At 42.2% G+C, this 72,089-nt stretch overlaps 1 protein-coding gene across 2 annotated transcripts; it reads left to right on the top strand.

Annotated features, from left to right (window-relative positions):
• The first annotated feature begins 30,580 nt into the window (after positions 1 to 30,580).
• On the top strand, positions 30,581 to 41,650 carry LOC122810189 (pleckstrin homology domain-containing family F member 2-like). 2 transcript variants are annotated; one of them, XM_044081667.1, is made up of 2 exons: positions 30,581 to 30,893; positions 40,558 to 41,650. In XM_044081667.1, the coding sequence occupies exon 2, from the start codon at positions 40,567 to 40,569 to the stop codon at positions 41,413 to 41,415; it is 849 nt and encodes a 282-aa protein (XP_043937602.1). In that variant the 5' UTR covers positions 30,581 to 30,893; positions 40,558 to 40,566; the 3' UTR covers positions 41,416 to 41,650. The 2 variants fall into 2 exon arrangements, with proteins under 2 accessions (XP_043937602.1, XP_043937600.1); XM_044081665.1 differs by having other exon boundaries at positions 40,554 to 41,650.
• The last annotated feature ends 30,439 nt before the right edge of the window (positions 41,651 to 72,089 follow it).

Genomic DNA, 72,089 nt, shown 5'->3' with positions numbered 1-72,089 from the left:
GGATACCACATGTTACTGATATCTAAGTATAAAAGGATGGCTTGTCATACATTCAAACCATATGTACATACCAGAAAAATGTTACAACAGAAAACGGATAGGACTTATATTACCGTCAACTCGGGATACTAATAAGGTATGTAGAACACTCAGTATGTTAGTGTATGTAGTACCTGCTCTGTATTAATTAAAGTGTATGCAATGCATATAGTGGGAAAAGGTATTATGTGATGATGTATTGTTGAGCATAGTAACCCTCGTAGAAATTGTGTGTACTGCTGTTGGCCACAAGGTAAACACGTCATACACCACAAGGGATGCTATATAAGGACTTTAAACACAACAATTCCACTCCAGCCACTATCAGTGGCAGGGTTGGTCCAACAAGTACGTGCCATAACAGGGGATAGTATATGCTGATATACTGTAACAGTAGGCATATGTGTGGGCATATAACTGTGAATAACATGTCTAAGATGGTCCTGCTGTGCAATTATGATTTGCATTGTGGGATATTGTGGCAAAAATGTGAAATATACAGTATTGTAGGTAGATATATCTAACATTTTACATAGCATTACTGTTATGTTATGCAAACATCAGGTATGTCTATTGGCATGTACAATACACAATAACAGGATACATATGACTTGTAGTCACCAGACAGTGTATCAGCATGATAGCTAATTGAAATGGAAGAGCTAGTCAATTATCCATGCACAAATTACATGTAATAGCTTCATAGGTTCATAGTTAGGTACTATGCTGTCTGACCGAGGCCATTCATAAGCCTAACTACAGTGATTTCACTTGCAGCTCCTCCCTAGGTTAGTGTTCTATGCCTGTGAACAGCAGAGCCATTTGTTTCTCGTGCCTATGTACAGCAGAGCCACTGCATTGATTCCTGGTGTACATGTCTGTCTCCCATCCACCCATTGAGGTATCTCTTGAAGAGTGCTAGTGAGGGTCCCTGCCTGATGTACATAGGAATCATGTTCCAAAGCATGGTGAGTGTCCGGGTCAGGAATGTATCCCTCCAGCACGTCCTCGTCATTGTTGCGTTTAGGTACATATCCCAGAACATGTGGCTCTCAGGGGCTTTTGCATATGTGGAGCATATCCAGCACTATTGTTTTGGACATGGGCCTTGTATGTTCAGCAGAAATCACCTCTGAGTATGCGGTATGCAAATGAGTACAGTTGGGGTTTCTGTAGTTGGGCTACATACGTCAACTTCAGAGGTCAGTATTCCTCTTGGTGTGGTAATGTTGTGGTATTTAAAGCCATTGTTGTTGTCTCGTAAGGTACATCCCAAATGGGGTGTTGTACCCTTTAATGTGTTTCATAAGTCATGAGTAGAGTGGCACAATGGCTGCCTTTGTTCTGGCTACAAATCCATTAGAGATTAGGGGGGGGGGCACGTAGAAGGATATTCACACCTCCTTGGCAATATGGTTATCAAAGGAGTGAATGCTATCTACTTGGGTTCTAAGATCCCTTATAACGTCTTATGTATGTAGGGGACTACCACCTATGTGATAGTCCGTGGGTGATTGGTGTAATCCAAAGGGGATGTCATTGCACCTTGTGGCATGCAGCTTGAGGCCATGTTATTGACACCAAGTATCCATCCCAGTGACACCCTTATGGAGGGTGTCTATATCAGCTGGTGAATCAATCATGGCCCCAAGTTTGCAGTCGTCTGCAAACCTATTCAGGGTAAGTCCTTCTGTGTTAGCCTGTACCTCAGAGAAGCAAATACCGAACATGAGGGGCCCTATGACCGAGGACTGGGGGATGCCAATTGTAACTGATTTACAGTAGGAACTAGGGTATGCTACCCTCACTGTGTGAGTTCTGTCCGTGAGCCACTTTGCATAACATCTCGTGACGTAGGGGTTAATGTGCAGGTGGATGTGTATGTTGACAATACCAGATTGGGGAACGGTGTTGAAAGCCTTTGAGAGGTCAAGGTAGGCTTTGTAGACCTCCTTACCCTCATCTACTTCCTTGGTAACTGTCTCAATGGACTCCACCAGGTTTAGGAGGCATGGTCTGGCCCTAAAAAATTCAAACTGGGTGGGATCAAAGGTTTGGAGTCCACCAATGTCTCTGTGAATGAGATCCATGATGATGTGTTCCATAGCCTTGCAGAACAGTCTAGTCAGGCATATAGGGCAATAGTTCCCCTGGTCCATTGTGGTGCCACCTTTCTGGAGTGTGATAACTGTTGCTGTGTGCCATTCAGGGGCCACAATGCCTGATGCAAGGCTATTAGTGAATATGGTGCCCAAGTGGGGAGACATTTCATTCTGAAGTTTGGGGCAATCGCAGCCTGGGATGCTGTATGGTCACATGGATGCTGTGTTCCTGGCTTTAGAGAGTGCAGCTTTGAACTGCGTAGTTGTGATTGCAGGGTCTCTGCATTGTTCCTGTATAGATATGGGCCCTTTAGGGTGTGAGAGGGGTGTAAAGTTAGCACTGAAAATATCTGCCAGGATGTTGCCGATATCAGTTGGTTCTGTAATGTTCATGCCTTACTGCTGTATGTCAGAGCAGATGTGGGTATCGCCATTGAGAGTAGTGACATAACTCTAGAACGCTTTGTGGTAGTCCTTGGAATTAGTTGCAGTTATGTTTACGTAGCTAGCTTTGGAGGATGTGATAAGGGATCTCAGATTCTTACTGAGGCTGACCAGGGAGCTCCTCCACTCATGGGATTGTACTCTACTTTCCAACAGTCTCCTCCTTCTGTTGTACATTATGTACATGGCAGTGGACCACCAGAGTGGCATCCATTTTCTGGTGGGTACTATCATGGTTCTGTTTGGGATAGCATGATCCATGTAGTCGTGTAAGTGCTAATTAAGTGCAGTTGTGTATGATTCAGTGGTTGTAACTGTATTGTACATCTGCACGGGTGTCATTACGTTTACTACTGCTGTCATAAGAAGCCTGAAGTTGGCTTTGTAGAAATATTGTACTGTATTTTCCATAAAGGGTGTGGTGCCGGGATGCGGATAACAAGGGTGATTAGCGTACATTCGGATCTGACCAACAAGGAGATAACCCCAGGTGTGGAACACCAGTCACACATGTTGGTGATGACCAGGTCTAGGATATTGTTGGCCCTGGTGGTGGTGTGGATAGGTTGATCCAGGCGATTGGAGGTTATGAAATCCAGAAAGCGTTGGCCTAATGTGTCGGTACATGAGTAGATATCCCAGTTAATGGTGGGGTAGTGTCAGTTGCACATCAGTAGTGTCTGTTTGAACCCTACTTTCCAGTACACCAAGAAGTGAGGACCGTTAACCGTGGGGTATGGTGTGGGGTCTGTAGCAAGCTGCAATTTGTATAGCAGTTATGGCCAAAGTTAGTTGCACTTGGATTACCTCTGATGCATTGTGCTAAGCAACCAGCCTGGAGGTGTGGATATCCTTGGTAAATATGGACACACCTCCGCCATGGGTGTTCCGGTCCTGGTTACATGACTGAAAGGTGTGGTATGAGTAATAGCTTGGAAGTGCAGGGGTGCTCTCAGGAGCCTAGAAGCAGGTCCCAGTCACTGCACAGATATTGAAGTGGTCCATTACAAGGAGTGCCTCAGGTGAGTGCATTTGAGAAGAAGACATAAAGCATTGAGTAGCATTACCCTCAGGTTTTGCTTGCCTGTCCCTGTTATGGTGGTGAATATGTTATTTGAACCATGCCTAAAACAGGCACTATAGGAGCAGCAAGAGCCTTAGCCATTAGCCAGAATCCTAGGACCGACAGGTGCAAGCCATCTGTGCCAAAGCATCGTGTTCTGTCGACCATGTAATTCAAAGCAGACAGATACTGGATACCCTTGGAATGACACCAGAAGCATAGCCAATTGTTGAAGTAAATCATATTGTCCTTGTACTGCATTGTCAGTTTGGAGGATGACAGAATGCGACTCAGGGCTAGGCCGATACCTGCCTGGGCTACAAGATCGGAGAGCTATTACATGTAGTCCAGGAAGGTACATCTCAGGGCATTCACACTAACATGGAGAATGACACAGTCATATTGTACCTGTTGAGGAGTGACCTGAGTGCATAGGTTATGTTGTGGATCCTGTTACCCGACAGGCAGCTGACAGTAACTATCACCTTGTGTAGCCTGCTGAGTGGGACATCAGTGTGACTGCCTATAGAGTCACCTATGACTAGTGTGTTGGGTACATTATAGTGCCCTATTGGCTGTGGTTGATGGGCACACTGAGTCTGTGGTCTATAAGTAATTGGTGTTGTTTTGGGGGATGGGGCTGCCTGAGTTTCTGCTTTGGAGTTCTCTGTTGCCTAGACAGAGTAGTATTGAGAGGCTCTGCAAATGTTGTAGTCTTACTATGTATGGCCTGTGGTGGTGGAGATCTAATGAGACTATGTGATGAGTTTGGTGTGGTGCAAACATTTAACATCCCCACATGATTGTCAGGTTCAGTCTGGGTTGGAGAGAGCTTTACCTCCAGCATGGCTAGATATGTGCATCTCCCACAGGTTGTAGTGTTGTATGTTAGGAGGGGAGTATTGACTGTGTACACGAGACAATTTCTATATTGCCTCATGATGCCCATATTCATCATATAGACAGGCGATAACACTGGGAATTGACACTTGGACATGCCTGAATATTTACCTATTTCCCACTAGATATGTGAGGAAAGTGTGTACAAGAGCTGTTTTACTCTAAGCAAGTGGGAAATGTAACTACAAACAGTGTTTACCTGTAGGTAATGAGGAGGATTGAGTGCTATAGTAATTAGTAGCTCATGAAGTGCTTACATGTTCTGAAGAAGTGCTGAGCATGAATAAGCAATACAGATAGGGTGTTGTATAACATAAACACACTGCCCCCCCCAACAGGTACACAATCACATATCCATGAACACTACAGAGCCCCTGCAACCATAACTATGATGTTACAAGGTGCACTCAGGCTGCATGGGACCTGTCCACATCCCTGGTTGTATCATACACATATGGCAAAACAGTTTGCGCTACACATACACATCATATAAAACATAGCTTCATGTCAGTCTGTGAAAACACTGAATGGTGCACACAAACAGTTATCACAACCCACAAAGTGCAGACACCTCTCATAATGGGAGGCACTGCACTACTACCCTGGTCAGTCTGGTCTGAAAGTCCATGAACCTTAATCAATGTATATGTTGTTAGCAGTACAGATGTAGATGACAGTATGGATGATTTCACACTGCATATCATATCTGTGACAGGTCATAGGACATCTACACAACCATGGAGGTACATATAAATAGGATACTACCAAATACCGAATGCTTTACATACCGATGCCCGTAATCACGAGGCTTAAAGACCGAAAGACCACAGTACCAGAAGACCAGAACCGCGAGTACTATTATCACGATGTTATGGGACATTTATTTAGCGCTTTGGGTGCTGTGGTTCAGGTAGGTACTGTGTGTAAGAGTGTTTCTGATTGCTGTAGTGTGTGTAAGTGTGTGTTCTGAGTGTGGTGTGTGTTTCCGGGGGACTGTAATGTGTGTGTGTGTGTGTGTGTGGGTTTGCTTCATGTGTCTGTTTGTGCTATCGTGGCAGTAGATTATTAAAGTAGGTGTGGTGTGAGGGGGTGCAGCCACCCACATGGGGGTTGTATGGGGGCATGGCCACCTGGCCATACGTAGTGTAGGATGGTTTGTTTGGATGTGATGTGTGTGCATGTATGTGTTTTGTGTTTGTGTTAGTTCTGGGAGTTTGACTGGTGCGAGTTTGAGTGTTCAGTATTGTGGGGTTAGGGAGTCTGGGAACGGTAATGTGGTCGTTGGAAGTGTGTACGTTCCTGAATCTGTGGGTATGCCATATACAGTGGTTGATGTTTTCAAATATGTGCATAACATGGACCATAGCAATCACACATTCTGCCACGACCGAATGTTATGAACAAAGGATATGGAGAGTATATATGTCTATACACTGTTACAAATATGTGCTATGGACATGAGCCAAAGATAGGGTTACCACCTGTCCCACTTTGTGAGGGGCAGTCGCTCTATGTGCGGTAATGTCCTGACAAAAATGAGTACAAATACTTTCCTACAATCTCAAGACATTTGGCATGTTCCATATTTAATGTAATTGTTGCATAAAATAGTAATCTGTATCTAAAATACCTACATGTAACAAGAAACAGGATAAGCAAGTAAATTGCTACAAGAATATAAGCTTTTATACAGGCATATATGTAAAGTTCTATACTTTGTACTGACCGTGGGTATGTGTTGGCCTCTAAAATCTGATGTGTGTCCTGCAAATGTCTCACTATGGCCGTTTGAAAAGGTGGCAACCCAAGCCAAAGAGATTCAGTCACCAACACAACTCCAATGGGTGCAAATATCTGTGACAGAAATACACGAGACAGCTTTCATGTTGCAACATTTCATTACATACAGATGTATTTCCGAAGGGATTGAAGGACTTACATCACCTGCATGCTATACAGGAACCAGTTAACAATGGCTTAATGAATAAGCCTGCAATTACCATAGTATTAATCTACTAAAGGATAGGTCTTCAAATAGGGAAGGAGCTCTCACACACATATCGAATATGTATAAACACAGTTCCGACACACCTGCATCTGCTATGGACACCCACCTACATCTCCCCCACACCCGAAACAATTGCAATACAGATTGTAATAACATCACAAGCATCCACTCACTCTATGACATCTGCAGAAGCCTTAACATACCTTGTCAGAGACACACTATAATGGCCCTATGTGAAATCGTTGCTGTTGTACAATGGAACAGACTCCGATGTTACAAGGTTTGGTTGCAATAATCCTGTATCAGACGGCTAATACAACAGCTAGGCTCACATGTAGAACTACATCCTCTAGCCATTACACACAATCCACGAGCACCATGAAGTTAATATATCTCTGTGTGTCTCCATATAGCTGTTGCAATTCATCACAAACAACATATCCAGGCCATCTTCCTCGAAGGTAGGGCAAAGGGACAAAGCCCAAGTGGAGTATTCAACTATACCCCACTGTTGCCATGTCATTGGCTAATGGAGTAGCTGCACAGCTGATGTGCATGTAATCATCTACTCCGGAACACCAATTGTTGACAGGATACCACATGTTACTGATATCTAAGTATAAAAGGATGGCTTGTCATACATTCAAACCATATGTACATACCAGAAAAATTTTACAACAGAAAACGGATAGGACTTATATTACCGTCAACTTGGGATACTAATAAGGTATGTAGAACACTCAGTATGTTAGTGTATGTAGTACCTGTTCTGTATTAATTAAAGTGTATGCAATGCATATAGCGGGAAAAGGTATTATGTGGTGATGTATTGTTGAGAATAGTAACCCCCATAGAAATTGTGTGTACTGCTGTTGGCCACAAGGTAAACACGTCATACACCACAAGGGATGCTATATAAGGACTTTAAACACAACAATTCCACTCCAGCCACTATCAGTGGCAGGGTTGGTCCAACAAGTACGTGCCATAACAGGGTATAGTATATGCTGATATACTGTAACAGCAGGCATATGTATGGGCGTATAACTGTGAATAACATGTCTAAGATGGTCCTGCTGTGCAATTATGATTTGCATTGTGGGATATTGTGGCAAAAATGTGAAATATACAGTATTGTAGGTAGATATATCTAACATTTTACATAGCATTACTGTTATGTTATGCAAACATCAGGTATGTCTATTGGCATGTACAATACACAATAACAGGATACATATAACTTGTAGTCACCAGACAGTGTATCAGCATGATTGCTAATTGAAATGGAAGAGCTAATCAATTATCCATGCACAAGGGACATGTAATAGCTTCATAGGTTCATAGTTAGGTACTATGCTGTCTGACCAAGGCCATTCATAAGCCTAACTACAGTGTTTTCACTTGCAGCACCTCCCTAGGTTAGTGTTCTGTGCCTGTGAACAGCAGAGCTATTTGTTTCCCATGCCTCTGTACAGCAGAGCCACTGCAGTGATTCCTGGTGTACATGTCTGTCTCCCATCCACCCATTGAGGTATCTCTTGAAGAGTGCTAGTGAGGGTCCCTGCCTGATGTACATAGGAATCATGTTCCAAAGCATGGTGAGTGTCCGGTTCAGGAATGTATCCCTCCAGCACGTCCTCGTCATTGTTGCGTTTAGGTACATATCCCAGAACATGTGGTGTGGTATGAGTAATAGCCTGGAAGTGCAGGGGTGCTCTCAGGAGCCTAGAAGCAGGTCCCAGTCACTGCACAGATATTGAAGTGGTCCATTACAAGGAGTGCCTCAGGTGTGTGCATTTGAGAAGAAGACGTAAAGCATTGAGTAGCATTACCCTCAGGTTTTGCTTGCCTGTCCCTGTTATGGTGGTAAATATGTTATTTGAACCATGCCTAAAACAGGCACTATAGGAGCAGTAAGAGCCTTAGCCATTATCCAGAATCCCAGGACTGACAGGTGCAGGCCATCTGTGCCAAAGCATCGTGTTCTGTCGACCATGTCATTCAAAGCAGACAGATACTGGATACCCTTGGAATGACACCAGAAGCATAGCCAATTGTTGAAGTAAATCATTTTGTCCTTGTACTGCATTGTCAGTCTGGAGGATGACAGAATGCGACTCAGGGCTAGGCCGATACCTGCCTGGGCTACAAGATTGGAGAGCTATTACATGTAGTCCAGGAAGGTACATCTCAGGGCATTCACACTAACATGGAGAATGACACAGTCATATTGTACCTGTTGAGGAGTGACCTGAGTGCATAGGTTATGTTGTGGATCCTGTTACCTGACAGGCAGCTGACAGTAACTATCACCTTGTGTAGCCTGCTGAGTGGGACATCAGTGTGACTGCTTATAGAGTCACCTATGACTAGTGTGTTGGGTACATTATAGTGCCCTATTGGCTGTGGTTGATGGGCACACTGAGTCTGTGGTCTATAAGTAATTGGTGTTGTGTTGGGGGATGGGGCTGCCTGAGCTTCTGCTTTGGAGTTCTCTGTTGCCTAGACAGAGTAGTATTGAGAGGCTCTGCAAATGTTGTAGTCTTACTATGTGTGGCCTGTGGTGGTGGAGATCTAATGAGACTATGTGATGAGTTTGGTGTGGTGCAAACATTTAACATCCCCACATGATTGTCAGGTTCAGTCTGGGTTGGAGAGAGCTTTACCTCCAGCATGGCTAGATATGTGCATCTCCCACAGGTTGTAGTGTTGTATGTTAGGAGGGGAGTATTGACTGTGTACACGAGACAATTTCTATATTGCCTCATGATGCCCATATTCATCATATAGACAGGCAATAACACTGGGAGTTGACACTTGGACATGCCTGAATATTTAACTATTTCCCACTAGATATGTGAGGAAAGTGTGTACAAGAGCTGTTTTACTCTAAGCAAGTGGGAAATGTAAGTACAAACAGTGTTTACCTGTAGGTAATGAGGAGGATTGAGTGCTTTAGTAATTAGTAGCTCATGAAGTGCTTACATGTTCTGAAGAAGTGCTGAGCATGAATAAGCAATACAGATAGGGTGTTGTATAACATAAACACACTGCCCCCCCAACAGGTACACAATCACATATCCATGAACACTACAGAGCCCCTGCAACCATAACTATGATGGTACAAGGTGCACTCAGGCTGCATGGGACCTGTCCACATCCCTGGTTGTATCATACACATATGGCAAAACAGTTTGCTCTACACATACACATCATGTAAAACATAGCTTCATGTCAGTCTGTGAAAACACTGAATGGTGGACACCATCAGTTATCACAACCCACAAAGTGCAGACACTACTCATAATGGGAGGCACTGCACTACTACCCTGGTGAGTCTGGTCTGAAAGTCCATGAACCTTAATCAATGTATATGTTGTGAGCAGTACAGATGTAGATGACAGTATGTATGATTTCACACTGCATATCATACCTGTGACATGTCATAGGACATCATCACCCATGCTGTGTTCCACCTACACTCAGTATACTAGATGTACCTTTGTATGTCACAGGAGTGTTCTGCCAGTGGACTGTTGACAGAGCCAACACTACAAAAGGTGTCTGAGTAATACATGCAAATCACACCAGTGGCAGCTACAGTAAAACAGGATTAAATCATTGTACCCCCCCCTCATTGTAGCCCATACCACACAGACAAATGGGAGGCATCTGCCTATGTAAGTATGTGAATGGCTATGACCTAGGAGCAATAGCTGACTCAGTGTTGTGGACAACATACAGAAGGGGCTTTGTGGGTGAGGTGTGTGACATATGTCCACAATCTGACAGCTGCATATTGCATTGTCACCGCTAGGTTAATAACCCTGTACCCATGAACTACCACATAGGTAGCGGTCAACATAATGGACACTGTGTGTAAGGGATGCTGCTGTGCAGTTTACCTCCATGAGCTAGTGATGTCACCAAGCCTATTAGGTAGTCATAAGAGGCAACCCTAGTGATGACAGGGTGCCATCCATGAACATGGAGATCATTATACAGCCATACTCATCACTCAAGTGACCAATATCGGATCACATATCACCTTTAAGGGATATTGGCCATGTTTGGATGGCCCAAACCAGCCTTCACAATCCTCATCTCCACTATGTAGCATGATGCCTTTGCTGCATAAAGACATGCTACATGTACATATCCTGATCTGAAATACATACGTCATGGACATCCAACTTTCTAGTACAAGGATCGTCACATGCTGGACAGATCCTTGTGCCATACACGTTACATACTCCTGCCATGCTATGCAACCCTGTCCAGCAAAGCTGCACATTTCACCTCTGTCAGACATGGTGTGATGACTGCATGGTAGATGTATCATTAACCGTGTGGATCAGTTATGTGGCACTGCTTCACATGGAGCCAGAAACACGGCTGTCGGCTACAACTAGGTAATCTTACATCCTAGGCTCATACATGGCCCAGGGCATGCAGACTACTAGATGACCTTGGCCATACATGCTATATTTGATAACAATCCCGGCAAATATCATCAGGCTACCCAATGCCCCATGTGTATCACCTGTGCAACACAGGCGATACGTGGCAGGATGTTGAAGTACTGCACAGTGCCGTGTAGCTGTATATGGCAAAACACATACATATAAAGGCTTCCATGTACATGTCTGCATTGTCACAGGTCACGTCCGTTAAGGCAGTGTATGTGTTTATATGTGACATATACACAGCATCAAGGTCGACAGCATTAATGTGGACACATCCAGGCATGTGCTGATAGGTAAGAACACCAGTACAAGCAAACAGATATGCCCACATCAAGACAGCATCCACATGGAGTATGAGCAATGTAATCAGGTGACACACATATATGGTGATAATATCCAATCCCCACTGGGTGTCACATGTGTGTGACACAAACATGTCAGTGGTGTCAGTGTCATGAAGATTTGCAAAGACAACTATTTATATGTAATAAATGTGAAACACATGTATGTGCAGCTGTATCTCTGTGTATCTCTGAGATACTGTGACCTGTCTCCATCATTATGTCTTCCAGATATGCCACGAGCAAGGCTCCCAGCCTATACCCGCTTGGAGGATGAGGCCCTTATACCTTACCTCCAAGACAACTATGATGTCCTGTTTAGCCATGTGCCACAGGATGCACAGCAGCGGGATGACCTGTGGTAGGAACTTCGCAGGAGGGTTAATGATGTGAGTGGCCATAACCGCACATACCAGCAGGTGCGCAGACACTGCACAGACCTGATCAGACGTGCAAAACAGCGTGCAAATGCAATCACCAAGGAACAAGGTGCAACAGGTGGTAGGCCACCAACCCAGCCCCAACTCACATGTACCGAGGAGCTTCTGGCCAACCTGGGGACACCTTCAGAACAGCATCCGCAAGCCTTAACTAACATCTTGGAGGTGGGTCTTTCTCAACCACCAAACCTGGAGTTGCCTGGTAAGTCACTACTGCACATATAACTATTATATCCCATATAGTTGCATGTGTCACTGTACAATATATAGTGTCACATCATATGCAAGGCATGTATGCACACATGCCGCATACTATAGTATGCTACTCTGCGTATGCACACATGTGCATACTCCATAGTATATCCTATTGTACTGGCGAATGTGTTAACATGCACATTGCACCCTGTAGCTGTCATACAGGCGTGAATAATGATCATACTGCTGTGTCACCCCTATATAGGTACCTCTGGCATTCCGCTAAAACAGCAGGTCATTGCAGGTGAGACAGTTATAAGTATCAGGCATGTTAATACACAGATCTATTCACCATGTGGCCAGTTAACACATGTACACATAATGTATGGTCCAGTCACAATATACAGGTCGCATCTGCAATCCATCACACTGTCTACCCATGTGCAATACTTACAAACTAAGTGAAACACCAACATGAAACCTCAGAAACTGTCACTGCTAGACGTGTGGACAGCTGTGCATACAACAGTGGAGGTGTTGTTCAATGTAGAAACATGTACTACACATCAGAACTACACATGTGGGGTACACAAACAGTACTACACGGTGAGCTGGAGTATGGGCAGCCCACAGGATTCACCATTGTGGATTATGCTCCTGCTATGAGTGCACACATTGCGATGTGCCATCTGACATGTCCATGACATGTAGTGGGCTGGCTGCAACATTGTCTCACTATCCCATAAAACATATCCCACATGCCAAACATACAACCCTTTGTCTGCATAACCCTGTGGACAGTGGAGTATATGACATCTATGGGTGTATGTCATATGGGACAACACAGACATGTGAGATAGACAGCCATCACAACAGTTTGGCCAACACATGTTCACACATGGCCATGGAGAATGGCCAGAAACATGTAGCAACACACAGTAGATGTGATGTGCTTGTGTGTACATCCTTTTGTACATTGGCCACACATGGTCCAACTATAGCCTATGTTGAATGGTTATATTGCAGATGTGGAACACTGGACATCCTACAGGCCTTTGCACAGCTTGTGGGGGTGTAACATCATTTGACCACATAAGATGTGTTGAACACCATGACTGTGTCACAGCATGACAGTAGTCACCTGTACAGCATCCACATACATACACAGACAACCACATCAGGCCACAGATACAGTACATTTCCCTTGCTGCTGTTGGACATCACTGTCAGCTGTGCACCTCGTGTGTGTGGTACACAAATGTCATGTGGGACACGGTGTATTGACAAGTCTGCCATGTGTGGACATGGTTGCCATGCAGCTAAAATATGTTTGCAGATGTGCAGGGGTGTCATCCGTATGGCCTTCGGTGACCTGTGTCACACATTTCACATCATGGTTTAGTGTGTATACACCTGAGCGATGTGGGTCACAATCCACAGTATATATGTATTGTGTATGCACACAGTCATGGCTATGCACTGTGTCTGTAATTCACACTGTATAGCAGTATAGACACCTCATAATACCCTTAAATGGTCATGCACATCTGCTAAATGTGCATTCTATCTGTAGGGCGGACAGACAACACTGCAATGTGACACCATTACCCCACTGTATATGTGACAGGACACCATTGTGTTAAACATGTATGCAAGTCAATGCACACGTCAGCAGATTACATGTCATGCTACATGTTAATGTCAAGGTCATATGCTACACATCAGTCATGTGTACTGTTAACCTGTGCTGGTCGACATGGTGTAACTCAGGGATGCATGCTTACTACCATGATTGTGTGAAATGCATGGCTTCTGCTATGACACATGCATGCTGTTGTGTGCAACCTGGGGATGTATGATAACTACCACTATTATTGTCTGAGCTTCATGCTGTCTGCTGTATCACATGCATGTTGCATGCCTTCTGTCAAATCACATGCATGGTGTGTGTGTGTGTGTGTGTGTGTGTGTGTGTGTGTGTGTGTGTGTGTGTGTGTGTGTGTGTGCGTGTGTGCGTGTGTGTCTGTATTGTAATGTAGAGTCTTTGTTTGCCTTCACAGGTGATGTAGGTCCATTACCCTTCTGATGTTAGTGTCCCCACAGACTCTAGCAGTGATGATGAACATATGCTTGCGGCACAGGCAGGGTTGTCAGGGGCTGAATCTGTGCCATTGGTTGCCTTTACACCTATATCCCCCTCATCCCCGCACACAGATCTCATGCCAACACATACCCTATCACCAGTGGCCATAGAGGAAGGACAGTTAGCGTGTGGTAGCTTGAAACAGGAAATTGTGGTGGTTACCGAAGGTACGTATTCACACCATGGTGTCTGGCAAATGACTGGAGATGGGCCACACAGGCATGTGGCCAGTGCTGCTCATAGGAAGACCTCTGGCCAACATGCCCCTGCAGGACAGAGCACAGCAGCTGGTGTGACCAGATGCATGTTTCAGGCTGTAATGGCGGCACAGGCATGTGTTGAACAGCAGAACAGAGAAGGGCAGAGGCTTCAGAGGGCTGCTATCCATTCTTTAAATGACAACATCCAGGCATTGGCAAATGCTCAACAGCAGATTGCTGAGGTTTTGAACAGACGATTGGGTGACATGGTTGGAATCCTTGACCGTGGCATGACAATCCGCGAGCATGAGCTGTCTGTGCTAGAACATCTGGTAGGAGTGAGGTGTAGGGCAAGTGGACGTAGGCCAGCTACGTCACCTGGTGCAGGTCTACGAGAATGAGCTACCTCAAATGCCCGCTCCCATAGTGGCGGTAGCAGCAGCAGTGCAGCTGGTGCTGCGCTATCCACACCAGGACTCAGCAGGCCATGTGCACATGACCCTAAAAGGTCCCAATGGGGACATGGTTCCAGTGGACATGTGTCATCAGACAGTACCCAATCTGCACCTCTGTCTGGTAGTGCCCATGCAACCCCTGGCAGGCACAGGTCACGTGGCCATGGCCAGATACCGTGAGCTGTAAAACCTGGTCTGTAAAGTCTGGAGCTGTCAATAATACCCCTGTGTAGGCCAGACACATGGCAGAACTGTGTGCACATATACACGCACACACCAGAAACATCTGTAGGGCACCACAACACTCACATGCATAACAACCACACATGGGCAATTAGATCACAGGCCCTAACCCGCACACATGATGTCATCCACTGGTGCAGCCTAGGCCCCTGGCAAACATTATCACCCTGTGCATATGATGATGCCTGTGCCGCATCCCTGTCATTCACACCATCGGTGCAGGGACATGCGCATATGGTCTGATGCACAGGGTGAACAGAATACGGAGATAAGTGTAGATTACAATTGTGTACTGGTGACACGCAGCAGACATACCATGTAGCACAGGTTTAGAATGCATTGTTTTCTGTTCACAGTATGTGTCTTGGTAACAACAGTAACAGCATGTTGGTCATGATGTCCTGCTTCCCTCCTTCAGGTCTAATTGCATGTGCAGTTGAGTGCCAGTGATTTCCGTTTCCCATGTGTAAATGTGGACTACTCACAGGTATGTATGGCAATACCAGCATGCTATTCGTAGCTTCAACCTCACTGTTAGAAAGGCTGACATTCCAAAGATGTCTACACATCTACTGATCCAGGAGCATGGGAGCTGTGTACTAAGCTACAGTGGCTAGAGATGTGACATCCATACTGGGTGACATCACAGGTACAGTTACATGGGATGGTGAGTTTACATAGTGGTCTAGCTGATGACAAGGGTAGAGGCCAGTTGATAGCTTGAGGCCTCATTGTGTAGCAGTAATACACATTCACATTACAGGATGAGAACACACAACTACACACACACACACACACACACACACACACACACACACACACACACACACACACACACACACACACACACACACACACACACACACACACACACACAGGTATTCGCACACATGTATTCAGACACACAGTAACACGCCCACACTCATGGGGTCAACGACACTGTAACACACACACTTGATAGTGTTGAGGTGAGGACCTCTGCCTATGTGGTAATCACCATTACAGTACTGTGCACCCACATGACGTGACACAGAGAATACACATGTACAGGTAGTCAGTAATGCCTAAGATCGACGGCATCAACAGGGCAGTAGATTGCATCACCTGGAGGGGTTATGGGTCCTATCTGTTCACTATGGTAACATCCTCACTCCATGGACCAGACAGCCATATATACATACACACACACTGTGGAGTCCACAATTGAATGCACCTATGTCATGCACATACAGATAGCTGACGTGTGTGATACACACCCCACGCCTGCCTATGTCTTGCTTTCTACACTGCAGTATGTACAGATCTCTGCAATAGTGTACAGGAGTGTGAGTAACAATTGGGATGTATTCCCCACCATACATGGCATATATGGACACACAAGCAAACACACATGGCAGTACTGTGAATCAAACACCTGCTATCTTATGATACGTATGACAGACATGCAGCAGTATTGCCTGCATTACAATGTGTACCGATGTTACCTTTGGCAATTGTGCTGATATATGCACATGGGAGGTCTTAAGTGTTACAGGTGTCAAGTGATTTACAGTCAGTGACACCCTGACTGCTGTGTAGGTTGTATGTCTTCCCCTTCAATTAACAGAAACATAGCTTAGTGTTTGCACATTTTATGGTAGGATGGCTTGTGACACACCTGTGAGCTGTCTTCAGCAAACATCCATCTGCAAAGATAGCCCACCACTTAGTTATGTCCACACATCCGTCCATACCTGATGTGCATCTTACCGTACTGTAAGTATATCACCACATACAGTTGGCAATGATGAGGCTGAATTGCAATTGCATGTTGTAGTAAGACACACGTCACCTGCAAACATCAGCTACTGCACATGCATGGTAGCTGAATGCACACCACTACATGTACATGTGTGTAGGTCCTACATTCCTACATTCCTGTCATTTATCTGTGTTTGTAGGCATTGCAATTGGTGGGCATGTGTGATGACATACATGACACATGGACGTTGTATGATATGATGGTTGTCATGGGTAACCAGTACAGATGGAATGTTAACTCAGTCAACATTGATATCACACCTTATGTATTGTTAGCATTCAATAGCCATGGACCTACCTTCCATGTGCATGTGTGTAATTGCTGTAGCCACCTGTCTGCATGAAGGACAGCAACAGCTATGCTATGTACATATGTGTTTTGTGTGTGTGTGTGTGTGTGTGTGGCATGTACATATCCACGGCAGGTACATGTATGTCACATCCAAACATGAGGTGTTTACTGGTGTACAGCAACATGCACATGGAAGGTAGGTCCATGGCTGTTGAATGCTAACAGTACATAAGGTGTGATATCATTGTTGACTGCAATATCTTATAACTAACTGGTTATGCTCTTGCTGTTACCCTGACTAATTGTCTGCATTCTTTTTTGCCATGTTTCTATATCCTCCCTCCCCTTTAATTTTTCAAACACTACTTACCCCTAAGTAGCGTAAACTACTTTAAACTATTTCCTAAAAATAGGAGATGAACTAACTGTGAACATATTTGTTAACAACCTCACATACATTACTGTAGGAGTATCTTATTCCTTTCAAAGTTCCTGTATTTCTTAATTAGCTTATTTTACTGTAGCTAAGGCACTCTACTGATTTCTAACGAGTGTTTCTTTGTATATGGTATTGTTTCTTAGATAGTATTGACTTTGGAACTACTGTGCTCTCATGTACTGTTTGTCTTACACTTTCATGTTTCCTTTTTCTCACAAAATTGTACATTCTAAACATTTAAATATTACTGTGGAGCTTTTCTCCCTGGGCCTCTGCTGAAAATGGAAATATATCCAGTTGGACTAGCCCGGTTAACAAATGTAAAATAAATAAATAAAATAAAACAGTCATCTGTTACTGCTGTATATGACACAGAGGCCCTGTTATGTGTACAGCTGACCTGGTTATGAACAGTGGTATCATTGCATTGCAGCACACATGATGCAACTGTGTCAGTATATGGGTAGTATTTACTGTTGATCTAGAGCTAGGTACAGTCCACTGGTCATGGGTCACATGGTGTTGTATTAATATATGTTCTACCACATGTATGGATGTGTGTTGCTGGTCCAAGGACATGGTGATGTCTGAGGGCTACATCCTAGAATGTGGCTTTTGACACTGTGATCTGCACCTGACACATCTGTGATGCCTTTTGAGGGTGTACTGTCAGTACATGTGAGTAGCCTTCATGTATGTGGGGATACCACCACATGAAGCGGTCCGTACTGGTGTTATGGCCCACATGTCTGTATCTGAGGTATACGGTGGTAGTGCTATTGTGCACAACTGAGCCTTCAGCCAGGTGTTCCTCACTGCACAGATGTCAGTATTCCCCATTGTTGGATCTACATTGGGCAGCTGTGATTACAAATGCTACACATCTAGCACTGTTTAGCATACACATACAATGCAGTTGTCCTCTAGGTGTCAGGGTGTTAACCTGGTCTCAGGACGTTCGTCTATGTATGGGCGAAGTAGCCACTCCTGACAGGACATCACCACGGGTGGTATTAGGTTTAGATTGGTACATCTAAGGTGACAGGCAGCAGCAGACATTGTGTAGAAGACCAATGTCAGATATATGTAGTGCAGCATTCCTGCTAACAATGACAACTATCGACACCAGAGACCATTACAATGCATTGTTTATATCTAACTGTAATAGCATGGCCACTGTGCCCTTCCATGTTTAGAATCAGAGTGCATACAAAACAGCCCTGTGCTACTAAGTGTGTGAGTATGCCCAGTATAATGTTGTGCAGATGGACACATAGTGTATTCCAAATGGCTGTGTGCTACTAAGTGTGTGAGCATGCCCAGTGACACCTTGTGTCAGTTATGTGCCTCTATGTGTATGGGCATGACCATTGTAGCCCTGTATAGTGATAGTAGTCATCCAGTCAACAGATGGCCATACCCCACTTCAGGATGGATTCCTACATTGAACACACTGGTTCACAGGTATGTACATCGTGACTGCCAGCATCCATGTTGATGTCCGCATTCCTAGAAGGTCATATTGACAGTCTTGAAAGGTGTAGTGTCTGTGGCGCGGCTCGTATCTATGTAGTATTGTAATAGTGGTCCATAGATAGGCAGTTGTCCTGATCACACCACTGGCGTGGGTTTGTCTCCATCTGCCTGGGGACAGAAATATGCTTTTAGACTGCTCACACTCCATACAATCTCTATCACCGTCTTTTCCATTGCTGATGATGTCACCTACCTAGAAGTACACCTCTGGTTGTGCTGTGTCCTAGTAATCTCAGTAGCATGTTCTGTAACTGCGTAATGCTGTAGTGTGATAAGGTAGTTAGGTCTGTGTTCTAATCACAGCCATGCCAAGTGTGTGTGTGTTTCCGTCTGCCTGGGGACAAAATATGCTTTTAGACTGCTCACACTCCATACAATCCCTATTGCCATTTTTTCCATCGCTGATGATGTCACCCACCTAGAAGTACACCTCTGGGAGTGCTGTGCCCCAGTAATCTCGGGACTACATTCTGTAACAGTGTAATGCTGTAGTGTGATAAGATAGTTAGGTGTGTGTTCTAATCCCAGCCATGCCAACTGTGTGTGTGTACGTCTTCATCTGTCTGGGGACAGAATAATGCTTTTAGACTGCTCACACTCCATACAATCCCTATCGCTGACTTTTCCATTGCTGATAATGTCACCCACCTAGAAGTGCACCTCTGGAAGTGTTGTGTCCCAGTAATCTCGGTAGTGCATTCTGTAACTGCGTAATGCTGTAGTATGATGGAATAAACAGGTAGGTGTTCTATTCTAAGGCATGGCAGGTGTGTGTGTTTGGCAGACATATCCTATGTGTTGGTGTCTGTGAGTGGATAACTCCAGGATGTGTTGAGGAGTATGTTTTGTTGTTTTCCTATATAGTGTCCATAAATGTCACAATCGGCCAAGAGACCGGGTTGGCAAGACATCATACATTCAGCAATAGGTCTGGTGAGTAATGTCAGCAGCCCTAATCTTACCCTTAATATAGTCTGAACCCGTGTGATGCACAGAAACACACTTGCCTTGTAATTAACACCAGTGCATATTGCAGGAGGTGCATGTGCTTTCCTTTTCATTCTTGTCTAATGCTTTGGTGTCACGTGGTCCACTGTATATATATATATATATATATATATAGACATTAGCACACATAAATCTACATAATGGAATACATGTCCTATACTGTTGAATGCCTGTGCTGGATGATCTGTACGTGATAACCTCAGATGCATATATATCTGCCGTGGCTTAGTGGTAAAGCACATCATCTGTGGTGTGCAGGGTCCTGGGTTCAAGCCGTGCAGAGACCAGTCGTTTTGTTGCTGGGAAGAACCAGGGACATCAAATACGGTGATAGTAAGATGCTTTTAACCAGTTGTGTGCAGATCTGCATGACAATAAGCAGTGGTTATTTTTGGGGAGGCTCAGTATGGGTCATGTAACTATGCATTAGATGACAATACTATGCAAACGAGGTGGAAAATAGTGAATCCTGTTTATCCCCAGGGTGTGATGCAGATCCCAAGAGTGTATGTGTATAGATAGCTGGGTGCAGGACTCGAATATAGGTGAAAGCATGGGGTGGGTGTCAGGCATACTGTACGTACATTGGAGCCCTGTGTCTCGGGATTGCTCCTGCCTTAGCACACCTAAGCTATGGGTGTGTCTATACCTGCCTAGTGCAATTGGGAGGAACAACAGCAGTAGGAGAGTAGTCAAGGTGAATAAGCTGGGCAAACAGGTGATAATTATCACAATCAGCAGATTACAGGCCCAGCCCAGCCCAGAACACTATGATAAAGTGAGCAAGCACCATACCCTTGGGTATTTCTACACTCTACACCACTGGTGTATACATGCGGGGAAATTTTACAAAACAACCCAACAAAATGAGAAGGGCTGCAGCAGGCAACATAGACCAACATGTGCAGGAGGCTGAGGGTGGTGAAGATGTGAATGCTGACAAACATCCCTCAATGAGGAGACAGAGAGGCTGTACAGACCCAAGGTAACCTACCAGGGGCTACATGAGCTGGAGATAGTGGAGCGCTATGGGGTGGACAGAGACCTACAGCAGATTGTTGAACTGTGCCAGCCACACCTGACAGATTGAACAGGCCGAGGGAAACCCATCCCAGTGGATACCAAGGTATGTGTAAGCCTAGGTATACTAGCCACAGGTACCTCCCAAAGCACAACTGGGGATATCATGGGGATCTCACAGGCATCTGCATCCAGAGAATTGCACCAGTTCCTGGACGCCATGTCATCACATGCCAGTGAGCACGTACATTTCCTCAACACAAGTGAGGTGTTGACCAGCAATATGCATCTCTTCCACCAAATGGCAGACTACCCTGCGGTAGTGGGTGCTATAGCCTGCACGCATGTACACATCAAAGCACCACCTGGTGAGCAGGGTAGGGTTTACATTAACCGCAGTGGCATCACCTCCATCAACTGCCAGGTCGTATGCGATGCCCAGGGCATTATACTGAATGTGTGTGCTGGCTGCCCTGGAAGCTATGACGATTCCGATATATGGCATCTGACGCAGCTGTACCACAGCTTTGCCAATATGGACATCCCCTACGGTCACCTAGTGGGGGATGCTGGGTAACCACTGGAGCTGTGGCTGATGACACCATCAGAAATGCACACACACACCTGAACAACTACGCCATAATGAGGCACACACACAGGCAAGACATATAATTGAGCATGTGTTTGGGATGCTCAGGTCACGGTTCCAGTGTCTGGTCCAGTGGAGCCTTACAGTATTCACCAGCTACATGCACCCAAATTGTTATGGTATGTGCTATGCTACACAATATGATCCTGCAGAAACAGCTGCAGCAGGAACAGCATGGAGCAGGGCCACACAGCCCCCCACCAATGCCAAGGGCTGTACAGGCACAGAGTGACTTGGAGGAGGAACTACCTGAGCTGGACCCAGTAGGTGGAAGGAGGCATGCCCAGTATGACCTGGCCTTGGCAAAGAGGCAACACATAGCATATGCACTGACACAGTAGGTACCCAGGGAATGTCACCCTCTCTGACTCACACAGACAGTAAAAGGGATGCCAAACATGACACTAGGTGTGCTCAACCATGTATAGGAAGTGCACTGTGTGCATCTGACATAGGCAGCCCTCCAGCACCATCCTCAGGTCTGCCACACCCTCAAGGTAAGTCAATCAACCTACCAATTGGCAATTGTATTAGAATGTGTTGTTACTTGTAGCTATGGTATGGATGTGAGCATGCAAGGGAATTTGGTGGCCGATTGTTAAGGCAGCCGACAGTAGACGTCCATAGTGGCACCATGACATCTGTAGCACATACCGGGGTCACCATAGTAGTCAGTATTACACAGGGTGTCCTAACTCACTGCGGGTAATGGGCTTAGCATCATGTGTGTCCATACAGCCCACACATCTCAACCAGCTGGACAGGTGTATACCAACACAGACAAATGCTGTACTATGGCCTCTGAATATGCCCAATAGATGACTCCCCCCAACACAGACACACACAGACAGACTACAGCATGCCAGGCAGTTGGATGTAGGTTGTGAAGGCTAGGACATCTGAAACTAATATGTTGGTAATTAAAGCTAAGATCTGGAGTACACTGGTATGCCTCTAGCCAGCACAATTGGAAGGTCTACTTGCTGAAATGGAGTACCTGATATACCAGTACAGTTGTAGCAAAAGTGTACAAGTGTCAGCTGTGCCCCCATTCCAACGTACACATGTAACAGTCAGGTGCGACCCCCCCCCCGGTGCTGTGTAGGAATGTGGATACAGTCGGATGTCCCCCCACGCTGTGCAGAAATGTAGCAACAGTCAATGTCAAATGACTGATGGATACCCTGCAGACATGCCACCTATCAGTGTACAACGTAGAGATCGACACCACAGTACTGACTACCTGGACATGTAACACATGCGATACAGTTGACCATACTGGGCATGCTCAAACACATGAAGGTATGACAGCAATGTCAGTCAACAACATGCGGAACGGATATACTGGGCATGCTCACACATGTAAACACAAGATGGCCAGGTCTGCAAACACCAGTGGTTCGGACATATTGCTATACTGTTGGATGACTGTGCTGTATGGTATGTGTGTGGTACTATTGTCTGTATATTTGCCATGGTGTATAGGTAATTCACATTAGCTGTGTGCGCAGGGTGTTGCTACCAACACTTTCAAAGGACAGTTATTTGTTTGCGGGGAGAACAAGGCCATTGGATATGGAGTGAGTAAGGCACATTGAAGCAGTTGGGAGCAGTTGTGCATGCGTTTGCGCGGTGTTAAGCACTGCTGACTTCTGGTTACAGCTTCTTACACTTGTTTAGACTCCACATTAACAGTGCAATACTCGCATACTGGTAGCCAAATACACTTACACCTGCTCGCTCCCTCACTTGCACATGCACCGGCATTGGTGCTTGCATTTGTAACTCATGCTGGGGGGGGGGGGCGCGATCCCTTGTGATGCCTATTACATCAGACTACATGATTACAGTATTGGGTATGGCTGACCATTAGGCGACGGCATGGCGTTCGACTGTGCGGAATTGGCGGCCTGTCCAGTGAGTTAATCATATTATATGCATGTTCTTCATACAATCTGCTCCCATCTGGCTGATACACAGGAACCGATACTCTGCAATGCAGACAAGTAAATGTGTTTTAGGACCCACATCCATCTGCCGGGTCATGCTACCACATACCTATTGTAGGTTTGCCACCTTTTAAATTGGCCGAGGTGAGACTTTAGGATTAACACCTGTCCCACTTTGCGTGGGACAGTCCCTCCTAAGGCGAATGTGTCATGAGAAAATAATCTAGACATAGCAAATGTCCTGATTACAGGACAATATTATATTCTACATTTCTCTAATAGTTGCATGTAACAGTTATTGTATATATGACACTTCTATGTGTTATGGGAAGTAGCATAAGCAACTTGACTGCTGCTAGACTAAGTTTTTATTTGTGCTACGGCTGTAGGTATGTTCTCACCTGGTACATCTGATATTTCTATGGAGCAGGTCCCACTTTGGCCATTTGGATAGGTGGCAGCCCTATAGGACCTATATGTAGAGATGTCAGATTTGGCAAGTCAACACATACCCAAAGCCAGTAGAAAATAGACTACCTCACCAGTTTGCATAAGTAAAGGTTATTCTTGTAGCATTATAGTTGCTAATACTGTTTCCTATAACATCTAGGTGTTTCAGATACAACATAATCGTTTTATGCAACCACTACAGACAATATATGGATTCTTTGCCCTAAATCACAGGCCATGTGCCATAATAACATTTATTTTGCAGGACACAACTGCCCAAAGGGGAGTGTCCCTTGCAAAGGTGAACAGGTGCTAACCCCAACCTATTATGCTATCATCTACCTAAGGCAGTCATCGGAATATGTGCTTTCCGTCACTAGCAGACCTCACATACGAATGGGGGAGAATGAACAGTGAATCAGGGACACTGCATAACACCCTCAGAGACACATTTAGATGATTGGTACTATTAACCTGGCACATTGACAGTCCCAGAGCATATGTATTCATACACATTTGTCAAGGTACATGCTGTTTATGACTCATACATGTTGTCATTAGTCATTACATGTATTCTGCCACCTGTCCACCTAATATCACTAGTTCTGGAAGGGTTTACTTGGGACTGTGTTAGATTCTGATTTGTAATCATGGACGTCCATGATAATCGGGTACAGTTCACTGATATAGTCCCTATGTGTTACCCCAATGGTTTACAGTCTATCCAGTAGATGTGCTCTTAAGGTTTGGGAGGTATGGGCGTCTGCTATACCCACATAGGAATATTAATTATTTCCACGGGGCAGGCCTAATACATCTCTGCCAACCAACACCTGCACACTTAGGCCCATTATTGCATACCCATGAGTCCCCTACCTGACACCCCTCTACAGTACTCATCCTTATGTGAGCACAGCTGGGGTATGAACACACCCCTACACACTGCCCACTCTCCCCATGTCGGGACACATGTCGTACGTTTTGTCAATCCATGTGTTATCAGACTTGCACAACCTACTGTCCCATGTACAGCTACATCGTGGTCGCATCGATCATTATAGCATTGCCTAAAAGGGAAATTTTTGGTGTCCCACAAGGGACCCCGTGATCCATGTTTAAAGTGTAGACCTTTCAGATCTCTCCCACTGGTAGTTTCCTGCCGGTGGTCTGGAAAGCAGCAGTGTATTTACCTTTATTGCGTGTCTGTATATCTCACCAGCCTAGCTGGGGGGGGGGGGGTGTGGGAGTTGATGTTAGTTTATTGGACCTCCCACTAACATATGCCCGGTCTGAACATATTTTACCCGTAATTGCTGCAATGTAACCTAGGTATGTACATGTGTATATCTACAGTGACATATATATATATATTATATATATATATATATATATATATATCTATATCTATATATATATATATATATATATATATATATATATATATATATATATATATATATATATATATGTTGTCATTAGTCATTATGTGTGTTCTGCCACCTGTCAACCTAATATCACTAGTTCTGGAAGGGTTTAGTTAGGACTGTGTTAGATTCTGATTCTGTAAGCGTTTACAACAAACTAAGCTTAGATGAAATAGTTTTTGTTGTTATAAATATTTTATATAAGCCTTCATATATGGTTTTATAGAGTACATACATTTTTAAAGAATTTTCAGAGAATGTACTATATTTTATTTTTCTGTGTGTGTCATATGATCAATGGGCTGCTGGTCATGTGATAGAGACCTTGTATAAATTCAGATTGATATTTGTAACTTGTAATGCACTGAAGAAGGGTTCTTTTGCCTGAAAGCTTTGCTACTGTTTGATATATTCAGGACACACCAGATTTGTCAGGCCAACACATACCCACGGTCAGTACAGGGTTTAGAACTTTACTTATTTTCCTAGATGAGAGCTTATTCTTGTAGCAGTTTAGTTGCTTATTCTATTTCTTGTAAGATTTATGTATTTTACATACAGAAATAACTGTTTTAGGCAACTGTTACATGAAATATGGTACATAATTATTTCCTACAATCACAGGACATTTGCCATTGTATTATTTTTGGTCAGGACACACCTACCCAAATAGGGACTGTCCCTCACAAAGTGGGACAGGAGGTATCCTGCTTACGTCAGTGCCTTAATCACCCTATATCCAATTGCCACTATGCGAATGTGTAAAGTATATATTCTCGATAATTCATGTGGGGAGCCGTGCATCACGGTTGGGTGTTTAATCCCGGGTAGTAAGTTCTGCATGACCGGCTGGAGGCTGAGCAGTCTTGTGAACCACTGCTGCACATACAACTTGTGTCCAGATGTCTACAGCACTGGACATCATGTCATAATACCAAGTCTGATGTTTACACAGGATACTTATCCCATAAGGGATATCCAAAAATTGAACAAGACAATAACCTTCAATCTTTTTGGATTTACAAAAACATGATAGGGTTTTACATGCAAGGGATACATAGTTTGCAATCATGACACTTCCTAGGGTGAGACTGCCTACTAGATATGAGTAGTGGTCACTATGTGCAGATATGGTTGCGCCAAGCTAGCAGCCCGAATATGGCTGGATGTGTGCTGTAGATGGGCTGATGTGTATTCAATTATGCATCCAGGTGTGTTGTAGTTGGATGGCTCAGTTCAGTCCAGACCATTATGTGGGTATGTGCCGGTGATGTTTCTGTACGTGTATTGCACATTTTAATATTCATATGTTTGTGGGATTGCATTCTACAGTATGGCCGGTCAGGTTGTATTGCGGATGTGTATGTTTCTTTCTGATTCACCCACTGCTCCCTCATACACCTTCAGTTCACCTATTGTGCATCCAACACTGTCTCCCCTTTGCGAATTATTACATTACCCGTCCTCCCCGCACCCATATTCCACACACTCCATCCATCCCTTCTCTGGTTGATGGTCCATGGCACGGTCAAGGGAACACATTGCATACACTACATATCTCTGGTACCTGTATGGTTGTGAGAACTACCCTAGCATTTTTCACCTTCCACATGCTGTACATCATGCACATAGGTACATGCAAATACTTATCTTTCATGACATGGTAGGTAGACCCTGGTATTACCCGTTCATCTTTGGCCCATCCTGACAAAGACACCTTGGACCACAAATGGGCAGATTTTAGGCGAATGCTCTGACCATTGGTAGGGTTGCCACCTTTTCATATGGCCAGGATGGTATATATTTGGGACACACATCAGATTTTTCAGGCCAACACATACCCACGGTCAGTACAATGGATAGTACTTTTGTTTTATGCCTAAATGTAAGCTTATTATTGTAGCAGTTTAGCTGCTTCTTCTGTTTCATTCACTTGCTTATTCTATTTCTTGTAACATGTAGGTATGTTACATAACTATTGTATGTGACTATTACATAAGATGTGGGACATAATTATGTCCTATGGTCGCAGGATATTTTACATTTATAATGGTTTTGGTATGGGCACAACTGCCCAGAGGGGGACTGTCCCTCACAATGTGGGACAGGTTGTAAACCTGACCATTGGGCTAGACTTAGCTATTGGCGGCATGCTAACATGATGCGTTTCGCTTCCACTTGGTATAACTATCAACACTGCAATAGAATATGGGCACGGGATTTTAAATGTCATTTGTTCGAGGGATGGGGACTCAATATTCAGTTACATGCATTTGTGTTTGCTTCTTATTTTTGTGTTCGCAAAACTGTCTTGCATGCTTTGCATACGTTTCAATATCCAGGGACACTGACAGGTGTGATTACTATTGGAGGCAGGCTGTAATATTCAGCATTTTAGGTGGCACGTAAACAGCTGACATGTCCACGCCTCCGTGCGGTGCTTCGACAAGCCCCATGCACTCGCGCATGTTTCTTATGCACGTGGATGTGGTGACAGCGCGTCTTTATTAATATGCATATGGCACTACTGCGCCATCTCTACGCCACATGGTCGGTGCAAGCCTAACGCCATCCTTGCGCCAAGCTTCATGAATCCTGGGGAATGTCTTTCAAAACCCTTTTCACTGTTTTTGAACTCTCTTACCAAGGACATTACACAAAATGAAATTATGTTGCCTTCAGAAAAGGACTTTTCTGAATTTGAAATTGCAGCCCTACCTGTGGAATTTAAGTTGTCAATTAGGTAAAATTGAATCAGTCCAATTACACTTTTCAGCCATGACCAGAACCACAGTAATATAAACATACAGTAAAAGTGTTAAAATAGCACATTAAAACAGGCTGAATCATAATAGAAGTACTTTGATATAATGTGTGCACTAATTATCAATAATAATTCATTCTCTGTAGCATGCAAAAGACAACTCACAGGAAACATTAGCTTACTGTTGTGTTACATTGATGCAATAGCTAAAGCAGTTTAATATACATTTTGGATTCAAAGACAGGAATTACAGGATAGTGACTCTATTGCCCAAAGGTTGAGACAAAATTTATAAACTATGGAATTCTAAATGATCAGGTTACCTATACACTTAGATCTGCCTCTGCAAAGGATGGTACAATCCTTTTGGGAAAAACTGTACAGCTCTAAGTGGAATGTGATATTAAAAAGAAAAAATATATACCAAAGTCAAGTCTATGTTAAGATATTACAAAATATATCTAACTAGCTATTGATTCAGAATTTTTGAGGGAGGTGTAAGAATAATCCAATAATGGCATAGTTATTATTGTAGGAAAAGAGGAGAAATGTCAGACTATGCAAGCCTTATACATTTTGCAAGGGGAAGACATGAAACATCTGAATCATATTCATCTGAAAAGAGTAGTATGCAAAACTATCCCATATCCATAAAGCAGTGAAATACTGGCTTATGAAAGACAGATTAACATACTTTCATTGCCCACATATATGTTATTTTTGAAATATCCATTGCTACTGCACCACCATACTCTGATATGCATTCTACATATATACCTGATATATCTGATATACATTGTACATATATTCTTAACAGCACAAACATCATTCAAGTTTCCTCATGCCTCTAAAATGTACATTTCTTAGGAGCATAAGAGCATATTATAATGTCTTGAACAGTAAAAATCAAAGCAGGCGGTAGCAGCCACGGTTATGTAGAATAACAGCTTTATTAGTAAAAGAGGCGAGCACTTTCGTGGCACCAGACACTTCATCAGACCTATGATGAAGTGACTGGCGCCATGAAAGCGCTCATCTCTTTTACTAATAAAGCTGTTATTCTGCATAGCCATGGCTGCTACCTCCTGCTTTGTTTTTTACTGTTCATTTCATTGTTGTTGGAGGTAACTCTTGCCAGCACCATTTGTTTTTTACTGCAGATATAATTTCTGATTTTATTCATTAGTTAACTGGGTAGATGAGCTGATCCTCGGATCCTTTGCAGCCAGAAGCCAGGCCACTCGAGCAATGATTAATGCAGCATACATAAACCATTTAGAGTGGTGAATAAGTACGTATGATTTGGGGGGAATGGGGAGGAAATCAGAGCAACTACAGAATACCCACACATATATATGGCAACAGCATGCAAACTTCATAAAGACAGTGACTGGAAATCAAAGCTGTACCCTGAACCCTCCAGCTATGAGGCACAGATCTTAGCCAGAGAGCTAACATACTGCCCGTAAATTAGGTACTATTCAGTATTACACTTTGATTGTAAATGAAATGTTTCAGTCTTAATGAATTATATAAAGTCAGCATGGCAGGTGGTATACAAGAGTCTTGTCTGTAAAAAAGGTCTACTTTTTATTTTCTTTTCCTGTATTTATAGTTGACATTTCAGATGTTTGTCCTGTAATACAATTCACAAATGGATTCCACAGTTGGTACTAAATGTCCTAATTATCTGCTTGGAAATAGCCAAACATTTCGTGTTGCTCACTACACAAAAATAAGTGTTGTGCTCATTTAATGTTTATTTCAGGAGATTATGTAATTTCATTGACTTGATCTGAACTGACATTCTTCCATGTATTATTTATTTATTTACTTGTTAAAGTTTCGTAAACCCTAGGCATTTTCCTTATGATTCTTCAGTAAATGGGCACATTTCAGTAAGAATAATCTTGTGATAAATGTAATAAAGAAATAAAATAATTATATGCATCTGCAATATGCTTCCTGCACCAATCTTACATTATAAGACACAAGTTAATATTATTTTGTGATAATAAAAAATTGTACACGTTAAGTATAAAGTATGTAGGAAAGTACAACTGTGTCATCTCCGTTAAGAATGCATAGCACAGGGGATTTGTTTTTTTTTGCTTTAATGAAGTTCAAATAACTTTTGGGCATCTTGCCATGAAATTTCTATAAAGAGCAGACTTTCTGGACTGTCAGCCTCTTTTCTATTCAGTGACACACTCAATGTGATTGGCCAGCCTTTGTAAGAGTACATGTGTATCTCAATAAAAGGTAAGGCAGGTAGAAGGGAACAGCCACCACTGACTCTGAACTAGATAAAAAAGAACGTCTGACTTTTCCAGTTTAAAAACTTGTTTTCTGAAGGAAGGAGGACAGATTGAAGTGAACAGACAACGCAGACACTGACCTTGACAGAAAGAATATTGGACACTACCTATTTAAAAGTGTACTGTTTAAACAGTATTTTAGTTGTGCAAGTCTGCATATCATAAGGAACACCTGGTTTTCAGGTATATTATCTCAGCAAAGAAGGTAATAAAAAGTTTTTTTTTGTTTAGTTTTAATGTTTTCATTCAGTCTTTGTTATTTGTGCATTATGAAAAAATATGTTTTTCTAAGGAAAATCTGCAAATGTTCATGTAGTTATGTGACTTTTCTTGCTATCAGTTAGTATGCAAGCAGTGCTACTGGAAATTAAACCCAGGTGAGTCTGTTGAATACAGCTATTTTAGATATAATTACTTTAAGTGCTAATGAAATTACAAAACAAGAAAAAAAACAGATTGAATTCTATTGGGCAGTCAATGCGTGTGCATATAATATATATATATATATATATATATATATATATATATATATATATATATATATATATATGTATGTATATAGGTATATAGATATATAAAACTTTGCAGAGACTTTGAAAAAAACGAATTTGTTGTTGCCTACAATAATATTTTATAGCATCTTTTCTGGTTCATTATAAAGTATAATATATTACACAACCTGTTTCTCTGCATATTTTAATGGTGTGTTTCCACATGCTGCCCTTTATCTTTGCAAGAGGATAGAACTGTCAGCATTATGCACTGCATTTGCAAAATGCATTGATTTCCTAAACATGTAAGGTTCCTCAGTAATCATACAGGATCAGAACAGTATTAATGCATTAATAATTAAAACACCACCATTGAATGAAAAGTGGCAGGCTCATAAATCACAATAACCATCAATATTCCTGCATGTTTGCACTAGGAAAAGAGAGTGCGAGAGAGAGACAGATAGGTAACTTTCAAGTGACAGACTGAGAATAGAGCTGAAATGGAGTAGTGCACATGATTACATATGTATACAAATGTCATGCACTGTGTTTAAACCTGGAAATTCAAGGTTGTAGTCTAAAGTTTAAATGACAACATTATACTATATGAAGCTTTATACACCCAAAGCTTTGTTAAAAGTTTTGACTCTTGTTTTGTAATAATATAATTTACCTAGTTGCACATGTACATGCACACAGACACATGCATGAACGCAGAAACACACACACACACACACACACACACACACACACACACAAACACATAGCACTTGCATTTAGGGTAGCAGTGTTTATCTGACATTTTGTTTGATTCAAAAACATGAAATGAAATTACATAGCAACTCAAAGAGACTCATTAGCGATAATAAAGTAGTGGCAAGTTAAGCTAGTAAAGCACTCATATTTTGAGCTTTGGTAGTTAAAGGTTAAAGGTTAATATGCATTTTAATATAACTTAAAGGATGGGCAAACTGTACATTCACACCCTGACTGGAGAACGAATGTTCTCCAGCAGGGTATTAATGTACAAGTAATTCCCACTTAAAAATGAGTCTAACATTTCATAGCAGTATATCAAGTATCAAGCTGCCGTGGAGCTTGGACAGAAACAAACTAACAGCTGTCATTGCTTTACACTTGCTAAGCAGTGCATTTGCTGTTTAGCGAGTGCAAAAAAATAAAATAAACAGAAAAAAAGTGTGTGTGTGTGTGTGTGTGTGTGTGTGTGTGTGTGTGTGTGTGTGTGTGTGTGTGTGTGTGTGTGTGTCTGTGTGTGTGTTTGTATACATATATATCTGTGCATGAGATTGCTTATGTTTCTGCCTCTATGTGTGAGTGATTGTATTCATGAAAGCAGAGGAGACTGTGTGTCTGAGATCAAGAGAGAAAGAGAGAGAGAGAGAGAAAGAGTGGTCTTGTACGCATATCTCTCAAGTCCAAATTTTCGCAAAATGTTCAGATTTTTGCATAATTTTTTTTTTCTGTTTCTCATAAAATTTGTGGTTTACTGAAGTTTTGTGGCAAATCAGTGGGAATTGAATTCACTAATGACAGGCATTTGAGTTTCAGGCTTTATATCCTTCTGAAAATGCATTGTAATACAATACCTTTTTTATTTTAGCAACTTTCTATGTTTATAAGAGCATATTTATTATTTTATCATATTATCACCTAAGTGTCATGTTTAATCATAGCCTCACCACAGGCTTCATGCTTAATGAGTGGTGCACAGCTACAGTTATTCCACTCCACAAAAAGGGATCCACCTTGGATCCTGGGAACTATTGTCCCATCAGTCTGATGAGCCTGATCTGCAAAGCCATGGAACACATTATCATGGAACTTATAAACAAAGACAATGGCAACCTTCAAACACTGGACCCCACCCAGTTTGATTTTGTAAAGGGCCAATCTTGTCTCCTCAACCTGATTGACTTCTTCAAATCAGTCTCCAGAGCCGTGGAAGAGGGTAAGGCGGTCCACACAGCCTATCATGACCTCACCAAGGCCTTCAACACCATCCCCCACTCTGGAATCATAGATAAACTTACTAAGCTGGGCATTAATCCCTACATCACTCAATGGGTTGCCAACTAGCTTACTGACAGAACCCACACTGAAAAAGTAGCTGACTCAAAATCCAGCTCCAGACAAGTGACAAGCGGAGTACCTCAGGGTTCAGTCCTGGGACCGCTCTTGTTTGGCATCTACTTCTCTGAAGTACAGGCCAGCACCAAGGGACTCTGGCTAACAAAGTTCACAGATGACTGCAAACTGGGAGCCATTACTGAATCCCCAAATGATGTGGATATTCTACAAAAGGGCCTTACAGAAACACTTGCTTGGTGCCAGAGCCATGGTCTCAAGCTCAATGCCAAGAAAAGTATAGTCATTCTCTTTGGGAAAAAAACATGTACCCATGAATTACCACATAAGTGGCAGTACACTAAACACCTAAAGTGTGATAAGGGACTTAGGGACATAGGTGGACATTGGTCTCATCTTTGACAACCGCATAGCCACAACAGTCAGGAAATCCTTCTATGTGGCACACCTCATCACTAAGGGCTTTTCATCCAGAAAAAAGGAGGTCATTGTCTCACTGTACTCATCCCTCATTAGACTCATTATAGAGTACAATGCCCCGTTTGGTATGGACCTCACAAGACATCTGCAACAACCGGAAAGGCCATAGAAATACCTCGCTAAAAGAATCACAGGCCTAAAGCAGATGCCCTATGCTGACTGTCTAAAAAAACTCCAGCTATACACTTTCACATATCGCCTACTCAGAGGTGATTTCTGCTTAACATACAAGACTATGACAAACCCAGTGCTGTTGGACATGCTACACTTAATGAAATCCCAGTCCCTCAGAGCCGCACGCTCCTGGGATCGAATCTTGGTCATCACAATGAACAAAACATGCTGGAGGGATAGGTCCCTGACCCAGAGACTCCCCATACTCTGGAACAGACTGCCCATACATGTCAAGCTGAGAACCTCTTTGGCCCTCTTCAAAAGGAACCTTGATGATTGGATGGGAGATAGAAAATTCACCCCAGGGATTACATCAGTCACCCTGCTAGACAGGGGACCAGGGAAGTAGATATTGTGGGAAGAAATATCCAGGGAATTGTTATGGCTAGGCTTGTATAGGCACTATATTGTATAGGCGATAACCTAGTACCAACCTATGAACCTGTTTAAAATTTGTCCCTGTTTTGGGGGCTTTGTCCCTCCATTATTTTTGACTTTGTCCACATTTTTTGTGCTAAGAAGTTGAAAGCTATGCTTGTGTGAATGAATATGAGTATGAAAGCAGAGGAGACTGTGTGTATATGTATGTGTGTGTGAAAGCAGAGGAGACTATGTGTGTATATGTATGTGTGTGTGAAAGCAGAGGAGACTATGTGTGTATATGTATGTGTGTGTGAAAGCAGAGGCGACTATGTGTGTATATGTATGTGTGCGTGAAAGCAGAGGAGACTATGTGTGTATATGTATGTGTGTGTGTGAAAGCAGAAAAGACTATGTGTGTATATGTATGTGTGTGTGAAAGCAGAGGAGACTATGTGTGTATATGTATGTGTGTGTGAAAGCAGAGGAGACTATGTGTGTGTATATGTATGTGTGTGTGAAAGCAGAGGAGACTATGTGTGTATATGTATGTGTGTGTGAAAGCAGAGGAGACTATATGTGTATATGTATGTGTGTTTGAAAGCAGAAGGGACTATGTGTGTATATATGTGTGTGTGAAAGCAGAAGAGACTATGTGTGTATATGTATGTGTGTGTGAAAGCAGAGGAGACAATGTGTGTATATGTATGTGTGTGTGAAAGCAGAGGAGACTATGTGTGTATATGTATGTGTGTGTGAAAGCAGAAGAGACTATGTGTGTATATGTATGTGTGTGTGAAAGCAGAAGAGACTAATTGTGTATGTGTATGTGTGTGAAAGCAGAGGACACTATGTGTGTATATGTATGTGTGTGTGAAAGCAGAAGAGACTATATGTGTATATGTATGTGTGTGTGAAAGCAGAGGAGACTATGTGTGTATATGTATGTGTGTGTGAAAACAGAGGACACTATGTGTGTATATGTATGTGTGTGTGAAAGCAGAAGGGACTATGTGTGTATATGTATGTGTGTGTGAAAGCAGAAGAGACTATGTGTGTATAAGTATGTGTGTGTGAAAGCAGAAGAGACTATGTGTGTATAAGTATGTGTGTGAAAGCAGAGGAGACTATGTGTGTGCATATGTATGTGTGTGTGAAAGCAGAGGAGACTATGTGTGTATATGTATGTGTGTGTGAAAGCAGAAGAGGCTAATTGTGTATGTGTATGTGTGTGAAAGCAGAGGAGACTATGTGTGTATATGTATGTGTGTGTGAAAGCAGAGGAGACTATATGTGTATATGTATGTGTGTGTGAAAGCAGAAGGGACTATGTGTGTATATGTGTGTGTGTGAAAGCAGAAGAGACTATGTGTGTATATGTATGTGTGTGTGAAAGCAGAAGAGACTAATTGTGTATGTGTATATGTGTGAAAGCAGAGGAGACTATGTGTGTATATGTATGTGTGTGTGAAAGCAGAAGAGACTATATGTGTATATGTATGTGTGTGTGAAAGCAGAGGAGGCTATGTGTGTATATGTATGTGTGTGTGAAAACAGAGGACACTATGTGTGTATATGTATGTGTGTGTGTGTGTGTGAAAGCAGAAGAGACTATGTGTGTATAAGTATGTGTGTGTGAAAGCAGAAGAGACTATGTGTGTATATGTATGTGTGTGTGAAAGCAGAGGAGACTATGTGTGTATATGTATGTGTGTGTGAAAGCAGAAGAGACTATATGTGTATATGTATGTGTGTGTAAAAGCAGAGGAGACTATGTGTGTATATGTATGTGTGTGTGAAAGCAGAGGAGACTATGTGTGTATATGTATGTGTGTGAAAGCAGAGGAGACTATGTGTGTATATGTATGTGTGTGTGAAAGCAGAGGACACTATATGTGTATATGTATGTGTGTGTGAAAGCAGAAGGGACTATGTGTGTATATGTATGTGTGTGTGAAAGCAGAGGAGACTATGTGTGTATATGTATGTGTGTGTGAAAGCAGAGGAGACTATATGTGTATATGTATGTGTGTGTGAAAGCAGAGGAGACTATGTGTGTATATGTATGTGTGTGTGAAATCAGAGGACACTATGTGTGTATATGTATGTGTGTGTGAAAGCAGAAGGGACTATGTGTGTATATGTATGTGTGTGTGAAAGCAGAAGAGACTATGTGTGTATAAGTATGTGTGTGTGAAAGCAGAAGAGACTATGTGTGTATAAGTATGTGTGTGAAAGCAGAGGAGAGTATGTGTGTATGTATGTGTGTGAAAGCAGAGGAGACTATGTGTGTATATGTATGTGTGTGTGAAAGCAGAAGAGGCTAATTGTGTATGTGTATGTGTGTGAAAGCAGAGGAGACTATGTGTGTATATGTATGTGTGTGTGAAAGCAGAAGAGACTATATGTGTATATGTATGTGTGTGTGAAAGCAGAGGAGACTATGTGTGTATATGTATGTGTGTGTGAAAACAGAGGACACTATGTGTGTATATGCATGTGTGTGTGTGTGTGAAAGCAGAAGAGACTATGTGTGTATAAGTATGTGTGTGTGAAAGCAGAAGAGACTATGTGTGTATATGTATGTGTGTGTGAAAGCAGAGGAGACTATGTGTGTATATGTATGTGTGTGAAAGCAGAAGAGACTATATGTGTATATGTATGTGTGTGTGAAAGCAGAGGAGACTATGTGTGTATATGTATGTGTGTGTGAAAGCAGAGGAGACTATGTGTGTATATGTATGTGTGTGTGAAAGCAGAGGAGACTATGTGTGCATATGTATGTGTGTGTGAAAGCAGAAGAGTCTATATGTGTATATGTATGTGTGTGTGAAAGCAGAGGAGACTATGTGTGTATATGTATGTGTGTGTGAAATCAGAGGACACTATGTGTGTATATGTATGTGTGTGTGAAAGCAGAAGAGACTATGTGTGTATAAGTATACGTGTGTGAAAGCAGAAGAGACTATGTGTGTATATGCATGTGTGTGTGAAAGCAGAGGAGACTATGTGTGTGTGAAAGCAGAGGAGACTGTGTATAAGACAGAAAGAAAGAGAGAGAATGGGCTGTCTGTAAAATTGTTGTGTTTTAGTTGCTTATTTATTTTTTTAAGTACTATAGTATTTGTTTTATATATTTTTGATATAAAATGCTTATTCCAACACCATTAACATATACTACACCATGTTTAAAACATTAGATAGGGGAACTATTTTACATCAAAAAAATATATAAAAAAATTTAACAGACAGCCCATTTTCTAAGTGCAATAATGCCCTCCAGGGTGGGTGTTAATGTATGATTAACACCCTTCAAGTGGTGTAGATGCCCTCTGCCTGTGGTTTTGGGCCACATAACACCCCTGGGTGGGTGTTAATTATGCATTAACGCACACCCTGTCAGGCATTATTGCTTGCTTATCTTCTTTCAAGAAGAAATACTGTTAGACTGTTTTGTTATGATGCATGGCATCACTTAATGCTGTCTCACCCTCATTCTGTAAATCTTAAGCAAATAAACAGAAATGAATAAATCAATTTACCAACTGAAGACATTCTTATTTGATAGCAATTTCTCTTGTATTCTTTCTACTCATACAACAATTTTGACTCAGTCTAGACATTTCTTCCCATAAAGACAGGAAGGAGCTCATCCATTTGTTTTGCCAGTTACAGGAAAAATCCTTTTCAGGGCACATCTGTGTTTATCAACTCCCTAGTGAGATACTACCAAAATGCAGTGTTACCTGTCCTTTTTGGAAGGAAATCTACCCTTTGGCATGAAAGGTGCATGATATTACAAATGAGAGTACACATAATAGTACAAATATTTGTGCAGCAATAGGTCGATTTACATTCTGCAGGTTGCATGAGATTTATTTAAGAAAAAAAATGAGTCTTCTCAGGAATGATTGCCGTCTGTTTCTCAAATCAGTAGGAGTTCAGACACAGACTTGCAGGACTACAGAGGAATTCAAAATACTTTGAAGTTGTAGAAACCACAGAAAACATGACCCAGACTAATGCCATAACAACAAGACATAAATGTTTTTGATCTACTGTAGGATGATAAATGATGCCATAGCAAATTCCATTAGTGGTCTAGAGCTATGACCTTCACCATTTTTACTGCAGGTACGGAGCCTAATACCATACATCTCAACCTCTTATTAAAAGAAATCTTGACAAAGCCTAAAATAATGGGAGGACAAAGGTCAAAATATGGACAGATTTTAGATATTGCTCTTATAAACTTAAAAATTGCTAGAAGATTTTGTGTTAGCATGCATTTTCTGAAGTGCAAGAAACCTGAAACTCAAATGTCTGATATTATTTAATAACTTCAATCCTTGATAATTTGCCAGGAAATCACAGATTTTATGAGAAACAGACAAAATTTGAGGCAAATGTCTAGACATTTGGTGAAAATCTGGATAGTTGAGAGGTATGCCTAATATACCTCAGAATATCCTACAGTATAATGAGCACAGATGCAGGGATTTAATAGCTTTTCATGTCAGGTTATCTATATACTTGTACAAAAATTTATTGAAGTTTTTCATAGTTCTCTGATATAAGTAATTCTGAAAATGAATTTCTTATATTAACAAATATTACACAACCTTTCTGAAAAACAGTATCTGAAATACTTCTAAAATATAATTTTCCCTCAAAATATTGCATTTATTTCTCTGATTTTTTAAAAGCCCCATTTTGATTTAGAAAGAAATTTACTATTAGAAAGTCATCTTTGAAATCTTTAAGTTTACATACTAGTTTGAACCTCACTGTTATGTAAGAGTGTGAAGTGTAACACATTACCAGTGAGTTGCATTATACTAGAACCTTAATTAAATAACGTATGCTTCATTATTTACATGACCAAAGGTTCTCATACATCTTTGTGATTCTAGCTAAACATGCTACATTCTTTTTGGTAGCATACATATAGCAACGTAGTCTCAATAATCAGCACAGACCTGAACACAACTACCAGAATATTTGGAGCAAAGATAGATTGTGGAAATGTTGTCTGGAATCATGCCACTATTAAGAAATATTAGCAATATGTTATGATGTAACAGTGATCACAGATCCAGATATAAAACTTGTTCCTGTCTGAGATGAACTCAGTGACAGCATATGTCAAGCAAACGACGTGATACCTTCATTATGACAAAAAGGTAGGGATGGAATAAGTTGGGAAACTACTGAAGATATAATACAAAAGATGCAAAGTATTTTTTTTCTTCCATCCCCCTTGCTTCATACTGTCTGGACTAATACCCAAGTGCTCACATTCATTACCAGGTCTCCCAGTACCTCCCTTCATGTCCCAGACTAACACTGATTTTTGGGCTGGGGTTCAGCCTTGAAACTTAAGGGCATCCTGGAGGGTCTCTGTGGCAGCTGCTTCTACAAAGGGGAGGGATTTTCACATTATGACTTAACCTAGTGCCCCTGTCCCCATCCTCATTGCTCAAACCAGAGTCTACGCCACTCTCTATGGACCACACCTCCCCTCAGAGAGGGATGAGATGAAGAAGCATACTTATCTCCTGCTAAAACATCAAACTCCTGAGCTCCTAACTGAACCTGGGTCACCTGAGCAGTACCCAGGGCTGTATCCTTCTATTCCATGGCACTGACTAACAGAAGGAAAATATTAATTTAAATTTACTTAACAGTGATGTGGAGTGGAAAAGTACTTGTGATGGACCTTCTGCAGCTCTATAATGAAATAATCTTAGCAGATAAAAATCATGAAATTTAATTCAATTATTTTTTAAGCTCATACCTGATCAGTACATGGTAAATATTTGTATGTTATGTTTTCAGCTGGTGTAATGGCTAATTAATTTTAAATAGTAATTGGTATGAGACTGTATATCATTTTTTTGAGTTTAATTTAATGCAATAGATGACAAACCTCACAAGTACTCCATGCTTCAGTGCTAGGGACAAAACACTGAAAAATTATGTAAAATAAATAGCTGTACTTTGTTTTACATGTTTACAGTACTGCTTTTGTTGGGGAATAGAGATCTGCTTATAGTTTATTTGAGTGGGAGTCATCCTTAACCTTCATGGAAAAAGGCCTTTCCTGAAAACCTTCATGGAAACCAGTTTCTGGAAAAAAATGTGTTAAGAAAGAAGATATTATACATCAATAATGTTATTATAGTGAAGATATACCCTGTATAGATAACTGGTAAGGTTCACTAATCATATTGTTAACATTTTATATTTAGCTAGAACTGTAGCATGAAGACAATGGAAGACTTAGCATTCTCCGCAGAAAACATTCAGCGTATTGCCATGGTAGAAAATTGTTTTGGAGTCTCTGGAAAACGTTTGGCAAAAGAAGGACGGATATTAGTGGGAGAAGGAGTCCTGAAGAAGGAATGCAGAAAAAAGGTGAAGCTTAGAGTATTCTTCCTGTTCAGTGATATCCTGGTATATGGGAATATTGTAGTAATGAATAAAAAGTACAACAATCAGCACATCATTCCACTAGAAGGCCTCCACATTGAGTCCCTAGAAGATCAGAATGAAATGCAAAATCGATGGATGATTAAGAGTGAAAGAAAATCCTTTGTAGTTTCTACTCCTACCCCATTCCAGAAGAATGAATGGATGCAACACATTGAATATTGCATAAAGCATCTGATGATAAAACCTGGCAATACACTGACAAAAGAGCATGCTGCTCCCTGGATACCAGATCATGCCACAGACATCTGCATGCGCTGTACCAGCACCAAATTTAACTTCATAGAAAGACGGCACCACTGCAGATACTGTGGCTATGTGGTATGTGGACAATGCAGTAAGCAAAACTTTTTATTCCCTAATATGTCCAAAAAGCCACAGAGAATATGTCTCTTGTGTTATAAATTGTTGTCAGCAGATGAGAGGAAACAGACTTTAGAGAGGATCACACCAATGAAAGAGACTGTTCACCATGATGTTTATAATGAACATTCTTCTGGTGATGAAGATAGCATTAAAGGTAATGAGGATGACCTGTTTAAAGATTGGCAATCAAATGAAGACATTAACTTGTCAGTTGTGCTTCAGTCATCCTTCCATAATAAAAACTGCCAATTTTAACAATCTGAGCCTTTCAGACATTAACTTTGTATTCTAGGAATATTTTACTGCATAGTCCCATGTTTGCAATAATGCATATGTCAATATTCAAAACTTTTTTTTCTTGCCTTATGAATCCAGTGTCTGTTTTAACATAAGATGTCTCATACATATTCAGTGTGTATGTTCTACAGTGATACCTCTATGTATTCCACGTGAACCAGTTTGAGTAAATAAAATATATAATTAATTATAACCTGTCATGTTTTTATTGTGTATAAAAGGGAACAATATTATTTGCTGTGTCACTTTTAATCAAGACACAAAATATCTCAGATAAAAGGTATATATTTCTGCTCTCCATGTTATTAGTACATTGAATCTGGGTTATCACTGAAGCTGGGCTTTAGTTTTTGGCTACAGGGGCTATAAAACAGGGTGAAGCTCAATTGTAATTTCTTTATTACATGTAAAAAGGATTGATATTGTTTATTGTGTCACTTTTAGTCAGGACACAAAACATCTCAGATAAAAGGTAGAAAGTTTGTGTTGTCCATGTTGTTTGTATATGAACTCTAGATTATCACTGATGCTGGACATTGGTTTCTGGTTACAGAAAACAAAAAATAAGAGAAGGTAAGTTTGATTTTTGTTTTATACATTTTTACTTTTCTTTGTATTTGTGTAACCTGAGAGTTAGTATATACAGAAATAGGAGGGTAGGGGCTTTTTGCAAACAAGGTGTGGGGGAGTGGCTGGGGCTTGCTCAATAAAAACAGTTTTGTGACATACAGTAATAATTGTGCAATATGACAAGTATAGTTATCAATAGAATGCAGATCTGCAATATTTTGGTAGAGATCAAATTTATCTCAATTAAGAGAGATGTGATTAGTAATTGTAAACCTGTATAATTCCCAAGAAATCAGTATTGCTAAAACTTACATTCAGTTAGACAACTGATTCAGCAGCACAGTGGATTAATAATGCCCCCTTGACAACTAAAGGTAGTTTCCTACATTTCTTTCTTCTCAGTGCTGGTGCCTTCTACGTGTCACTTTTACAAACAGCCGGTTAGCACTGTAACAGATTTTGTTTTCATGAGCTGAATTGTGAAATTAACAAGCACATTCTGTTTCCATAGCTGATATTATAATTTCATCAGTATATTTATAAGACAAGACAGAAAAAAGGGCGAATGTCAAATGTAGGGGACTGAATAAAGAAAAATAGGAATACAAGTGGAAAATATAAACAAAACAGATTTATTTTTGTAAATTATAGGGTCCAAAATAAAGCCTTCCCATACATAATTTATTTATGCACTTCTCAGAATGTTCCATTTTAATAAATTTATTAACAGTTTGTTTTTATAAAATTTTGGTCCTGGTTATAGCAGCTATTGTTGGATGGACACATGCAGAAAATATTTTTTTTATGTTTTACCTTGACATTTTCAGCTTGCATTTATAAAACATACTTTACAGGAAATATATTTTAAATATATTCATTTTTTCATACTTAACATGCTAGCAAAAAGTATGGCGCAATGTAGCTTGCTTTTATTGTAATCAGATCAGCCTCCACTTCCATTTTCTTTATACAATCCAGAAATGGTTATCCCTTCCATTGGATCTTGGTACACTCAGTCGTGCTAAAGATGTTTACATATCTTCTGAGTCTTAGTTAAAAATGCAATGTCAGGTGCACACCAATTGCTAAAGTACTTCACCAAACGTGACACTGAGCCATTTCATAATAGACATCCAGCAAATCAGTGGCAAGTAACACAGTGCTGTACAAAGTCTGCACAACAGAGCAATGTAGAACAAACACAATGGTCAAAACAGCTTCATGTTACATGAAATGTCATAAAGTACAGTACAAATGAGCATAATTTAGCAACGTGAAAAACTGAATATTCTCCATCAAGAAATGCAGCAATGATTCTAAGCACAAATTTTAAGTAATGCAGTGTAATAGTCAAATAGCTGATTGGGCTAAACTACAAACTAGTAGCATGTTTGCTAGAAGAGCATTGAAAAAATATAAATAAAACAGTGTAAGAAATTTCTCTGTGTGGAAGAGTTTCAGTTCATATATCTCTAGTTAATCACTATATATTAATCAGATCAGAAAATAGTAGTAGAAGTAGTGAACGTAAACCCGTCTTAAGTAAAAATAATAAAAAATATATAATTGTACAGAATTGCTAAGTATTTAAAAGTAATCCAAACAAGGCAGGCAGTTTGTTCCCAGTCAAAAATCCTTTATTAAGTACACAGACAAGCGATCCAAGTAAAACAAAAATAAAGGGATGGATTCACAAAACCTCCATGTAAGACTTAATATGTCTTACTCGGAGGCTGGAGTTGAATGGTATGACGTCAGCGTGCCATGAATATTCATGAGGGCATGCTGACTCATCCATAACTCTTACACGGACTGAGTAGGCAAGCAGGGGGCGTGTCCAACTGCCGAGCAGTCTAAAAGTCCACGCCCCTGCAAGGTTTTATAAAGCATAATGTCAACAGACAGGATCGAGTCCGCTCAAATGTATATGCACCCAACACCACACTCCCTGACACTGTAAACCCCCATCAGAGTTATAAAACGGAAATTTTTTTTTTAAATCCACGATATAGCTGCCCGTATTTGCGCTTGTTTGCGCGGGTGTGCCCATTGCTTAACCACAGTTAGCAATTGTGACATTGAAGAGCATATAAGAACTACTTATGCAAATTAATCCAAATAGCAATAGCAAATGGTAGAGCGTATGCACAAAGAGAAGGCATTCACGGTTCAAGTCCCACCACTCCCCTTCTTATTTATGTTTTAAATCAGTATTTGAAATAATACCAGACAAATATGATTAAAATTTTATTAAAAGCAGTGACATGGCCAATGTATCAGCGAACAAAATATATATTTTTAAAAGACCCAGATATATATTAGCCTGCCATTAAGCAACGTTTTACACAGCTAAACAGAGGTGCCCATAGTTTAATAGCGCTATACCCATCTAAACAGAGGTGCCCATAGTTTAATAGTGCTTTATCCAGTTAAACAGAGTTGCCCATAGTTTAATAGCACTTCACCCAGCTAAACAGAGTTGCCCATAGTGTAATAGCGCTTTACCCAGCTAAACAGAGTTTCCCATAGTGTAATATCACTTTACCCAGCACAATAGAGTTGGCCAACATTTAAAAACGCTTTACCCAGCGCAATGTGTTTGTGTGGATGTGTGTGCTGCGCCAACCAGGGCACCATAGGGCACAGGGGAGCAATGTAGAGCTAAGTTGCTTAAACGCAGCCACACGCCCTAGCCTGTCTAGACAGTATTAAAATGAAAGAATGACAAGATTTGAACGCAGGACCCTTCGCGTCATAATCAAAGTACAGAACCACTAAGCCATGACAACATAGGGGAAACAGCCACTATTAACATACATAAACTTAGGAATGGTAGTTTAACCATTACTAAGCAGGTCTGCAGTCAGCCGAGAATTTTACAAAATGGCCAATCACAAAAAAGTGCGGGAAATGCGGCATATTTAAGCCCCACAGGCGGGAATACACGCCATAACTGATTGTAGCTCACATCTGCAGTCAGAATGTCTGGTGTTGGAGAGGGAGTGCGCTTCCAAGTGCAGAGATGGGGCACCGAGGAGTCCAAATACATGGTTTGGCTCCTAGTCCACCGTCACGAGGCAAGACTCCTGCAGGGCCAGTTCCAAGGAACAGAGTACAAGGCAGAGGCTTGGAACCAGTTAGCTCGTGACCTCACCAGTGCCACAGGCATTCCCTGGACTGGTGAGCAGGTCCGTCACCACCATGCGGACCTGAAGAGATGAAAGGAGGACCACCTGAACAAGTGGATATAGGAGGCCCGTGGGATGCGGGATGCCCCACAGCTGAGTATGTAGCCATGGAATGCAGTATGTAAGGATTTAAAATGGAGTATGTATAATGGATAGGAATGTCTCAATATTCCTTCATTTACTTTACAGCTGCAGGTGACCGTGTTACGAATCAGCAAGCCTATGAAGATAGGCTGCTAAGGCTGCACTGCCAGGCAGGTTAGTGATTATTCTGCATATATTGTTATATAAAATATGGGAGAGAGCATGAAAGAAAGTGTCGTAGTCCAATAATACAGCCATAAAATGGACTGAATAAGTCCTCTGCATATACTGTCAGATAAAAACATTAGAGAGGCAGAAAAAGAGTGTAGTAACCCATTAAGAAAGGTAACAAATGTCTGGAATAATATCTCTGCAGGCACTGTCATATAAAATAATATGTGAGTGAGCCTGAAAAAAGAGTGTGCTAACCTATTAATAAAGGTATAATATGTCGTGAACATGTCTGCCATATAGACCCTTAAAACAAATAAAGGAGTGAGCCTGTGGAAAAGTGTGTAATGTCATTAATAAAGGTCTAAAACTCTGAGTGTGTCTGTTTCACTTAGTATGAAATGTTGTTCTACCCTTGCATTATACAAATAGTAATGTGTTAGAAAGTGCTGGCAACCCAGAGCTCTGCAGTCCCATCTAAAGTGGGTGATGGAAGTGCTAGTAGCTGTGAAGTAAATATAGAGTCCTCAACAGTCAGTTACTGGCTGACATGCATAAGTAAATCTGGCACATGAGTAGCATGCTAATATGTTCCCCAGAAATGTAAGTGTGCTTCAATAAATGCAGGGTTCTGTACAATTTGAAGTGAAAATGTCATGTGAAAACATCCAGATATGTAGATAAAGAAATATAAATGCAACCATGAAATATGTAGCAGTAACATCTGCATCCTGGGCAGTTAGTATGTGAGATGTAGGTCAAGTATAGATTGAACTAGCCAAACCCACTACACAACCTAATGCATGGTGGCAAGTGTTATAATACATGTAGGGAATATACACCTGCAGTCACTAGGAATGTAGTGTAGAGTAAAAGTGTTTATAAGATGTTAACAGAGGTTTTTTCTGCACCCTACTGTTTGTGCATAAACCATGCAATTCCACACCTCAGTGGGTATGTGTAATCTTAAATATTTGTTGGGATATATGTCCAATTGTTCTATAAATATTTGCACTCATGTTGATGCATGTGCCCTGTTCAAACACCATGTTCATGGTGGCCTGTTGCTACCAATCATCCCTTTATGTGGTTGGAATAGCCACTGTTGTTCAATATATGCATGTGTTATGTTTGCTGTTCAACTGTTGTAACTGTGGTGTGTTGGGTTAATGGGAATATTACTTTATGCTGTTACAACTAATCTGTAATGCTGTTGTTTATGTTGTAATGAAACACACCTAATCACAGAACGTATGGAAAGGCCGGTCCCAGTGGACCCACCTGTCCCTCCTCAGTTGGAGAGTGCACCTGGCATCAGTGGCTCTGGTGCCCAGCCTGAACTCCCCTCCTCCATTGGTCCTGTGCCACCTTCGGGTGGAAGTGCTGCAGGGGATGGGGCTCGCCCCCCTCGTGCAAGCATGGGCAGAGAAGGGCCACCTGTCACCCTTCGAAGGGTCCGGGCTATGGTGCGTAGGGAGATCCAGTGTTCAGTCGCTGATCCCCTACGCCAGCTTGAGGCGAGCGTGGCACGTCTCTTGGGTGAGCCTGCCCATCCTACTCAGCCTCCAGCACAGCCACCCACAGGGCTGTGAAGGTGCAGTGGTGACTGCCCATGGGTAGGGATCTCAGTTCCACTGTTACCATCTGTGGGCTCATGGGCTTGCGATTTCCAAACTTCCTTCCCCGTCAGTTGTGTTCACCCATCCCATGTGTCAAACTCTGCCCCTGTATGTGTCTTGTTTGTGTTGTCTGTTTACCTCCCCAACCTACCTCCCCAAATATACCTACTTCCTCTACCTCACATTCCACTCTCACCTGAAAAAAAAAAATAAAAAAAAGGCAATCTGTTCCCAAAAAAAACTTATGCTCCATACATAGCTGCCCAATTCACACACATGTCCACTGGACATGTAAACTGATAATTCTAATTGGAAGTACAACATATTTTGTTGTCCTCACCCCTCTCTCAGGGATGGAAGGTTTCAAATTTCACACCAAATTTCATACATATGCACAGCTGTTGCTGGTAAAGAAATGGGCAACTATGGACCTTCCCTACACCCATCCTGCACATCCCGAGCTGGTTTTCCTACTGTCTTTCCCTCTTTGTGCCCCTTTTTTTCACCACTTTCCTATTTCCCCATTTTCTTTTCTTTAAAACAAATTAGCACGGGAGTTAGCAGATGTAAGCACATTTAAGCAGTATTAAGCGGGATTAAGCGAGTGTGCACATTTGTGCGCTTAGCTAAGCATAGCTAAGCGTTGCGCAAACCCGCGTAAACCCACTTACAACTGCTTAAAAGTGCCTAAGTCACTCTGTATGACAAGGTCATTGTACTGCTCAGCAGCAAAATAAAAAACCTTGTCAGTCTCGAACTCGGGACCTTGGACTCACCAGTCTGCATGAAGTACCACTACACCACAGCAGATATGCAATAACTTAGTGGTGAAAGTAATTTATCATGCATTACCATGAGTGAATTTAAAGGGAAAATAGCAATGGCATAACACAAATCTTGTTCTGTGGGCCTTAACCAGCAGGTGTTGCTGAATTGCATGACATGACTGTGAAAAGAGAATCAGCCATGCTAGTAGGGAATAAGGTTACAGTAGCAGCTTACAAACCCCACACAGTATCAGGGCAGGATAAACACTGGCATATTTGCATAGCTCACAGGCCAGACCTCCCAACAGTGACTGCTCTACAGTTCAGACCCTGATTTGTAAACAAATGTTAGCTGTGCCCCTCTATCTCCCTGTGAAATGTACTAACAGTAGGCAGAAAGGTGTTGAATCTCACTTAATAACAAATGTCAATAAGTGAGAGTAGACACCGCTTGCACGTCAGAAAAGGTGTAGTAATAGAAATGCTCTGAATCACCCAAAGTCTGAACTGCAAAATGTCTGAACTATATGACAGGTGTATCCCAGTTATATGTACCTTACCCTGAGGCTGTTCAAATATATACATGAGAGTATCTGAGGCCTGGAAGAGTTAGAAACACACAGGCATATCAGCTTGTCTGCTGTTACAGACTCTGCAAATAGCTGTAGAATGAATCCCACAAGCATGCCCTTATGTAGAAGTACAACACATAAATAGCAAAGGATGTAGCCATGTACTGCTAGCAACCACCTGTGACAATGCCATTGTTCAGGTGCTGAAAAGACTGCTGTGGTGCACAGTCAAAGAATACTAGGCTGACCTCTGTCTACCATCTGGATATGTCCGCAGGTGGTAGCTACACAGACAGACTACAAGCCTTCATAGACTTACAGGTACACAGCAACTCTGCATGTTGAGTAAGATAAACATCACACGATAATAAATAATGCACGCTGCAGTTCTGCACCCCTACCCAAAGGTACTATATATCCATGTAGTCAGGCGCAACCAAGGGTGTAGGTAGGCATACACAGTACAGAAATATGTCCAGTCATCCTGAGCAGACTATGCTAATGCCAACACAAACCACAAACTGTTCAGATGTGAGTAACGTACTAATGACAGTATGGCAGTTCACAAACAGTGCATGTGCCTGATATTCATAATTGGTAGTACAACATATTTAGATGTCCTCACCACTCTCTCAGGGGTGGAAGGTTTCAAATATCCCACCTAATGTACTGCATATGCACAGCTGTTGCTGGTAAAGAAATGGGCAGCTATGGACCTTCTCCACACCCATCGTGCATATCCCAAGCTAGTTTCCCTACTGTCTTTCCCTCTTTGAGCACCCTTTATCACCACATTCCTATCTCCCCATTTACTTTTCTGTCAAAGACATGAGCGCGAGGGTTAGTGGGAGTGAGCACTTGTAAACAGTAGTAAGGGGGTTTGCACCAGTGTGCGCATGTGTGTGCCTAGCTTAGCATTGTTAAGATATGATAAGCTACGCCAAGCTTAGCTAACTATTGCTAACATAAAATAAGCTAAGCTAAGCTTAGCTTAGTATTGCTAACATAAAATAAGCTAAGCTAAGCTTAGATTAGTATTGCTAAAATACACAAAGCTAAGCTAAGCGGTGCTTAGCATTGTTAAGCGTCACACAAACCCACGCCAACTTGCTTACAACTGCTTAAAAGTGCCTTAGTCACTCTGTATGACAAGACCCTTGTATTGCTCAGCAGCAAAATAAAATACCCTTGTCAGTCTCAAACCCCACACCTTGGACTCACCAGTCTGCATGACGTACCACTTAGCCACAGCAAATATACAATAACTTGGTGCTGAAAGAAATATAGCATGCATTACAAGGAGTGAATGTAAAGGGAAACTAGGAAAGCCATGGGAATACATTGCAATAAAGAAATATGACATGCATTACAAGGAGTGAATGTAAAGGGAAAATAGAAAAGCCATAGGAATACATTGCAATAAAGAAATAAACATGCATTACAATGAGTGAATGTAAAGGGAAAACAGGAAAGCCATAGGAATACCTTGCAATAAAGAAATATGACATGCATTACAAGGAGTGAATGTAAAGGGAAAATAGGAAAGCCATAGGAATACATTGCAATAAAGAAATATAACATGCATTACAAGGAGTGAATGTAAAGGGAAAATAGGAAAGCCATAGGAATACATTGCAATAAAGAAATATAACATACATTACAAGGAGTGAATGTAAAGTTAAAATAGGAAAGCCATATGAATACATTGCAATAAAGAAATATGACATGCATTACAAGGAGTGAATGTAAAGGGAAAATAGGAAAGCCATAGGAATACATTGCAATAAAGAAATATAACATGCATTACAAGGAGTGAATGTAAAGGGAAAATAGGAAAGCCATAGGACTACATTGCAATAAAGAAATATAACATGCATTACAAGGAGTGAATATAAAGGGAAAATAGGAAAGCCATAGGAATACATTGCAATAAAGAAATATGACATGCATTACAAGGAGTGAATGTAAAAGGAAAATAGGAAAGCCATAGGAATATATTGCAATAAAGAAATATGACAAGCATTACAAGGAGTGAATGCAAAGGGAAAATAGGAAAGCCATAGGAATACATTGCAATAAAGAAATATAACATGCATTACAAGGAGTGAATGTAAAGGGAAAATAGGAAAGCCATAGAAATACATTGCAATAACTACTGTTGTATGCCAGTTAATTTCCTAATTCCAAAAGAAAGTACATACTCCCATGTATCCAGTGTTAGCATTAGGTGTGAGTAAACTTACACACTGAGAAGAGTGTACTGGAAGAAGCAACAGTCAGGTTTCAGTACAACATGCATTACACTGGCTACAACCCAGCTTCAGATATGAGACATATACCAACCTTCTGACTGACACAACAGTGTCCACAGCAAACAAGCATGGTCCCCACCTTGCAAAACTAAAAGGCCTACGCCTACCTAACCTATCATTTTATAGCAGTGTCCTGAAATCACAGTGAGAACTGTAATTACCACACAGAAGGCTGCATGCAATTACTAAATGATGTGCACCAATTGGTGCAGAGGCCATCACATGCACATGTGCAGATACCTACAAAAGCAGCCTGTACTTGCTGTCCACACATGCAATAATATCATTGCAGCAACTGGAGAGAGAGAGAGAGTGAGTGAGAGAGACAGACAGACAGACAGACAAACAAACAGAGGCAGTTGGAGACCAACCCAATAAATAACAACAAACAGAGGCAGTTGGAGATACCAACCCAAAAAAAAGAAAAACAACAAACAGAGGCCGTTGGAGACACCAACCAAAACAAACAAACAAAAAAAAACAAACACAGGCAGTGGAAAACACCAACCTAAACAAATAAAAATAAAAAAACATCAACAGGTACAACAGACTGAGGTGAGAAATACAAAGGTAAGGTATGTAATACAGATGCATTTGCTGGCATCCGAATGATGTGTCTGAAGGGTACTCTACATTCTGTGAACACTCCTTATGTGGTAGCAGTCTGTATCTATATGTATATGCAGATGTGCATAGGGCAAGGGACATACTGCAACTGTTAGTGAAGGCTGGAAATATATATGTATTTGAAGGTTGCTATGTGCAAATATCTATGTAGGTTGTAGTGTGTGACATTGAAAACAGCAAGCAGTGCAGGTATACGTCATGTGGTGGTTAAATGCTGTGGGACTTTGTTACAGCCAATGAGGTCTGCTCTGGCTATACGGCCTGAGGACAGCGAAATGCAGTCTGCACAACACTGTGCAATATTATTACATAATTGTATGTCTCACAACTGTTCCATAATTGATATTCCCACCATGAAAGGTGGGCAGTATATGTGCATATATGTGCATGTATATGTACAGCAGTGGCTGCTTACAAGTATGTGTGTATATATATATATATATATATATATATATATATACGCACACACACACACACATATATATATATATATATATATATATATATATATATATATATATGTATATATATATATAGATATATACATGTTTACATATATAGATATATATAGATATATAGATATGTAGATATATACATATATAGATATATATAGATATATACATATATAGATATATATATAGAGATATATAGATATATACAAATATATATGGGTACCTATGGATATATATAGATATGTATATATATATATATATATATATATATATATATATATATATATATATATATATAGATAGATAGATATAGATATGTATATATAGAGTAATATATAAATATATATGTATATAAATATATATATATATATATATATATATATATATATATATATATATATATATATATATATATATATTGGTCCACTTAATATGATCGACAGTTCATTTGGTCGACAGTTCATTTGATCGACAAGCATTTTAGGGGGCTTCACCCCACACCCCCGATGTGGAGGGCTGTGCCCCCCACACCCCCTCTAACTATATATATCAACTCCAGGGTCGCACAACATTGGGGAAGGGGGCAAATGCTTGTCGATCAAATGAACTGTCGACCAAATGAACTGTCGATCATATGAACTGTCGACCAAGTCATATGGACCCATATATATATATATATATATATATATATATATATATATATATATATAGTGAGAGAGGGAGACACAGGGTCAGACATATTGCAACAGGTGCCTGGTGACCAAGCCATGGACCGAACACCAGTGTTGATACTACAGTGCCATGCCCCATTCCAAAACACTTTACCCACTAACTACCAGATAGGTGGTTGCCTAACACTGAAGGTGTCAGAAGGGAACATGGGACACAGGTGGACAGTAGCCTCCCCTTTGATATTCACAGTGCCACACTAGTCTTGTAATCTGTCTACGTGGTACGTGTAATCACAAACGATGTGTCATGTATGGAAATATAGGTCAGTATTCCCCTGTACTCATCACAATGCCCCATGTGGTATGTACCTCACATGACAACTACAGCAAGTGGAAAGGCCACAGACATACCTCACAAAGGGTAATACTGCCCTGAAACACATACCCTATGCAGACTGACTCACATAACCATAGCTACTGTGCGTTGTATACCGGCCACCCAGAGATTACCTCTGCCAAACATACAGAGGTATGCCACACCCATAGCAGTCAGACAACTGCCATGTCAACACCTCACAATCCCACCGGACTACACGGCCTAGGTCACTAGTCCCCGCAACCTCACTAAACAGCACATGCTGGAGGGATAGGCTCCTATTGGCAAATATGCCATACTCTGGAGTAAACCACTCAGCATGAACAAACAAGGCTCCTCAGTAGCAGATCTCAGACATACCCCTGATGATTGTCTGGGGGATAGGTAACATGCCCTGGGAATCACCTCTGTGTATCCGGTTGACAGGAGGAAGTGAAATCTAATTACATGTGCATCACGGGCCAGGGTAGCATATGGCTAGGCTGCTGTAGGCCCCAGGGACAATAGCGTATTACCTACTTATGACACAATGCACACAGACATGTACACAGTGCAATACCTGCTATGTGAGGTGGAATGAGTGTGACAGTGAATGTGTGCAAGGTCTGTGACAGTGTGATAGCTAAGTGTGAGGTTGTTTCTGTCATGGTCGTTTGTGTCCTAAGTGTGAGGCCAGTGAAAGATGGGTCAGTTATTGGGATGCAGACATAGTAGGATGGTATATGTTGTGACGTAGTTCCTTGTGTACGACTGTGGTGTCCCATCATAAGCTGAAGCAATACATGTATGCTCAGTAAGTGGTAATGCTGGTGAATCTAGATGACATTTGAACTGTTGTACCACCTGAAGCTGTAGGCCTAAACAGCACAGTATGGTGTATGTTCACATTCCCTGGTAACACTGTCGTGTGTTTCCTGTAGTCTGCAGAGATTACATTCCTTAGGCATAGGTATCTGTAAGTAGGGGCACACAGTACTGTAAGGTACATAGCAAATGCTCATCTGTGTTAGCATACATTTGTGTGTTGTATGAATGTCTGATGTGTGTGTAATGATACCTGTACCATATCTGCAATCACATGTGTGATGCAGGGTTTGCGTGTGTACCTAGCAACATGTATACTCTGTTACAGCAATATGCCAGCTATATTAACAACTGTGCACATATGTTAGGTAGGGGTGTGGCGTTAATGACTAGGGTGGGTTACTGGTTATACTGTAACTGTACTTCACATTCATTGCAATGGATGACATATTTCTGCATGCATTAGCTTGATATGTACCCCCCTGGCAAGGCTGTGCATTGGATCCCAAACAGTGAGCCGAGTACTGGTGTATACTGGTGTGTCATACGGAGTGTGGCAGGCAGAGTCAGCCAGTTGTAGGCTGAGCACTGATATGTGGTACTGAAGTTGTGTATCCTCTGACAGACGAACATATGCTATATATGGCAGTTAACTGATATTTGTACTGTATAATGTTAAGTGTGCCGTGTGACCTGCTCACACATATCGTTTACTTGTCTTCCAGGCTTATGGCTCATCACAGGAACCCCTGCTACACAGTTGCAGAGGAACAGGAAATCCACCACAGCCTGGTTCAGCACTATACCCTGCTGTTTTCAAGGGCCAGCCAGCACCAGCAGGAGCGTACTGCACTGTGGCAAGAACTTGTTCATCGGGTAAATGACATAGGCATGCATAACCGGACATATGAGCAGGTACGCCATCACTGCAGTGATTTAAATAGACATGTCCGGCGGTGTGCATCTGATATCCACAGACAACAGCTTGCCAGAGGTGGTGGGGTGGCCATACATCCCCCCTCACCAGAGTGGAGTAACTGCTGCTAAGTGTGGTGGCTCCCGGCCTACAGCAACAACAATATCACACATGTGTCGTCATGGAGGCCAGAGCCACCCAGCATGGTGACATGGAGCATGCAGGTAACATGCCCTAGCTGTAGACTACTGTTACCTGTATTGTTAGATTATGCATGTGTGAGATGTGTACTGTGTTTAGCAGTTGTGCTGCCTATTGTGTGCAATACTGATAATTTTAATAGTATCTGTACACCTATGCCTGTTGTTCTACTGTAGTTTAGCACACTCACAGTAGCAATGCCACAGTTGTGTCCACTGACAAACTGTGTCATATTCTTGCAGGTCCCTCTGGTGTGACAGCAGGGCAGGCGTTACATGCTGGTGAGCGTGTTAACACTTTAAACTTGGCATCGAACTGTGCATGTCATAGGTGAGGTGTAGGCCATGTACACATAACACATCTATGCATAATGCATGCTGTGCATGTTTGCTGTGAGACGTGAAACATCTCACTAATGTCAGTATCTGCCTCAATCACATGCAATGCACACAGCATCAGACACAAATGTGGCAACACTGTACTGCACATTCGAAAGGCATAGTTGACACACATGTACACAACATAACACGTTTGTCATACGCAGTACACCTCAACATGCTACATATAGTGTAACCGGACACCTGCTGCCAGGTCACACTTCAATATCCCACATGTCATCCACACACCACACATACTATACCTGAGGGGTAGGGGCCTTGCATGGGGCTGTGCAACACTCCTCAACACATAACACAGTCATGTTAGGCAATGCTCCCTATTGGACACCTCACACACCCTTGTGCAACATGGCTGTGTAACTGTGAACTTAGCCACAGCACTTCGGTTCAGGTACAGCATGCTAGGCGGTGGTCTAGCACACTTTAGTGGCCTTGAGTGACCACATGATGCATGATGATGATGGCTAATGGTACTACACCCCATACTGTTACAATGGCCGTGTCCAGGATTGGTATCGAATCATGTATACATGCACCACTCATCCCATGTGTGTACATAGCATGCATGTGCTACACCTGGGTCCACAATTATCTGCTACAGACACAGACACTGCAATCAGACATGGAAATCCATGTGACACACAGATAACACACACACAGCAATGGTATGTATGCCTGTGTGTGATGGTGCACAGGACATTGCAGAGCTTATAATACTTGCACAGACATGTTGTGTCCTTTTACACATTGTGTTCCAGGGTGTAGGCAATCACTGAACATGTACACACATGCACCACAGCCATGTACACTGTCATTAACTATGGCTGTCTACACTCACACTGCATGGACTTGATCAACACTTATTCTGCATGCTGACATGTGTGTGTGACTGTTTGCCTTGTGATACTGTCACCCACCTTCAACCAGTATTGAGTATGATTTGGATTTCTGTTGTGCATGTGTTTCTGCAGTAGTGAGGAGTGTGCATGTGTTTCTGTGTTCCTGTGTGCATGTGTTCCTGTGTTCCTGTGTGCCTGTGTGCATGTATGCCTGTGTGCCTGTATCCCTGTGTGCATGTGTGCATGTGTGCATGTGCAGACCATAACGTGTGTTTCCTGTCTTCCTCTCACAGGTGCTGAGGTGGGGCTTGGTGAAAGCAGCAGGTGACCTGAAGCCACTGCCACGGATAGTGGTGATGATGACACATGTATTTTGTCACAGGGAGGTTTGACAGGGTCTGTCGTTGGTCCACCAATCGACAGTACACAGCGTTTAACCCCATCTATGCGCACACTCATACTGCCATTACATCCCTCACCACCAATGGCCATAGGGGAGGGACAGCATACAGTTGGCATTGACCAGAAGAATGTGGTACCCATGGCACATGTATCCCCTCACAGCAGCCATAGCTGTAGACCCGGAATTGTACCACATGGGTGAAGGTCCAGGGGTTCTCGGGGGAGCACCACTGGACATATTGCCCCTGGCAGGCATGCCCTTACATGTCTTACAATGACCACTATATTCCAGGTTGTAATGCAGGCTCAGGCACATATGGAATGGTACACCAGGCAAGGACTTAGGGCGCAGAGGGCACATAACACTGCTATCAATGACAGCATCCGTGACCTTGCCGGTGCCATCCCAACATACACCAAGGTCATTGATAGACGTTGGGGGGAGACAATAGATGCCCTCCACAACATGTCTTCCTCAAGCCAGGACCATGCGGGATGGTTGCTATGTCGACGCGGATGCATGCCAGCAACAGCAACAGCTGGCAGTAGTTGCGGATGTCCCACAGCTCACAGCCGCTCCTGTAGTGGCAGTACCAGCCCCAGCAATGCTGGGGCTGGCCTGTCCATTGTCCATCCCAGTAGACCACGTGCATGTGGCTCTGGCCAGTCCCAGCAGGGACATGGGTCCAGTCATCATACCTCTGCCTCTGATGACAGTACCAAGTCAGGGTTGGTACCCGATACCATCCGTAGCACCCTTGCCAGGCACAGGTACTGTGTCCATGGCCGGAGACAGTGATCTGTACAGCCAAGCAGGTACAGTCTGTGGCTGTCCCACAAACCACTGTATATGGCAGCCACATGGTGGAGCTGTGTGCATGCAGACACACACACATTAAGCAAACAACTAGAGCTCACACATACACACACACACATTACATCAACATTGGCCCATGCTGTACTATTGTCCCACACACACATACACACACACACACACACACACACACACACACACACACACACACACACACACACACACACACATGTCAATTGGATGGGTCAATGTCAGGCTCTGGCAAACAACAAAATGCCCTGTGCATATCATAATACCTGTGCCACCTCCTGTCATCTGCATTATTGATGGAGGGACAGGCTAACATGGTGCTGATGCACAGGGTGACACTATAGCAGTGTAGCAATAATAGCGAGTTGTCAACAAGGGCATCTAACTACATCCTTGTAGGTATATCTGAGCAGACATTATGCATCAAAGCTCTGATTGTCAATGTAGCATTGTTTACACCACTGTTAGGTCTGAGTATGTATTATCCACCCATGTGCCACTTGGCTGATGTGTGATGTGTTGCCAGCATGTGTTAGCGAGTGGGCAGTACGTGTGTGATGTGTGCAGTACAGATTAGCAAGTGTACATCTGTGAACATGGTGGGTGCGCACTGTCTGGATGTATGTGCATAGTGGACACATGGGACATGTGGCATACCCTGTCATACACATTATTAACATCCCATTGCATCTTTCAATGGCCAGTATGCATTCTACTACAGTTATGTACTAACATGGGTAGACGTGTGTATGACATGGGTTGACACTATGCTGCGGGTGATACCGTTAATATCAGTCAATGATTTGCCGTCTGGTAGTATACACAACCCAAACAGCATGACTATAAGCAATCATTGGATGATGTTCTGACAAATGACACACAGTAGTAGGGAACCCAGAATCAATTGGATCCTTCCGGTGCTACACTATAACACTAACCAGTGGTGATGACTGCCATCCATTACTGTGAACACACCTGTGTGTCATATAGCCCCCTTAGGTACATGCAGACACACTAGGGATGTGTCCATCCAGATCTGGGAATGCATGGAATGGCCTACAATGCATTCCCTGGATGGGACGCATATCCTACACAAGGGTATCATACAGACAGATACCTGGTGTGTGATACATGCTGTATAGCAGTAAGCCAACTATGGCATAGTCATCCTCATGTACTATACATACTATCCCATCAGTACCACATCGGTGGTAGCTCTCAACATGTATGTCGGGTTCCATTGTGTACATACCGACCCATGTTATGTCATGTGTCCCTTGGTATCCACATATCCATAGGTATTGTGAAGTCCAAAGGTGTATCACAGACATTAGAGGCCTGAATGCATATCCACAAGGCAGTCGTACACCTATAAAGACTGTCCATTCTTGGCAAACTTTGTTGTGTATGACCATGTCTGACATATACCCCAGGCATATACCCTCACTCACACTACTCTTCAGTAACTGTCATGGGTGTGTGTGCCACATATGACCTTGGCCACTGAACATGACAGTGGATGGCCATGTCACATACATACATATGTGACCTACGATCTGAATAGCAGCGGCACAACCTGTCAATGGAAACAAATGTATTCATGTAGTATGCAGGCTTCACACCTATGTAGTGATTGAGGGGATATGTACACATATATATTTGCCATGCAGATACCTGATGACTGCAATGCACTTACTGTTGTCATCATACTATGTCATACCATAGTAAAAGCAAAACCCACACCGTGTTGACCAACAGTGACACACAGTCAGCATTTGTAGGATTTAAATCCCTATCTAACTATGTTATGATACTAGGGAGAGACACATTAACATGGTGCGCTATTTGCTTTACTGGCTGGTTTCTCTTCTCCTCCTGTATTTGTAGGATGCTGACATCATCAGACTTTCCAAAGAGGAATATACCTCTTTTAGTGTGTTTTCACAGTCTCCAAAAAGGACACTTCTTTCAAAGACAATTGCACACATACACTCACTGTTTGCAAGATTCAAACCCCTATCTAACTATGTTATGATGCTAGAAAAAGACACACTAACATGGCGAGCTATTTGCTTTATTGGCTTGTTTGCTTTCTCCTGCAGTATTTGTAGGATGGTGACATCATCAGACTTTCCAAAGAGGAATGTACCTCTTTTAGTGTGCTTTCACAGTCTCCAAAAAGGGCACTCCTTTTAAAGACAATTGCACACGTAAACTCATTGTTTGTAGGATTCAAAGCCCTACCTAACTATGTTATGATACTAAAGAGAGATGCATTAGCATGGCATGCTATTTGCTTTACTGGAGGGTTTCCCTTCTCCTGCAGTATTTGTTGGATGGTGACATCATCAGACTTTCCAAAGAGGAATGTACCTCTTTTAGTGTGTTTTCACAGTCTCCAAAAAGGACATTCTTTTCAAAGACAATTGCACACACACACTGTTTGCAGGATTCAAACCCCTACTTAACTATGTTATGATACTAGAGAGAGACGCACTAACATGGCGCACTGTTTGCTTTACTGGCTGGTTTCCCTTCTCCTGCAGTATTTGTAGGATGGTGACATCATCAGACTTTCCAGAGAGGAATGTACCTCCTTTACTGAGTTTTCCCAGTCTCCAAAAAGGGAACACCTCTCAAAGGAAGCTGCACAGATACACACACACACCCACACTTTGCAGGATTCAAACCCCTATCTAACTATGTTATGATACTGGAAAGAAACGCATTAGCATGGCACACTATTTGCTGTACTAGCTTGTTCCCCTTCTCCTGCTGTATTTATAGGATGGTGACATCATCAGACTGGACATGGTGATGTGTGTACACTTTGTTTTATGCCATTCCAGGAATGGTCCATGTGGGTCAGCAGGTGTCAACAGCTTGAACATGATCTCAGTATCCTTACCTTGTGTGATCTATCTGTGGACATATTGACATTCTGTGATATGTCAACACATATTTATGCACAGCTTCTTGGTTTTGTGGATACTAGATGTGTCTGGGATGTTGATAAAGGGCTATTAAAATCTATATGACACATGTTAGATGTGTTCATTGATGTATGTCCTGGGTGGCTGCCTTGCAAATAGTCTAGCATGTTTGGGAACCATGATCCGCACATGAACATACCACAGTTGGTAGGGTTGTGTGTTTGTCAGCTTCCAATAGCTCTATTTATGACTGCAACCATGATGGACTCCATGACCTTGCAGATCAGATATCATAGGCGTACTGGACTTGACTTCCCATGGTGTGTTGTGCACCAACACTTGTGGGGAGTGTCATATGTAGTTGTGACACATTCAACGGTTCCACATCCTGTGTAGGGGGTGCAGCTCCGCTGACTGTTCAGGTGCATGATCTGTTTGTTCTGTAGTTTGTGCATGACACATACTGGGAATCAATGTATTCCACCTGCTGTCATGCTTTTGGCAGTGGGGGTAGCTGCTCATCCATTCTACATGTGATATCTCCTGGTATGATGATGTGGACTATTGTCAGTGGGGGATGGGTATGTACATATGGGCCTGTCTGTCATGATGTCGGCATTGACACTCAAGTACAGTTGGCCCTGACTCAGGACATATATGTGTGTACATTGATATTTATGACATAGCTGAAGGAGGTGTCATGATTCAGTCTGGACTCCTTCTCAGCTCCTCTTTACAAAACACTAACAAACATGAGCACTAATCCCTGTTATACTCTTTTACAAGCTTAACACCCTACTGATCCTTTATGATCAGGCTACAGAGTATGTCATGATAATATCGTGGCATGTCCAGGGGTCAGTTTTGTGTGTACTCTTCAGTCCAGCTGGTGGATATTGTGGTATTGACACAATGTCACATCTGCCTCATGTACACAGACAACCCTCTCCTCCTTCCGACAAACTCAGATATATGTTTGAGATGCACCTATATAGACATACAGGGAGCTGAACTCTCTCAACCCATGACTGGCACAGTCTATCAGGTGGTGAAGGTGACCACACAACACACACCACATATCAGTCTCAGATATCCTCTAGCAACAGCACTCAAACCACATTAGCACACATTGACATACTCGGATGCTGTAAATGTACTCTACCTAAGCAGCAGAGACCTCCAAAGCAGACACACACACACCTGCTACCCCACTACAATACCCACATATCACTAAGTTCACAATGTCAGTGTGCCACACAGTCACTGCCCTTCGGGCTAAACAACACACCTAATACACTTGTAATAGGTGACACTTATGTTCAGACACACTGACGTACCACTCACCAGCCCTGACAAGGGAATAGTCACTTTGGGCTGTCTGTTGGGTTCCAGGATCTGCCACATAACACAGGCAGTCAGGTCACTCCAAAGCAAGTACAAGACTGGCACCATCATTGTCCATGCTGGTGTGTGTAACCTCAGACGTTACTCCCTGGACCACATGACATGATACATGGAGGTACACTCTGATCATGTAGCCCAGGCCAGTATGACCCTGATCTTGTTTAGCATCTTACACTCACCAATTATGATGTCACAGTATACGGACACACATATCACATTTAACAGTTGGCTAACAAATTTGTTTCATTCATAGGGGATACAATGTCTGTCAGCATATGGTGACATGCTCAATATGCCACGTAGCTTCACTATGGACAGCTTGCACCTGTCACCCTTGGACTTTGGTATGCTGGCTAAGGCTCTTGCTACCACCAGAGTGCCTTTTTTAAGCAGGGCTCAGAAGACAAACCCACCTCCATAGACATTACAGGTTAAATGAAACTAAGGGTAATGCTGCTCAACAACAGTTATGTTAACCTCATATTGTGGCCACTCAGGACTCTCCTCAGTATGGAGAAGTGCAATATCTGTGCACTGACCGACACCTGGTTCAGGCTCACTTATGCACACCAGCACTACCAGGTTATGTTTCATACCATGCTGTCTGACAACAAGACTTGGAACAGACAACACAACTAGGGGGAGTATCCATATACATTACAGATACACACACCTCCAGGTTAGTAGCACTGTACAAAGCATCACAGGCCATACATATACAACTACCATTGTGCAATACTGCCTTTCAGTTTGTTGCCTGCTACAGAACACACTCCCAAACTCAGGAAACACACTCGGCTTTTGTGGGAACTATGGAAAATATGAAGGTCTCCATGGACACCATTATATAGTGTGACTTCATATACACACATATTGACTGGGGATACTACTCAAGCCCCAACAACCTCACCCAACAGTCACTCCAATTTGTGGACTCATATGCTTTGGCACAACCAGTCATCACAGCCACAAGGGGGAATACATACTGGACCTGCTCATCACCAACATGGGGACTCTATGTTCCACACTAGCGATATACCCCCCATTGGTAAGGTCATAACACACATGTATCTCACTGGAAATACATATACCCTCCACACACCCATCCTGGGTAATCTTGGTGAACTTCTCATGAGCCAACATCTCACTTCACTGAAGCAAGGTGGTATCCTTCAGAGATCCTGAGACAGTGGCATATATGGCTCACACTGCTGCATCCTTTACATACACATTCTATGGACACCTAGTGGACTGCATGGATTGTGCTATCCCAAATAACAACAAGACCCACTACTACAATGACAGGGGATCTGTCTGGTAGACCCCAGCCATTAATAAGATGTACAACATCAGGAGGATGCTACTACATGATAGAGCACAATCCCAGACTGGGAAGGCATCTGTGATCTGTACAAGCAGACAGCTGAAATCACTCATGGACTTTCTAAGGGCTGCTTCTACCAGACAGTTGCACCTGATACGTAGGACTATCACACAGCCTTCTTCAGTTATGTCAGAAACCTGGATGGACACTCACTGATATGCTGTGAGTTACTGCATACTGACTAAACCAACCCTGAACCCACTGGCATTGCCTACATCCTGGCAAACAGGTTCAGTGCAGATGTCTCCCACCCATCCCCCCTAAGGAGCAACTATCCATCCCAACAGAGTATAACCTCCCTGACATCACACAGTAACAGGTGAGTGCTGCCTTCCCCACAGCGTACATCACAGTATCAATGTGACCAGATGGTGTCCCAGCCTGCATCATACACGAGCATCATGAAAAACGCAGCCCACACATTACATCACTGTTCAATATCGGAGTTACCACAGGATATGTACCCAAGGAATGGCGTACTGGGACAGTGGTCCCACTCCATAAAGTTGGTGCCACAATGGACAACAGACAATATTGCCCTATAAGCCTATGTAGCCTGTTCTGCAAAGCTATGGAGCATATTGTCATAGAACTCCTACACATAGACATTGGGAACCTACAGACACTGTGTCCTACTCATTTCAGCATTATTGTGGGTAGATCTTGCCTCTTGAACCTGTAGGTATTTTTTAAATGGCTAACAGGTCCATTGACATAGGGACGGCTATTCACACAGCCTACCTGAACCTTGCAAAACCATTCAACACTATAACCCACTGGGCCATTATGCATAGGCTCACCAGCGTCAACTTGGACACATATCTCACACAATGGATTGATACCTAGAACAGGGATAGCACCCACATGGTCAGGATTGCAGGTGCCATGTCTGACTATACACCAGTTACACATGGCATCCCACACAGCTTGGTCCTGGGATCTCTTTTGTTCAGTATATATTTGTCTTACGTACAGGCTATCACAGGGGGAATATGGCTGAACATGCTTGCACTTGACTGCAAACTGGGTGCCATGATCAACTCTCCAGCTGCCACATGTATACTCAATCATGGTCTCACAGAGATGTATGACTGGTGCCTGAGCCATGGCCTACAACTAAATGGCATTAGTTGCATAGTCATCCCCTTTGTGAGTAACAACATGCCCAAACATTACCACATAGGTAGTACTCCATTACATACGATGGGAGTTGTTAGGGGTTTGGGGACATCACTTGTTCGTACTGTCGCCTTTAACATTCACATTGCCAAAGTGGTTGGACACACCTTCTATGTGTGCCACCTTATCCCATATGGTTTCACATCTAGATCGAGTGAGGTCATTGTGCCCCTATACTCATCACATCCATGCTTGGTTACAATGCCACATTTGGTGTGTACCTTACCTGACACCTGCAGCAACTGTACTGGCCACGGACGGTCCTCATCAAGCAGATCTAGTGACTCACACAGATGCCCTGCATAGTTCAGATGCAGTAACTCCAGCTCTACTCAGTTGCTTACCACCTACTCAGATATGATGTGTGCCTGTTGTTTACAGCTATACCAAAACCAGAATTACTGGACATGCTCCACCTCAGGATATCCAACTCCCTTGGAGCTACACACTGCAGGGACATATACCTCGGCACAGATGTTAATAGGACATTGTGGAGGGACAGAGTCTTATCCCAGAGGCTCCACTCACTACAGAATGTAACCCAGTTTCACATAGGCAGAGCCACCCACTGACCACCTACAGGAGACATCTTGACGACTGTATGGGTAATTGAATATTTACCCCTGGGATATCATCTGTGTCCCTGCTAGACAGAGGAACACTCGCATAAACGTACATGGGCTATCTTATGTGACCTACTATTCACACACACAGTGTAGTAATCTGACAGGGTTGTGAATGCCAAACACACTCTGGCTAGGCTTGTACATGCCCTAGGGCAGATAGCCTAGTATCGACCTCTGAACCTATGCTAATGTTCAAGATGCACAATGTTTATTGCTGATACTGTTTGCAGGTCTTTATCATCTTTGCTTTACCAGTTTCCATGAAGAACGTCAGTATCTGCAGAACATATTTGATTATGACAGGGTTCCACTATATTATAGATGTGTCTGTTGTCATATAACTGTGTGCACAGGGCAGACTGCTGTATAGTGACAGGTTCCTGGATTAACACATACAACTGCCAGATATGCGTGGCCCACTGCTGTACTCAGACATGGCCTAAGTGTGTGAGCATGCCCAGTTCTGACATTACATGTTTTGTTGCCTGACATTTGTCTCATTTATTCAAGTGTGTGAGCATGCCCAGTGTGACCCTTCAGTATGTTACTATCTGAGGTCCACTACATTTGCTGATGTGTGCAAACATGACCAATATTAACATTTATACTGTGTGTGTTGGAAGTCAGGTTCCGTTCTCACTGCAGGACTCACCTTTGTGTCATAACTCAACAAGGATTATGCTGTGCCTGCAGGGTTTCCATGGAATACTTTGCATGGACTTATCAACATTCCATCATACAGATTGACCACTGCAATACTGTCATGGTTTAGTGGTTCAGTACTTTGGCTATAGTGCACAGTATCCTGGGTTCGAGGCCCATCGCTTATTTATATTTTCATACTGAGCAGACCACACTGCTTAAGGGCCTGTTAAGCAAATATGAGCATGTTGGCTTTTATTCAGCTATGCCCTACTTAGACCAGGCTTGTCTGACATTGCTCAATATTCACCAACATTGCTGGACGTTGCCCAATATTACTGAACATTGACCACAGTTGTGCTAGTTGGTGTGTGCGATTTTGTTTGCATATACTACATGATGGTAATTGCTGTTTAGCACTGCTTTATATTGCTTAACACATGGCATTCATGCCTTAGGTGGTGCTGCAGGGCTGCCTATGTTGGATGCACATACTACACTCCCTGCACATGTTTGGAAGCAGGTAGTGTCAACTTGGGCATCCCTTTTACTTTATGTGCGAGTCGGAGAGGGGTATCATTTCCAGAGTTCCTACTGAGCCAGTGTATATGCTATGCGTTGCCTCTTTGCCAAGGCCAAGGCATACCGGGCATGCCTCCTTCTGCCTACTGGTTGTTCCTCCTCCAAGTCACACTCTGCCTGTGATGGCCTTGGCAATGGTAGGGGGCTGTTTGGCCCAGGCCTATGCTGGTCCTGCTGCAGCTGTTTTCGCAGGATCATGTTATGTAGCATAGCACATACCATGACAATTTGGGTACATGTAGTTGGTGAGAATTGCAAGGCTCCACCAGATGTGTCCAGGCACAGAACCGTGACTTGAGCAGCCCAAACACATGCTCTATTACAATACGTGTTTGTGCGTGTGCCTCATTATGATGTTCCTGTTCAGGTGTGTGTGCATTTCTGATGGGTGTCATCAGCCATGGCTCCAGTGCATAGCCAGCATCCCCCACTAGGTGACCATGTGGGATGTCCCCATTGGCAAATGTCTGGTACAGCTGCGTCAGATGCTAGATATGGGAATCATGGTAGCTTCCAGGGCAGCCTGCACACACATTCAGTATTATGCCCTGGGCATCACACATGACCTGGCAGTTGATGGAGGGGAAGCCCTTGTGGTTGAAGTAGACCCTACCCCGCTCGCCGGCTGGTGCTTTGATGCATATGTGCGTGCAGTCTATTGCACCCACTACCTCAGGGTATTCCGCTATTTGCTGGTAGAGATGCATATGATAGCCAATACCTCATGGGAATTGGGGAAATATACATGATCACTGACATGTGCTGACATGGCATCCAGGAACTGGTGTAGTACCCTGGATGCTGATGCCTGTGATATCCCCATTATATCACCAGTTGGTCTCTGGAAGGTACCTGTTGCTAATATTCTTAGGTCAACACATACCTTGGTTTCCACTGGGATGGGTTCCCCTCTGTTGGTTCTGTGTGTGAGGCGTGGCCTGCACAGCTCAACAATTTGCTGCAGGAGGTCTCTGTCCACTCTATAGTGCTCCACTATCTCCAGCTCATGTAGCCCCTGGTAGGTTACCCTGGGCTTGTACACTCTTCTCCGTCTCCTCACTGTGGGTTGTCCAGCAGCATTTCCATTGTCACCACCCTCAGCATGTTGCATATGTCACCTTATAACAGCAATGGCAGCCACTAACATTTCTTTGTCTCAGTAAAGCTTTTTCAGTTTTCACTTCTATTAGCTTACTGCAGTGTCTCTTGTGAGAAACATAATGGACTGTTGTTTGCAGAGTTTTAAGTGCTAGGCTGGGCTGGGCTAGTGTACTGCCTGTGTACTTGCCTGATTCTGATTGTTTTCACCTGCTAGCTCTGCTAGTACTCCCTGGTAGCTTCCTACTATTTGTTGTGCTTCCTTTTTCCTTTCTGTTTCCTCAGGGGGGAGCGCCGCACACACAAGAGCAAACAGGAGCACAGCAACTAAGATGCATGCACACATGCTTGCACGGACTAAAACTTGCTTATTTGGGTTAAAACGCACGCACACCAGTGCAAACGCGCTTACAACTCTTTAAACAGCCTTATACATGCTTACTCCGGCTTAAACTCACGCACTCATGCTTACACACATGCACTCTGTCTTACTCGGGTTTACAGGCGAGCACACGCGCGCATGCACGCTCAGCAAGAAACTTTGGTGTTATCCATGGTATTCACCTTCCATTTCTTGGCTTTCCCTAGCCTACATGTTGACACACCTCTTTCCATGATGTCTAAATGACAGAGGACACATGTCACTCTGCTCCAATGAGCTTCACTTCTTTCATACATACCCCCCTCGTGATGTCACCTATCTTCTACTCTGTTGCTCCCCATATCCTATTCCTACACTCCACTGACTGTGCTCATTTGCTATGCAAACTAGCGATTCACTATCCTAACACTCATTTACATAGGATTGCCTACTAATGCTTGGTTACATGTCTTAGACTGAGCTTCCCCCCTTAGCAACCTCTACTCGGTGGCCACCTTGTTTTCAGCCTGCCATTCCCTTACATTGTACATTACCACTTTCAATAAAATCCACATTTGTGGGTTTTAATTTGTAGTATTCTGGTTTTTAGAGTGCAGCCCGTTTGCTTGGCACTGCACTACACTTAAACATCGGAAATTGGCGAAAAAAAAATTATTTTTATTTTAATTTTGCAACAGGGAACATTTCCAATGGCCGTTTATTTGGCCATCGGCATGCTTCCTGCACTGGATGCAACCTTTATATGGAGCTGCCACGACTCCATTTTGCTATTTGCAGAACGGTACTCAGTTTTCAACTGAGTACATTTCTGCAAATAACACTGCTGTTACTCAGACATGTTCGGGTTTTCTGAATCGCAAATCTACCTCATTTGCATGCCTTTCGCCTTCAATTGAGGTGATTTGCATGTCCCAGCCCTGTCCATGTAATAGCCATTTTAGGAGCTCTCTTACACTCCCCTACATCTTTAGAATGCTTATGAGGAAACTATTACTCTATTTTTGTTTTCCTTGGATCGCTTGTCTGTGTCCTAGATCGCTCGTCGGACATGATGGCTGCATGGAGTCTTACTCTACTCTTAGACTCCGTGCAAGCCATCGTGAATCCAGCCCAGAGTAATAGTTTCCTCACAAGCTTTCTAAATGTATGTGTGTATATATATATATATATATATATATATATATTTATCAGGCAAGGGAGTGGTTTATTATAGCAATAACCCACGCCTGGGTGTGGGTAATGCTAAATTTACCACGGTTGGCGTGGTTTGGTCCCGAAGCCCGGTGACCAAACAAAGCCAACCGGGTAATTAGCATTACCCACACCCAGGCGTTATTGCTATTATCATGACATTATTTAAGAAAAGAAACTATTACTTTTCTTAAATAATGGCATAGTATAATGCCTGTTTACTGCCCTTCCGCAGATGTCTGGCATCGCGGCAGTTCTGATGTACCGCCTGCGCGGTACATCAGAGCTGTGAAAAAGCAACGAGAAAGCAAGATCTCCGTTGCTTTTTATGTTTCGCTATGTTAAATGAGTTTAACATGGCGAGACAGTTTAAAATAAGCAGCGGACATCTCCGTTATTTTTAACTGTCTCGCTATGTTAAACTCATTTAACATAGCAACACTAAAAGCAACGGAGATCTTGCTTTCTCCGCTGCTTTTAAACACTGCCTCGCTATGTTAAATGGGTTTAACATAGCAAGACAGCTTTAAAATAAGCAACGGAGATCTCCATTGCTTATTTTAAGCTGTCTATGTTAAACCCATTTAATATAGCGAGACAGTGTTTAAAAAACGAGTTATACTAATGGAAAAAGTCCGCGACGGACCTTTTTCCATTAGTATAACTTGATTTACAACGGGCACGCTGGCCAATCAGCGTGCACGTTTTGGGGGGATCATGGTATAATGTGCTGTAAAACAAAGTGTTATTGGTACACATGTTAAAGTCACATCCGTTCCCCAATCAGTGTGACATTTGAGCTGGTCCTGTCCTACTTAGTAGCTGTTATAATAATATAACCCTCATGTATTTTAAATAAAATTTATAATGATATGGTAGCTCTTATTTAACCAGATTATTAAGTAGACTATTAAGTCTGTGATTTTATCCAAGACAATATATCACATGGCTGGAAATATATCAACCTTAGTCCATCTGACAATCAAAAAATATATATAAATATACACATATGCACTTTGCATGTAAAAAAATGAATTGTAAAAAATCATATTCTATTTTTATAACCTATTGTGAATGAAGATCGCTTTCGTCCTTCTAGACTTCTTCAGGTCTATGTACAAGAACCCTAAAAACTATCTATAAAAATATTATTGTATAATTAGTTAGTATTGTTATTACACATCATTTTGAATAAAGTGGAACAGAGAACCAGAAAAAGAAAAAATAATAAGAAAAAATGTATGATGATGGAAACTAATTACAACTGATTTAAAATGGTATTTAAAACCAACTGGTAGAATAAAATAAAATTAGTCATGTAAACAATGTGGCAAGTTTCTAAGTTCCAGTACACTTTTAATTGAACAGCAGTAGTTTAGTCCAGGCTTCTCGAATGTCACACTGATGGGGGAAGGGATGCGAATTTAACATGTGTACCAATAACACTGTTTTACAGCACAATAAACCACTCCCTTGCCTGATAAAAACTATATATATATATATATATATATATATATATATATATATATATATATATCGCTTGTCTGTGTACTGGATTTTCAACTGGAAACAGACTGCCTGCCTTGCTTGGATTACTTTCAAATACTTAGTAATTCTGTACAATTATATATTTTTTATTATTATTATTTTTTTTTTTGTTTACTTAAAACGAGTTTAAGTTCACTACTTCTACTACTGTTGTCTGATCTGATTAATATACAGTGATTAACTAGAGATATATGGACTGAAAATCTTCCATAGAGAAGTTTCTTACACTGTTTTGTTTTTGGACCCACTATACTTGTTTAGTGGGTTGTTTTGAGACTTGGGGGATACCATGAAGATTACTTGAAAAAATATAAATAAAGATATTCATTATTCTCACTGCTGCAGTAACCTAAGAGGTGCTTCCTTTAAGGTAAACCCTCTGGACGTAGGTGGACCTTTACAGGATCAACCCAAGACTACTATCTAATTAAGTTTCTTGCTCAGAAAAATATGCTTAATGATGTCTTAATCCTCTGGGCTAATTGGATGGCAGGAGACTAAATATGAAGTGATCACTATCTGGACAAACCTTGGGAGAAGACAGAGTCAAATGGGCAATAAGTGACATCAAGCAAGTAAAATGACAGTACTCAGATGAGGTATCTGTTGAGTAATTTGAGCTTTATTTTAGTAAAGGAAAGGTGCAGAGGCAAAGCCTTCTACATGGGGAGGGGGTAAGGGGCATGACCTGCACTTTACTCAAGTCAGTTCTTTCAGTTTTGAATTTCACACATTCAAAGAATTGTCTTTCAATAGCAAAAGACCTCAATTAAACTGACAGGTCATGGCAGTAAATGAAAACAGAGATGAATGTGGCAGGTAGTACATATTTTGTGCCATATGACCAAGGTATTACAGTATGCGATGAATGAGAAAAGGGCATGGAGCAGATAAAGGGTTGCTTATGTCTGACATGCAGTGCTGCAAATCAATGAATTTACTTTTGGAAACATCTATCAGCATTGATAATATTATAAAATATCTGCCAACACTGTGTGTGTGTGTGTGTGTGTGTGTGTGTGTGTGTGTGTGTGTGTGTGTGTGTGTGTGTGTGTGTGTGTGTGTGTGTGTGCCTATCTATAATGAGGGACAAATGAACCAAGACAGCTGAGGGCAATATAGCAAGGTTTTACCAAGGCATTTCCATTACACTTTAGGCATATTATAAATAGTGGCATTTCCAGTAAGGGCACATAGGCTGTTCCTGTTGTGTGCTCCACACATCAATTAAACTACCACTGAGATTAAGATAAATCCCTGCCATACCCTTAAACTGGCCGTTTTCATGATCTGTGAGAAATGCAGTTCAGAGACAGTATTAGCTGTAGTTTGGAAGACCTCATTACTGTCTCTGAATCACGTATTTTATGACTAGCACTGTCAGAACTATAACAGCATTAATATTTACACTGGCAGCTTATGTATTGCATTGGCACAGACACCACACACACACACACACACACACACACACACACACACACACACACACACACACACACACACACACATATATCCCCTCAACATCAATCTCCCTCGCCAAACTGACTCACTCACACTCATGGAGTCAATTACTTATTCACTCACATACATGACCCCCCCCCCCCCATGCACACACACAAACACACAAACACATGCATCCATGCTCTCAATTCCTTAACTAACCCCTCATTCCAAACATCCAGGCAGGCATACACTCAAACACACATTCATCCAACTCCATTCATGCCTCTAAAGACATGCATACACACTTCCACATACATAGATGAAATAACACAGCCACCTACACACTAATCATAATTAACTTTGCTAAACTTTGCTGTGTCGTGACATTTTCCACAGAAGTCAATGGG

The sequence above is a fragment of the Protopterus annectens genome, chromosome 8.part1, assembly GCF_019279795.1.
Source record: "Protopterus annectens isolate FY-2018-M chromosome 8.part1, PAN1.0, whole genome shotgun sequence".
Lineage (NCBI taxonomy): Eukaryota > Metazoa > Chordata > Ceratodontiformes > Protopteridae > Protopterus > Protopterus annectens.
Note: the sequence above shows the minus strand (reverse complement) of the source record. Positions and strands in the feature narration are given on the sequence as shown.

Bases quoted from the DNA above. Each gene is read 5' to 3' on its own strand.
- LOC122810189 (XM_044081667.1), top strand. From the start codon at position 40,567: ATGAAGACAATGGAAGACTTAGCATTCTCCGCAGAAAACATTCAGCGT.